This window comes from Thalia democratica, chromosome 6 (assembly GCF_965202585.1).
Source record: "Thalia democratica chromosome 6, ktThaDemo2.hap1.1, whole genome shotgun sequence".
NCBI classification, from domain to species: Eukaryota; Metazoa; Chordata; class Thaliacea; order Salpida; family Salpidae; genus Thalia; species Thalia democratica.
Genome location: NC_139170.1, coordinates 15,835,981 through 15,908,069, shown reverse-complemented (window position 1 = coordinate 15,908,069; position 72,089 = coordinate 15,835,981). Strand labels below are relative to the sequence as shown.

Below are 72,089 nucleotides of genomic sequence, written 5' to 3'. Positions count from 1 at the left end.
CAGTATAAATTTTATCATTAACCAATTTTAACAGTTGCATAAGAGTTCAAATAACTAGTTTTAATTTCATGAGCACATTTCATCTAGATTGAAATTAAAATTATACTTTTTCAAAATAAATTAAAATTTATATACTTGAAAGTCTAAAATTGTAATAACAACCTTATTTGAAATATGTACTTGTATGTGTTTTATAATAAACATAAAAGTTTTACTAAAGTTAAAATTTGTTAAGTTTAATATATTACATAGGCATAGCTGCTGGTATTTTTTACCTTGGTCTCAGAAAGCTAATATTTCAAAAAGAGGATTCAGTGACTCCCTCGTTGATTGGCCTACCTGTTTTCTACGGAGTTACCATTGCTGTTAATCTGTTCTCTGTACTCTTCACAAAAACAACACTTCTTGGTAACTAATTTTTTGTTTAAAATAAAAGTTGTTGAGACAAAAGTGTTTTTTCATTAGTTATTTTGTAAATAGTTATATGAATAAAATTATATATTTTTAGCTTAAAAGTTAAGATTATAAGATTTTCTTTATTATACTTACTTTCATGCTATTAGAATATAAATAACAAACGCAGTTTTTTTTGTTTACAGGAATAAATTTCTTTTTAGCTAAAATTTTTTTATCAAGTTGTATTATGGTAACAGGATTTGACCAACTAGAAGCTTGGGTAGACATACTGATAAGTAGTGGACTTGGGCTGATTGTAGCAGTGTTTGTTCATTTTTTGTATGTCAGAAAAATGAAAAAAAAATTAAAAGAAGAAAAATCTGGTGTTGAAGATTGCGAAAAATTAATAAGTCCTAAAGTAAATGTTTTTAAAAAACATGAAAATAAATTCTGTATTTTTTAAAGATTATTTCAACAAAATACCTGTACAATAACTTAACTTTTAATAAATTACAAAAAATACAAGTTTTTTTTTGACTGAGTTATTGTTAAAAATCATAACTTATTATTATTTATTTTTATACAAAAAAGTTTAGTTGAAAACAGTTAGTTTATGTTAATTTATATCTAATTTGTGATATAATGTGTGTATTTTAGCAATCAGAAGTGGCAATGATAGACATGAAAAGGATCAAACAGCCACCTGTTTTAGAAACCATCAAGGAATCTTATTCGTTGGAGAACAGCAGAAATAATTTACATGTTGTTGATCCGCCAGCTAATGATGTTGACAAAGGTTGGTTAATTTTTTTTTTTGCATTTTGATAAACTTACTCTATTATTAATTAGAAGCTAATTTATTTTATTTTTTCGTCAAAGTTATAAATGTTAAGCCCTTTAAAGATATAAAGTGAGTTAATAGTTTTTTGTTCGACTTTGAGTGACACTTAAGTGTAAATCTATCTGATTATTAGGTTTAAGATCATTAGGTAAAAAGTAAAAGTATAACCAAAAACATACTGATGTAAATCATTCTAGATTAAAAATACAAAACGTTTTTTAAGTTTAATTGTTGCTTTTCTTTACCTCCTACTTAATTTTTACTTTCAGACATCTAAATAATAAATATCAAGTTCAGTCTGAGTAAAGTACAAGACGTTATTATTAAAAAAAATAAATTATATGTGTTATGTACTTGTAAATTTTATATACTTTACAGATACAACCAAAATGAATGGAAAGTTGAACCAAGGTCAAGATCCAAGGATCCAGCAGTTGAAAGAAGAAGCTAAAAAGAAGCGAAAATCTCTTAAGAAATCGCTTAGTACGTCATCTAGCGTTAAATTGCCACCTGTACTTCAATTGGAGAAGAGCGTTGTACAAAAAGTTACACCGATTCAACCGGTAAGACAAATAATTTTGTCTAAATGTTTGTACATATAGTATTAAGGGTCCATTTATTTTAACGAGTTAAATCTTATTTAGTTGTACTAAAATGTCTAGGTTTAATAAAGTTTTTATTGAGAAAGTGAAAAAAACTATGTTGGGCTATGTTCCAAGATTAAATAAATACCTATTCCAGATAGTTAGTAATGGTGAAAAATAAGTTTAATTTATAATTGGAGAGACTTACCAAAATAGCTTATGAAATATAAAAAGTATGTTCAGTTCTTTGAAATATTTTTTTCTATAGTTCAATGAACTGCGTTGATCCTTGCATTTCAAAAATATTAGATATATTAAAAGTATGCATAATAACGTATTATTTAATTTAAAAAAAGAACATTAAGCTAATAAATCGCTCAATTTAACAAAGCTGAAAATATTAAAACATTACAAAAAGGCAGAAGAATTGAAAGAGGAGATCCGTAGAAACTTTAGTTGCCCATCAATGAAGACTTTGCAGCAAAACGCTGATGCTGATATCTATACTATTATGATTAACAGGTAAGTTATAAAGTTATATACATTTAATTGTTCTTAAGTGATTTTTGTTTAATTACCCCAAGTGTTAATTTTGATCTATACTAGTTATATTTATTAATATTCAAAAAATATTAATAGCTTTTTTATACTAGCCTAAATTAGGAAACTAGTTTTTTTGTAATATGTAATTAATGTTAATTTAGGTGAGTTGAAATGAACTCGGATTTAATAATATTGTTATTTATAAAAATAGCAAACCCAAACAGACATAAAAGCCTTGTGACAATCAAGAGAAAAAACTTGGAAAATGACAAAACTTCAATTGGTAGCGGAAGTAGAATGAGAAGCAACGGTTCTATCAACAGGTAATATATATTGAAATATCATAAATCTTACCAAGTAGAGATTTTATTCTAATGAACTGTACCTGAAAAAATTAAAAAAAAATTAAGCTACGGTCTTTACCCTTTATATATCTTTTATCTTGTTAGTTTGAATTAGTTTGAAAACTGCTGCTTAAAATAGCATATTATTCCCTGAAGCTTCTAGTAATTTTTGTTAAACTTTTTTAACTCTACTGTTAAGGACATTATTTAACTTTTTTTAAAGATGGTTTAGTGAAAATTTTAAAGCCTAAACTTTAAAATTTTAGTTAAATTTATTAGCAGTTTCACATACTTCAGATCTATTCAGAATAAAGTCGCTTTTTTTTTAATGACTATGAAAATTGTTATTAGTTGTAGCCTTAACTGCTTTTATAACAATGATATAATTTTATCTTTTTTATTCAAAGTTTTTGACAAACATAAGTTAAATTACTAAAAACTTGACTAGTTTATTTAAGTCTGATAAAACAATTTAAAAAGTTTCTTAGGTTATTTTTGATAATCCATTTTGTCCAATAAACTGTAAAAACTTTAAATAAATATTTGTTACCTATTCTAAACAACTAATGTTATTGTTTTAAATTAAATTTTTGTGTATTTTATTAATACAGCATTGGTATTTCGCTGTTATTCATTAACTAACATTAAAATATATTTTTATGAATTCCAGCACTGACATAGACGAAATTTCAATTCCTGCCATCGGAGAACTTCCCGAGCCTTTCGACGAAACTGAAGACGAAGAAGAAGGACTGATTATGGCGTCACTGCACAATAATAACAAGGAAAATGGTTTGTATAATACTTATAATAACCACGTTTCAGTTACCCAACGTAAGCAGTAAATATATAAACACTGTAGAAAGCTGTATAAACTTGTTGATTTTATAAATAGCATTTGTTGAAATTTTAAAGTATTTTTAAAACTAAAATAATAAGTATACAAACTCGCGTTTTCTGCATATTTTTTTTTACAATGCTTAGTACGACCAAGCCCGTTATCAAGCAGTCCACCTACCAACGTGCCCGCAGCTATAGAGGAAGGATTCAGAATAATGTTGAATGAAACTAAAAATGATGTTGTAAGTATAAAAATTGATGCTGGTAAAACTGATGAAGTCGCTCAAGACAATGCTGAGGTATTTAACTCGGTCAATTTTTTTCAAATCAAAAATATTAGCAATATTGTTAAAAAATAATTCATAGTATACTCTCTAAATAATTTTGATATTAAGATTGTTTTATAAAAAAAAATCAAAATTAAACTTTGATTTCTAGATGATGTCAGTCTTGTTTTAGAACTTTATAATAAATATTAAGTAGCAATAAATACAAAAATTTTATGTGCCAGTAAGTGTTTGGTTATCATAATTAGTTTTGCAAATATTGTTTTCAAAAATGAGAATTTTGTCAAGCAAGTTAACATACTAACAGTAACATAATAAAAAAATTTACCTTTTAGAAATTTTTGTTTTCATTAAACTTAAATTTGTTCAATAAAAATTTGAAATTGAAGTTTTAAATAATTTATCTCTGCCGTCATTTGAACGCATATTAAAAACAAAAAAAAAAAAGCATGGACATATTTTACAAAAACCAAGCAAAAAAAATCTTAGTACATATTGTTTATTGGTCTTTTATATACGCTTATCAACCTTTTGACTCCGGTATGTATTTATATCTTTATAAAGTTTTTTTTACAAATTTCGGTATAGTTTGATTTAATTAAAAAGTCATTTGTAACAGTTTCATCTGCGAGTTTTGCTATAAATAAGCCCACATTATAATAACTATTGTAAATTGTAGATTGTAAAAAGTAATTGTAGATACAAAATTACACACCTACTAAAGTTTGCCCAATAAAAACAAACACCAATTGGTATAAATGCAGTGAACCGTTAAGCAAAGCGTTCTTACTATTAATTTTGAAAATTCTGTTCTCAAAATTTTCGATTACATTAATATTTAGTGTAAATATTTGTTACTAAAATTATTAATAAGGTTTATGATTAACAAATTTATAAGAGATTGTTTAATTTTTATCGCATTCAGTGGTTTTAACAAACACAAAGGAGGTTATAGATAAAAGAATTATCATTTAATACATATTATTGTTATAAACCTCAAAATAAGTTCATATTTGATTCCCTAAGTAAAATGTATTCACACTGACTTTCATTCGTATACTGTTTACAGTTTTTTTTTTTGCTAAACTTTTTAGTACTAAACAAATCTGAAGTACAACAAAAGTTCAGTTAAAAAAATATTTAGTACGAGTAGTTTACTAAATTAGTTTCACAGGAAGACATATTAGAAACTCGTGAAAACAAACCGGAGATTAGAAAGATGTACGGATTTTTGCAAATATTAACTGCGTGCTTCGGGGCTTTTGCTCATGGAGGTTATAGTTTATTTATTGTAGAAATAATTAAAAAAAATAGTAAGTAAATTGTTAGGGAAATTAAAAGTTTTCAAAATATTTTTCTTTTTGTTTTAAGTGACATAATACCTTTTGATTTGCATTTTATTAAAAGAGTAATCAAGTTTCTTTATATGTAATTAGTTTGCTAACAAAATAATTATAATATGTTGAAAGAACACAAATAAAAAATGTAAATTGTTTTTTATATGAAAAATATTACATTCACACATACTGATATTTTTTTTGAATGTACAATTAAAAATTATAAATGCTACATTTTATCAAAACTTAACTGCTACATTAAACAAGGAAATTGCAAACTTCAAACAAATATGACTTAATAAAACTAATCCAAACAAAGTCATACGCATTTATATTTGCCATTAATTGATTTAAAAAAAACACTAAGCCACCGTCTAAAACTTTTTTCAGTATAAAATTTTACATATATTTCGTTTTGGATTTTACCAGACTAACTACTTTAAATTACTAAAACTTTGCAAATAGTTAATTAATACTAATATTTATTTAAAGTAATTTCACGTTAAACTTTTAAAAGGTTTATAATCTATCAATAAAAACAACTCGGTTCGCGACAATTCAAATACCAACAATTCAGATACTAATAATTCTGAGTTATTAAGAAAAATCTCTTTTAATAAATAAATTTTTAATTGTTTCTTTACACGAACGTATTATATTCTTTTTCTAATTTAAAATACAGTACGTTCATACTAAAATATGGCTAGTTCTAGTAATAATGTATTTACTTATCATCTTAATTTTATTATTTTGACTTATATGCGCATTTTTTTAAATTAAAATTTTTTTTTGAGGTAAGGCCTGTTAGAGTATTTTATAAAAATCTGAATTGTTATGTAACCTAAACAACAATCACCAACTAAAACTTTACTTTTATTTATTAAAGTTGAACTAAGTAGCGGTTTAAAATATTCTTGATATTTACAAGTATATTTATTTTTTTTAGATTTAAAATTGTGTATGTGTGTCTTTTTACATATTAATCAGAAAGTACAATAAGAAGTATTTATGTATAAAGTTTTATGTAAGGACTTGTTAATTTTTTTATTTTTATCATCTGATTAATAAAAATTAAATAAAGGTAATATATTTTTTCTCACATTGTCAGTCTACCGATTATTTATTTGGGTTATCTTTAGATTTTTTATTCAGTTTGAAGGTAATAATATATTCTGTAAAGTTTAAAAGTTAGCTTTTTATTAATTTAACAGTTTTGATGATAAATGTTTTTATTATAAAATATTATAAAATGATTTTATTGATTATAATGATATATAATGTGATAGTTATTGAAAAAATAAAGGTTTATATATTATTGTTATTATACATTTTTATAAACAAATATCGGAACAAAAATTATCCTTTACATTGATAAATGTATAAAAGCATACATTTTCTTAAAAGTACAATTAGAGTTAGTGACTAGTAATGTATTTTTGTAAGTGTTTATTCTCTAATTACTTATAATTATAGGTTAGTTTTTTGTATGTTTTTAAAGAAAATATACAATTACATGTTCTTCTTGTTCATATTCTTTAATTTATTTTAATAAATTATGGTATCTTTAGATCCAAAGCACGTTATTATTCTGTAAAAATATAAATGCAGTTGTACAACTTTTTGTTTACGTAATTCATTATTTGAAAATATTATTATTTACACATTGTATAACATTTATTATTTTCATATTTTTTATTCTTTATTATAGAATCAACTTCATACAACATAATTAAAACAGCCTTTTTGTATTTAGTTTTCTACTTTTTTTCCCAAAAAGTATTTTAGATTTACTCAATTATTGACAAACCCACTAAACTCCCACATCAAAATAACCACTAAATTTTTGTGTGAAAGTTTTTATGTTTTCGTGTTTAAATACAAAGTTCAAGTTCCCAAAATAGAAATAATGAAACAAAAAAAAACTCTAAAAGCAAAAAATATAATGTCATTCTAAAACAAACCCCTAGCTTTTGATGAAAAACATATGGGTGTATAAAATTATTTTATTGTTCAAACAAACTTTCCAACTAAGTTTCAACTAACGAAAATAGGCGTTAAAGTCTTGTTGTATAGAACAGCAGTGTACACGAAATTTATTTTGGGATGCATGAAACGTTGCTTGAAAAATTACTTTAAATTTTGAAACTTTCACTAGATAATGTATAGTTAAAGAAAAAAAAAGGTCTTAAGCATTTTAATGGTAGTTTTTTTACTTGTACTACATATTATAAGAAATATTTTTGAAACTTACATTAGATATTCTGGAGTCGATGATGAAGAGCAAAAAAAAAAGGTATTCGGCGGTTTTATGATATTTTTTTGATAAATCTTGTTGGAGTGGGCCATAGATTTTTTAAGTTCTTAAATGGGGGCCTTTTGAAAAATTTTAGGAAACCTTGCACTATACATTACGGGAAATTTGAAACTTATACTGGATAGTCACACATTGGGGTACACAGAATTTTATTTTCAATTTAGAGTGCACATATTTCGATTAGCTTGAAGACCACTGGTATAAAGTATACAATTTATCTGTTTATTTATTGCACTGCATTTTATATTGGATCTAAATTAGACTTTCTTTTTGGATCAACTATATACACGGTTGCAACAGACTTAGGCTCCTTAGTTTACTTTAAAATTAAAAATGCTCAGGCTAATTTGGTTTTTGTGAAGTCTCAGACTAGTTATTATGACTTTCAGGTTTAATCCTTAAACATTTTGTTATATTTTTCTTACTATTGTGATTTTAAATTATTCATTATTGATTTACAGTTTTTCTTCAACATTCTGACTAAATACTTTTGTTTTTTTTTTCTTAAAATTTTACTTAACAGAGTTTTATTCTTGTTAAACTATTTCCGAGTTTTAATTCCTTGAAATTCTAAGTGATTTGTTTTTTTAAGTTCTAAATAAAAAGATTAAATTTACCAATAACAATTGTCTTAAAATACTTACTTAAGAAAAAATTATGTGCATTTAAAAAAGAAAATATATAAAATTGTTAAAGTAAGTGAGCTGTTGCGAATCAATTTTCTTTAAGAGTATTTTCGGGTAAAATTTAACGCTTTTAGTGTAATGCGAGTTAAACCTGACAGTTGTAAGTGAATTAGAGAAAACATTTTTGCGTATCAACCGATTTTTTTTTCTCTTTTTTTTATTTGAATAATGTGTGTATTAAAGAAACCAATAATTTGTCAATAATATCTGAAAAATATCTATAATTCCTTTTCAAAAATATACTGCGTACAAAAGTATGTAATATTTAATTTTTGATGAAAAGTCGACTAAATCATGTTTTCGGTATGTAAAACGTATAAAAATTAAGTGATAATAGTAATAAAACTGTAGCTAAATAATAAACACTTTTTAATAGTTCAGATCTTATGCTAAGCATATATAAAACCATTTATACTTTATATCCTACTTCACCAGGAATAGCTAACCTTCAAACTTTTTAAAAGTTAATTATATAGTCGTAATTAAAGTTTAAAAAGCCTAAGTAAAAATTTATCCAACTGTATTTATACACCTCAAGTAATCTGAACTTTTCTAATCTCAAACATAAAAAATAGTTTTTTTACTTTCAATTTTTTTGTTTCGACTTAAAAAACTATGTTTAATGACCGTGGGTTTTATGATCAAGCTAAATATATTATTAAGATTTTGTTTAGATTTTAAATATTTTAGTCTTTTTATACTGAACAAGATATATTTATTATCCAACGCCATGTGATCTCAATTTTGTTTTTGTAAAATACATATAATAATATTTGTAATATTTAATTGACTAATTTAATGTTGAAAGTATTTTAAGTATTTTAACTAAAAAAATTAGTTTCAACTAACATGTTTAGGTCAACTACTTTGTCTAGTTTTTACATCACATTATCAATATTAAGTGATTGATTTTTTCTTCTATTGTTGATATTCCAATATTTATTTGCCCCTTTCTATTTTTTATTATTCCAACCAGGTAATGATGTGTCCAACGCAATTGGTCCACTCATCGCGTTATTTGTAATATACACCGAAGGATCTGTGGAGCAAAAATCTGAAACACCGCTTTTGTTGCTGTTGTATGGCGGCGTTGGCATTTGCGCTGGTTATTTGGACTTAATTTAATATTTGATGTTTTATAAAGTATTTCCAATTTTTCATTTATTTATTAGATTTTTTTTTAGTTTGTGCTTTAAATAAAAACCAATAACTGAACTCTTGTTACACCCAAGTAAAACATTTTGTTTTTTTAAAATGATTGTTACAGAAAACAACCTTTCTATAAAGCATAATATATGAAATATTCTTATACAGGTTTGTGGGTGTGGGGGAGACGCGTGATAAAAACGATGGGTCAAGAATTGACGGAACTTACCCCAACCAGAGGGTTTTCTATTGAGCTGATGTCGGCCATGACTGTGCTTGTTGCTAGCAACTTGGGTCTGCCTGTTTCTACCACTCATTGTAAAGTAAGTAGTTCTTTGTATTGCTAGATAGTTTAGTTGATTGAATAGTTCTTCTTTATTTGTATATTTTTAGTGTATGGGTTTTTCAGAAACAGAAAAATAAACAATTTATAAAAAGTTACTCAATGATTTTTATAGTGGTTTTTATTACTGTAAATGTTGGGTATCTTTTTAAAAATTAGGAAATAGATGAAGCTTTTACTTCTGCTATTATTTTAAATGTATATTTTATTTTAATAAGTAAATTCCTTGGCTAAAACTGTTTTGATCCTTTATATTTTCAAAAAAGTTGTCACCTTTTATTTCTCACCAGAATATAGTTTCTATATATTTATTGAATGTAGAAAATTTATTCTATAGCTGAAATTTAAATTCTGCCGTTATAAATTGGACTTAGTAAACTTTTGATCAATGAATTAGATAAAAATTCTAAAAAATATTTCTAAGTAGTAAATTAGTACAAATCTTTGTAGTTAGCACAAATACAATAGAGACTCTAACTTTAATTTTTAATTCATAGTTTTTAATAAATGAAATTAAAACTAAGTTTATAATATTTTATAAAATTGTTATTGTAAAATAGTTAATTTCAAATCATTATTTTATACATTACAATTTGTTTTTATTTCTTTCTATTTAACTTTTATCATTTCTGTTTTGCAAGCAAAAACATTTTTCAATTACACAGAATAACATTTTCACATTACGTAGTTTTTTTTGCTAACATAAAGCTTCATTAAGCAATTAGTTAAGTGTTTTTGTTTACTTCACAAATTATTTAAATGTTTAATTTTTATTTTTAGTTAGTACGTTTTTTGATACGTTTTACATTGAAAGTATTTTAAGCAAAATTTTTTGATTTTCATGCTTGTAAAAAAATAAAAAAAATTCTATGGGAGGAAATAATGAAAAAGGGGTGTATAATTATATCTAAAATAAATTATCTGCCATAGTAAATACAAAAGCGCCACAGTAATTAACCAGTTTATAGTTTAGACCAAGTAATTAATATAAAATCAAAGTAGTATAAATATGGCTCTTATAGTCTGGAAATTGTTTTAGTAATTCATAGAGAGCAATTACGATTTTTTGTATAAGTCGATTAGAGTAAGTAATTTTATTCAATTTAAATTTTTATATCAAGCTTTTAATTCAAGCATGTTTGTAGTAAATTTCCATCTACTTGTGCACAGGTAGGCGCAGTAGTAAGTGTTGGTTGGGTGAGGTCCCGCCAAGCTGTAGATTGGAAAATATTCAGAAATATTGTGCTTGCTTGGTTTGTGACCGTTCCAATATCGGGCGGTCTTGCTGCCATCATGTTTGCTTTGTTGAGAGCTGCTGCTGGAGTTTAGGGAAGAAAAGTTGATTGCTGTAACTAACAGTGGGGTTTCGCACAAATAAATTGGTGACTTACACTTTTATTTGTGCATTTAACCTTTGATTATGTTACTGGGTTTTGTACGGCTTACACTACACAATTTTTATATTACAGTGTCTCTTGTTTGACAAATAGTTACTTTGGTTGTTGAATATTTTGGTTCAGAGCACTTTTTTTTTGAATTGCTTTTTGTGCGCTTACTCTTTTTTGTTCTGGTTTTCACATATATTTAAAGTTTTCACATATATTTAAAGTTTTATTTTGTTGGATTTTACTTTGTTTTTTTTTTTAATTTTGTATTATTTTTTAGTTAAAAAAACTTACACTATTGTAACGACTGCATAAAATAATGTCATAAATATCTAGAAGTATCTCGTTATATAAATATTTTTAGTTCTATTTTCATTTAGTTAATTCAAAAAGTGGAGCAATGCCTAATTTAACTACACACATGTTTATTGGCATACAGTAGCTATTAATCAATATAATAGTATTTTAACTAACTTTTATTCACTATAAATTACCATTTAAAAAGTAAAAACTTTCAGGACTAGTTTTGTAAAACTATTTTATCTGTCAAATTTACGAATTTTATTGTTAGCTGTATCCTTTAAAACACCGAGTTGAAATATCTTATAAAGAGTTAACTAATATAAATCAAAAACTTTAAAGGTGACAAGTATTAAATACCACCAGTTTGCTTTAGACGTTTCAAACTTAATTGTTTTTAAATATGTTTTTTTTTAATTTTAAATTTAAGCCTGTAAAGCGCTCTAGTTTAAATTTATTCGACTGTAGCTTACAAATGGTACACAAGTAGTAATTTAATATTATCATAACACGGTTATGCTATGAATATTTTTAAGCTCAGTAGTTTTTATAGAGTTTTATAATATTTATTAAATGTATATAACAACTACTTTAAAGTAGTCAATATTTAAGGTTTACCACGTTTAGAATGTAAATATATATAAACCTTTTGACAAAATCGAAGTTTGAAAACGAAATTATAATTACAAATTGATACTTATTTCATCTTACATAAAACACTAAGTTGTTATTTTTCTGCTTAATGTTTGTATCTGGACGAAATTAATTTTATTTTACACAATTTCTACGATTCAATTTTAAAACAAAATTTGAGATATTAATGGGAAATTAATTAATTAAAAAGCAAATTTTAAACTTAGGTGTTATATTTAACATTTTGATTCATTGTTCGTTATTAATACAGTCAAAACAATAAATAGTTAATTATTAATTACTAGAATTTATTATTTTGCTTTGAATCTAGTATAATGAAAGTTCAAATTCCACATAAAGCAGATGTATTTTTAAAACAACTTTTAAACAATTTTTTTTTAATTTTATTCTTTAGATTTAAAACAGTTGTGTTCTTACAATACATTATATAGAACTTTAGTTTCTGTACCTGTTTATAATTTATTTAGTTAATTTTTTTAGTTTTATTTGTAATAAAACATAAAATTTAACTCTTAACTCATTTAAACAACAAATTTTTGTCTTATAATTTCAGCCTTTAAAGTTACCCGTCTATATAATATACAGTTGCACAATATAAAATATGCAAAACTTTTTGAGAGAAAATTATTTTAATTTCTTCTTTACAAAATACTTCATGCTTTGTGAGTCTATTAACATTTTATTGTAGAGAAAAATTTGATATTGATAGACGCGTTTTAATTTTGTTTTCAAAAGTATGTTTTTTATAGCTTATAGTTCTGTTAAGTTTTAAAGACATCAACAAAGAAAATCAACCACCTAAATTATATTTAAATAACATGATATAAAGCTCATTTTATCTATACAGACTACTTACAATAAAAAATTTAGCTGCTAAATTAATCAATTAAAAAAATTCTTTTAAGTTGTCAATAGTTTTATTTTAACCTTGACGCTACATAATTAAAAAACATTAAACTGTAGTTGAAAATTTTTGAACTTAGAATAATTCATAAGGTTTGAATAATTTACTTAAAAGATTTTTAGTCTCACATTTAAAAAAAGTTACACAACCTTTTTAATTGCATGTTTTAAAGAATTTACACAAATTTTTTTTTGAAACTAGCTACAATTTTTTTGTGATTTTATTAGAGTATTTGCAGTTTTAAAATGTTTAAAATGTTCCGTTTGTGTTAAAATTTGGCTATTTTTAATCTAGGAATAAATTAAAAATCTACACTCACTAATACCGTTACACATTCTTTTACACATAATTAAATTTAAATGATATTACACTATTTTATAACAAGAAAAACGGTTGTTTTAGCTTTTTCAAGTTATTGTAAGTTTTACTAAGCAGTTGAAAATATAAAAATATTTGGAATTAACTTTTCATGATTCCTGTAACTTTTTAAAGTTTTAATTATTTTGTACACTAAGTTCTAATACAATTAACTTATTTGAAATCTTTAGTTTTACTTTATAGGGAATTTCAATTTTCTTAGATAATTCTTACTTAGTTCTGTTGTATTCTTTCATGAAAATAAACTGTAAGTGTTTAAATTGAATTTTGTTGTTATTTGTTTAATAATTGGTATTCATTTAGTTGTTAAAGTTTTCTTGAACTTTTGTTCATTTTAGAAATCTAAAATTAATTAAGTAGCCAACTGTTTTTTACATAAACGGTTTAAAATTTCAATGATAGTTATTAAGAATAAGTAGATAAAACTTGTTTTATAACACTTAGCTCTTATAAAAAAAAAACTTCACCTTTAAAATTTAAGTGGATTTTTATTATTTAATAAGCAATGATTAATTTGTTGGCACTTTGTTTAAAAAGTGATTACTCAACTTATTAGGGGTTTGGTTATCAGCTGGAGAATGTTAAATAATAATTTTGTATTAAAAAAAGAACTTATATCAGTTTTATTACTAAAAAGGTTTGCAGCTTACCTAGACTAGTTTCGAAATGAAACTAAAATTATTTAGATAATTGTAAACTTTAAGCTAAGTTTAAAATTTTGTATACAAACGGTATTGATTAAATATTTACTGTGTTTCAGTCAATTTTGTTTAATTATAGTTTTTAAACTTCATTAAAAATTTTTTTTTTACCTTTTGCTACAATAATTACCTTTTTATTCACTATCAATAAGTTCAATCTACTATGAATGACACTAACTCAAATAATCCTGATAATTTTATAAGGATAAAATATCATGAGCAAGTAGCAATCATAAGTAATTTTGAAGTTATTTAATTTTTTTCCTCAAAATTATTAGATTTTCTTTGACTAAGTGGTAACTATGAGTTAGTCTTTACTTACGTTTTATAGAAATTAGAAACAAGCATAAAATGTTGACAAATTCTTAACACTTGTAAATTTGTTTTAGTTGTATAATTTATAAAAAAAAGTCAAAAAAGCTACAAATTATTTATACATAAAATGTTGTTTACGCTTTTTTGTATTTTTATTAATTTTTAAATTGATAAAAAGTCTAGTAACACTTGTTTATAATTAAGTAACTTTACTGTAAACTAAATTTATTAACACTGTTTGTTAGTTGTTAATAAGATAAATCAGATTGTAAAACAATAAAATAAAAAACGTTTTAGGTACTATGAGTATAAAAGACTATGGACGGATTTTACTTATAAAGGTAAACAAGTTTTTATTAAAAGAAAATAATTTAATCGATGTGAGTATTAAAGAAAAGTTGAGTATCCAAAATTTTGCATATCTTTTAATGTTTGCCGAAGTTTTTAATTTTCAAAAAGGTAAAAAAGTGGCATTAAGCTTTACTTTATTAAGGTTTGGTATGATAAGTGAGACTCCGTGTTTTTTAGAACTTGACTGCAATTGTATCAAAAGAATACTTGCAAGTTCTAAATTATATGCTGACTCGGAACTTCAAGTTTACATTGCTGTCAATAAATGGCTAAGCTATAATTATGAAGAACGTAGAAAGTCTGCAAATGAACTTATTTTCAAAGTTCGGTTTGAACTGTTATCAGAGCAAACTTTAAGACACCTAATAAACAACTCTTTATCTATTTCACAAGTTGAAGAGTGTGTTGAAATCTTACGTCAGTCAATCTCCAGAAAAGTAAGTTTTAATAGAGAAAAATCTAATGTTTTTTTTTACAAAAATGTCTCGGAACAAAATTAAGTTTGACATCATGATTTGTGGTGGCCACAGTAATGACTTATGGGAAACTTCGAAAAAAGTGACTCTAGTCGACGGAAGCAACCCAAAAAACATGACAACCCTTTCTCCAATGATAACAAAGAGAGAGCAACATGAGTCAGTATGCTCAAGAGGCGTAATCTATGTTTTCAGAGGTTGTAGTAATAATGAATTATGGGATACACTGCCCGTAGAAAAATACACACCTTCAACTAAGACTTCGAGTATTGCAGCTAAGATGTGTGATGACCGTATGTACTTTAGTGCTTGTGCATTTATTGATAAAGCATTTATTATGGGAGGCCACCACATGTTATCACCAGATATTCCACTAGATTCTTGTTTTCAGTTTGACACTAACAACAACCAGTGGAAGAAAATTGCTGGTATGAAGGAAGCGAGAGTAAGCGCGGCCAGTGTTCTGTTCGAAGAAAGAATAATAGTATGCGGTGGAAAGGGCATTAATGGTGACCAGTTGAACACAGTCGAGTTTTATGACGTTTTCAGTGGATTGTGGGCTGCAATGCCTAACATGATCACCAGAAAAAGTGGCCATGGTTTAGCTGTTGCAAGAAGCAAACTATATGTGGTTGCAGAGTCGTCTTGTGAGGTGTTTGATGACGTTTCAAAACGTTTTGTTGCCTTGAAACCGCCAAGAGTGCATTTAAGCGTCAACAGCGTTATTTCCATAGACAACAAGCTTGTCGTCTACCTTAATGATAATGTTAAGAAGGTTTACTATGATATCAAAAAAGATGATTGGTCAGAAGATCCTTGTGAGGCTATTAAGAACCTATTCCGGTTTTCCAGCATAAAAGTGCCTTCTTATTAGCTAATCAAAGGTAAAAAAAAAACAAGCTGTAGAAGTATTATAAACTTTTATTGAAATTAAAGAACTTCAGACTTTTGGCTGGACACAAGCAGAAAACTTTAAGTAAACATTCTTTGTAGAACCTAATTAAAAAAAGCTTGTTTAAATTTAATCCTTAGTATAACATGCTCATCTGTCAATATAAGTTGTACCTTGAATTTATTTTCTACATAAATTAATGTTTAAGCGAGTAAAGTTGCCACAAGTTGCGCGATTGTTTGATTATCGTATTATTGTGTAGGAAAAAAAGTGAGAGGTGGAGTTAAAATAACCATTTTGCTTCTTCCTTTACACTGGCTGGCTGAAAACAATTATTATTAATTAAAAAAAATTTATCCAATTGTGTTGTTAGTGAATCTAAATAAGGATAGAGGTTTTAGCTCTTTGTTGACTGAATATATTAACTTGCATCAAATACGCAGAAAATGACGTCATACTCTTATGACGCGTCCAACGTACCGCTAGAAGTGGGTTGCAACAAAAAATTTACATACACAAAGTAATTGTGATACAACTTCTCATGAGCAGATAGCTTGTTGAAGTTTTCATGACAAGCCATAGAGCTTTGTTGTTAAGTTAGCATGTTGTTTGCGAAACGTGAGAGAAGTTTGTTATGACTTTGATACAAAAACGCTTGCAAGCCCGACCTGAACATTCGGGATTACAAAAACATGAACATTCTCTAATCAGCCAGCGACCACGTCAAAGTTAACATGTAGAAAAAAACTAGTTAATATGTTGCAGTAATTACTATGTTTATTCTTTTATTTGTTTTTATAATTTTCATTCATACACATCACTAACTTGCAAGCACTACTTAAGCATTAGTGATTTACAAAATTGTAATGTTTTTGAAAGTTGAGTTTTTAAATATAACCAAAAGGATGGTTTTTTTTTAGTTAGAAGTTTTTCATACATTTTCACTACTTATTTTGCACAGTTTTATTAGGTTTTTATGATAATGTGCACATAGATAATAAAAAAGTTTTTATTTTATACAACTGACAATTAAATATTTTAATAAGAAATATTTAATGAATTAAACCTTGTTTAATAATGAATATTTTGTTTTGAGTATTTATATTTTTACTTAATTTAATTTAATAGTTTTAGTGTATATATTTTACACTTTATGTTTTATTTATCTACAGAAAATAAAGTTGTTTATAAATATTATGCATTATAAAAATTTTGAAAATTTACAGGTATGTATAGACTGTTTAACTTTTTTTAAAGCTATAACACATAGTCTAGAAAACATGTTAATTTTTTATGAAATTACCTTAAATTGTTATTGGAATTTAAATTCTTTACCTGCCTTATGTACCTTCACTATTTAGATCACAATTGTATGCTTTTCTGATTAAATTATTTTAAAATACTGTTAGTTCACTAAAATTTTTACCGATTAATTGTAGTTATACTTCAGATTTTTTTTTGTTAAAATTCAAGTCGTTCAGCTTCAATCTTTAATACATTTGTAATATGAGTTTAAAACTTGATACAAAAATTAGTCTTATTTTAGAATTTAGTAAGAATAATATTGGTACTAACAAAAATTAATAACCTTTAGTTTTAGTATAACTTTATAAGTAATTGAGAGTTTCTTTAAAAAATAGAACAAAAACATAAAAATATAACCTAGACTCTATAAGAGGTTTTCTCAAACTTTGTAGGTAGTGTATGTTCATCTCTTTGCCTCGAAACTTAGCCTACACTTAACAACATGTACTTACAATAAAACGTGTAAATGTAAAACTTCCGAATATCCTATTCACACTCGTACGAATTTTTCTTACAAATAAATTTCTGAATGTTGAGCCAAATAGTTCAAAACCTATTTAAAGTTGTAATGATATTCAATTAAGCTTGACAAATTAAAAATGCTAAAACTATATGAAATTATGAAAAAACAATTAAAATACTTCATTATTTTTTAAATGTCCGAAATCATAAAGAAAATTTTTAGCAATAGACCAAACAGTTAATTTCAAAAACTTAAAATTATTTCATAGATTGTTCAGTTTTTCAAAGAGTAATTTTTTTAGGTTTTCTTTGCAAAACTACTCAAAATCACGTACATTTTCAGAAAAATTTGTGCGTTTTAATTTTATGTGTTGGTAAAAAACTGTCTATGTCAGAAAAATTATATAACATTCAAAAAATAAAGCAGTTTTTGGCGCAGTCATCTTTAGATCAGTATCCGCAGAGTAATCTTTGATGTGCAAAATGTACTTTTTGATTAAATACAAAATCAATATTGTTCTATTATTTATTCCTATTGATGAGCTTTAATAAGTCATTAAGTTATAAATACAATTAAACCTTACAAAATTTTTATGTATTGTTAATAAACCTAAATTAGTTTATCTACTGTGCACCAACTATTGTTAACTATTTATTGCACAATTTTTAGTTACCTACCTTGCACAGTTTATCTGTTTCTGTGAAACACTGCTATCGGCTTATATATGCTTATTATACTATGTTACTAAATCACCAAGAGCAGGACAGTAGTTTAATGCTTTCACACTTTATATATAATATATTGAACAACAAAAAAAGACGCTCAAAGTATTTGGTCATAGGACTTGGTGATCTAGAACCATTCGGTTATTGAGTCACGCACTATGTATACCTTTAAATGTCTTGTCCTGGACATTATGTTTAAAAAAGACTATGAAAAACATTTATTTATTTTTAAGTAGAGCTTGCTAAATAGCAGAACTGTTTATCTAAATCAGGGTTTTCTAAAGTAGGCAAAACGGTCCCCTTGGGGACAAAACTTAAATTTAGGGGCCTTGAGCTATAAAGGGGTCATGAGTTGAAACTTACACTAAATATTATTGAGTTGATGATTAAGAGCGAAAAAAAAGGTGTATTTAATGGTAGTTTTTTGAGTAGTGTTGTTGGAGGAGGATATAGCTTTTTTAATTTCTGTTTAGGGAGCCTTTTGAAAAAAAAATTGGAAACCCTGATTTAAATATTGAAATTTGCGTTGTAAAATTAACAAAAACTGAATAAGATTAAAAAACAAGCTAACTATAGAATATATAAATTTTAAAAATCAAATTAGCCCGAGTTTGCCTAATATAACCTTTGTAAGTGGCAGTCCTGCATTGGACGTGATACATTGTTAATTAACTTAAAATATATTTGATATAATAAGTCAAACTATAATTAATACAAATTAATTTTCTTTTGTGTTTGTAAATTATTTTTAAATTTATGAGCTTGTTAGCTGTAACAAAATAATAGTTATTTTTTTGTAAGTTTTTGCTTTTATTGAATACAAGTAATAAATTTTATACAAAAGACTTAGTTTTTTCTAACAAAAAAACATACATTGGTACATAGTTTAAAAATTTAAACTTAAAATATTTTTATACTAAACTCACTTTGGTTTTACAAACTAACTCATTTTTATAATGTGCGGTTACTTTCAAAATATATTAGAAAATAAACAAGAATTTATTTAAAACATGCGGAGAATTAGCTTCTCTTAAAATGTATATCTTAGAGTTTTCAAAAAAATTTATATAAGTAAACAACTTGTTTTTATAAACTAAACTGAATTAATTGTTTTTTTTCTAAATCTATGAGATTGAACCACAAACCATAATTTTTGTATAGTAAACAGACTTGTAATTGAAATAAAAAAAGAGCTTAGCTTAACAAAAAATTGTGATCTTAGGTGCAATTTTGAAATTACTAATTAAAAGATTCAAAACTTTACTTAGGTATATATTAAAAGTATACTGATTTTTTTATTTTAGAAATAGTATTAGTATTTAAATAAGTTATCTATTGGTATGTTTTAGCTAGAACTTCAACTAATATAGAATAAATTTACATCAAAGTGGTTTTACCAAATCGAATAAACAGCTCAGAAAATTTTGTTAATTGATTTAAAATACTTTAACAACAAAACAAAGTTTATTTCATATTATGAAAATGTACTAATAAACTAGAACAAGCTATTTTATGCTTAGCTACTGATAATTAATACTTTAAAAAATCCCCTTAGAAAGAATAATAAAAAAGGATGATAAATTAAAAGTTTTTTTTTATCTTCATAATCATTTCTTACTGAATAAAACAAACTATTCAAAAAAAAAAGAAATATTTTTATAAGGTATAAATACGATATGAAAAATAATGTACTTTGTAATATTGTAAAAATATCAAAACTTTTTAACACCAACAAATACTAAAAATATGCTTGATTTAAAGTTAAAATATTACAGAATAACTCTATTTGTTAGTTAAGTAAATACTATTTTATTTGTAGGATATGTTACATCAAGTATTAAACTTAAGCTTTAAAGATTATAGAATTTAATTATTTTAATGTTTCAGTTAACAACAAAAAAAAAACTGTTCATCTAAAGTTTAAAGTTAATCATACAAACTTTATATGGATAAATCAATTTGCACATAGTTAAAGAAACTAGGTTTGAATAAAAAAAGGTGTCATGTAATTTAATTTAAATGTGAAATTGCTTTATCATGAACACGAATAAACAGAACGCAAATACTGTTAATGAATAATTTTATTTTCATAAAATAAAATTTAAGTAACCCTTTAACAAAATAAGATCTAAAAGGAATATGTATATATTCAATATTAGTATTGACAATGATATTTTTTTCTACATCTAGTGATTATAAGAAACATGTTTTACACTTGCTAGCAGGAGCGACGCGTGGGGAGGGACACCGGACCGTGCGTTCCTCCTAAGAAAAAAAAGAAAGTATCAGTATCCTTTAAGAAATTAATTTCCCTGCTAAGCTTATTTTTTTTAACTATGTCGATAACCGAAAGGTTCCTTTGTACACCAGGTCCTTAGACCAAGCTTTTGAAGCGCTTTTTTATATCGTTCAAAAAACAATATATATGTGTCTGTTTAATTACTAAAAGTTAGTTTACCTGGCGCGCAGAAAGCATTGTGTCACTGTACTTATGCAAAAACTCTATAAGAACCAAGAACAAAAATAACCCAGAGAAGTTAGTACACCATGGTAGTAAAACAATTATAATTGATTACGATTGATTGATTTGTCCTGGACATGACGTTAAACTGTTCTGGTGTATGACTCGATAACCGAAAGGTTTTTTCGTGCACCAGGTTCTTGGACCAAAATTTTTGAGCGTTTTTTGTCGTTCAATAAAAGTACTAAAATAATTATAAGGAAAAATACTATTATTTTGTAAAACAACCATCAAGCTAAACAAATCATATGATAATGATTCAAGAATAAATTTAGACAAAATTAATTAAAAAATGTTTTTGAATGAGTTGTGTCTCAGTTTTTGTAAAAATTTGAAGTATAAGAAGTTGTTCAAGCTAAAAATAAAAACTAACAAAAGATTATATTAATAGTAATATTTGATAAAAAACAATAAATAAACAACACTTTAAGATTGACTAACACTAACAACTCTGCTTTGAATATTTTATAAAAAGGATCGGCAAACTGCGGCCTAAGGCCATATACGGCTCACGAAGGCTAAAAGGGCCTGCAGTATATCTTTATTTTAAATTTGATGCGGCTCGTGGAAGGTAAAACCTGCTTCCCGAGAATATTCAAAAGTGGCCCACAAAAAAAAAATTTTTAACTTACACTAGGTATTCTGGGACTTGAAATGAAGAGTAAAAATACAAAGAAAATAAAAGGTCTTAGGGAAATTTTAAGAAAAATTCGAAACTTGCACTAGATATTTCGGGTCTAAGAAAACTGCAACTGTGGCCCGGTTTTTTCTTTTGGCCCACGACCACCAAATGCCAGCCGACCTCTGCTTTATGACATGGCGTGAATTTACGGTTGTAAATACTAATTTTTTTAAACTTAGATCGTCAAGCGGCAAGTCTTTATAAATTATTTTCAAAAAAATATAATATATAAAATAGGGGAACCGTTCAGTTCCAACCCGCGCACAATTCCCACCCAATCAATTCCAACCCAAATCAAACCCCACCCGATCATTTCCCACCCGCACAATTCCCACCTGAATCAAATCCCACCCGATCAAATCCAACCCGAATCAAATCCCACCCTAATCAAATCCCACCCGATCATTTCCCACCCCATAATTTCCCACCCGAATCAATTCCCACCCGATCAAATCCAACCCGAATCAAATCCCACCCGAATCAATTCCAACCCGATCAAATCCCACACGAATCAATTCCCACACGATCAATTCCAACCTGATCAATTCCCACCCGGATCAATTCCAACCCAAATCAATTCCCACCCGATCAATTCCAACCCGATCAATTCCCACACGAATCAAATCCCACACGAATCAAATCCCACCTGATCAAATCCCACCCGATCATTTCCCACCCGAATCAATTCCTATCCACATAATTCCTACCCGGTCAATTCCCATATATTATCAAACCCGATTAAATTTATTCTTGTACGAGTTAAAAATTTTAATACGTTTGGAAATCACATTAAAATTTTAGTTTCTGATTTTTTAAAATCATTTGAAATATGAAATTAGTAAAATAAAAATGATTAATTTATTTAAGTTAAAATTGTTATTGTTGCTTATTTTATCATGTTTTTATTTTAATGTTAGTTTTGTTTATTGATAACTACGATAATTAAATCATTACGACTTGCGAGCAACAGAAAGTTGGCCTGTTACTTGTAAAATGCTATCATTGTTACTAAAGTTTAATCCAGATCAGGTTTAAATAATAATCAAGTTTTTAGTATCGGTACCATTTTCTATCATGGTAACTAATTTATGTCCAATTAATTTTTTTTGTACGAGTTAGAACAAAATTAACTGACATTAACACTTAACTATATTTTAGTTTTATATAATTAAATAAAACAAGAAAATAATATAGTACTGTACAACATAGTTTTTTAATAAGAACTTTAGAATTTGAAAATTATAACAATGCTTATTAAACTCTAGACCTAAATTAATTTTGTTCGTTGATTACTAGACTTTTATCAGTAACTACGGCCGGCAATGAAAATTGGCCTATCTTTTGTAAAATTCTATAACGGCTAATACAATTTAGTCCAAATCAGGTTCAAAGCAAATTCAATTTTTTTTTAATCCGAACTATTTTTTATAACAAAGTACTCTACGGTATCTGATTTATGTCCAATTAAATTTTCCTTTGTAACGACTATAGATACATACTATAGATATAATATTGCTCGGTATAATTTTTTTAAGGGAAATTTTAAAAAATATTTCGTTATATTAAGCTTAATGTTTCATATTTCTTGTTTAAACCAATACTTCCTAAGTTTAATTTAACAACAACTTTAAGTATTTGATGCCTGCGGCGCGAATAGCTTATTATAGAAAAATTGGTCTTTTTTAAAAACATTTATTAAATATTCAGTTGTTATTCAATTTTTTCTTTAAGCTTTAGCTTTTAAACCAACTAAATTAATTGTGTACTATATCTACCTAAAAATGAGCTTATTTTTATTGTAACTATGAAGTTTTTTTTTCTAAAACATATGTTTTATTATTTATGTAAAAATAGATGAATTAAAAAAAATTTAAACAACTATTAAAAACTTACTGTTATACAAAGACTGATGTAAATGTTTAAAATAATACAAAGTAAAATACATTTGTCTTACTGTATAATTTAAAATCAATATATTCTAAAATATGTTTAAATGCATATTTATCAATTGTCTTTTATGCTATTTTTAAACACCTCCTAAAAATATTATAACTTAATATCTAAAGCTATAGGACTTTTAAAAATTGATTTTTAAATATGTGTGTTAAAAGCACTTTCAATAAATTTATCTTCATTAAAAATGTAGTATGAGAATTAACCAAAGATTTATTATTATAAATATTATTAACCAATTTTAGAAATATAAGAATTTAAAAACGAACAAAAACGAAAACTGTCACAGATACTACAATATTTAAGTTATTGGCATAAATGCCTTATATAAAAATTGATTCAACTGGTTCAATTCCACCAAAGAACTTGGAGTTTTTTTAACGTTGTGTTCTACATTTTTAAAATAACTAAAATATCAACATTATTGAAATTGGAGAGATGAAAAATTAAATATATATTAATAACCAGAAAAATATTCAATATATACTGTAAACAAAAGAATTTCTGAACGAACAAAAACTTATACGATACTAATAAGTTGAAGTTATGGGCTAAAATAACTCTTATAAAAATTGATTCAACTTGATCATAGCATTAATGATCAATTTTTTTTTTCACAAATTTTTAGATTTTTAATACAACTAAAATTCAATACTAATAAAAACGAAAAAATTATTGTATATTATTAACTAAAATAATTATCAAACAACTTTGTAAAAAAAAGAGTTTAAGACGAAAAATATACGAAAACTAGTACAGATGATAATTAATTAAGGTTATGTGCAATACCTCTGAGAAATTTCATAACAGTTCTTTAATTGCGCCCGGTTACAATTGTTTTTAATCTTTCGTCTAGGTTTTTGTATTTTTTCTGTTTCTTTTTATGAGGTTAACCCGAGTACAATCTTTCGGTTTGATTGCTTTGACTTTTTTGCTCATTCATTAATTTATCAATACATTTAAAAACTCCAGGTTTGGCACACTGGATGACAGCTTTAAACCTTCTGTGCCAACCCTCCACACAGTTGTTAGTCCGAAAGCAGTTTGAAAGCGTTCTTTCATTGACATTCCAAAAGGTAATAGGAAAAGGTATTAATAAAATACCTAATAATTGATATCGCTTCAGTTGGACAGTCGTTTTGCCGAACTAAAAGATCTGCAGCCTAAATTACCTCTTCCATCGGAAAAAACGCAAGAGCTGAAATGTGCTTTATATACAGTGCAAAAAAACCATCTTCGGCTTCATAGTTTGTTTTGCAGCCCTGTTAACATATATATATATATATATATATATATATATATCTATAAAAAATTTTTGCATAGCCTTAATACTAATTTTATATATTTTCCCTCATTTTTATGTATAATACTAAAAAACTATCTTAATAAATTATGGAACAAAAGTAATACTTTAAAATTTTATAATATTATAATAACCTAATTAAAAATGATATTAACTTAATAAAAGTAAATCAGTTTACATTAGTTATATTACTGACTAACAACTTCAACTTAAAGAAAATAAGTACAAAACAAATTACTCACTTTTTCGTTCACTTTACGGTACAAAGATTGCTGGAGATGAAAAAAGCATCCTCTTGTTGTTCTAGGAAAAATAAGTTCAAAGCTATTGATCGCAGTTTTTAAAAATCTGTTATCCACATTTCTGGTGAAAGCGGTTTAATTGTATTAAGTGTAGTCAAAAGCCTGGTGTATGTTTCCTGAGTTTTATTTTCAAGTAATGCAAATACCAATGGAAAAACTGCAGGTTTTTCATCTGTAGTGGTTTCTATTATTTCGCCGTGGATAGTATACAGCTGGCAGAAATGTCTAGGGGCTGTGCTAAAGGGGCGGTAGTAAAAGTTTATAAATAAACAGCTTTTTTGGTTAATAAACGAAACTTTCTTTTTCTCTATTTCGTCTTTTTTCATAGTCCCACATGCTCCAGGTAACCAGTCTAAACACGCCCCTGCAGTTAAGTACAGCTTATTGAAAATGAAAACAATAAAAATTTGTTAAATCAACATTTCTCTCATAAAAAGTTATTATAAAAAAAAAATCTTATTTGTTGAACGTTATTAAAGAAAACTTTTTTGGTCGAAATATATGAGGCAATATAAAATTTTAAACTTAAAAAGAATGGAACTTGACTGAACTTATAATCAATCTTTCTTCTAAACTTTACATGTACAAAAATTAAACGGATTAGAATTTATGCATAAAACTATTAATCTGAACTAACCGTATAACATATATAAAGGTTGATAATTACTTTATTTGAAATATCTATGAACTGGATTGATTCGAATGAGAATTCATTCGCATGATAATTTACCTTGATGGGAATTGATCGGGTGGGAATTGATCGGGAGGGATTTAATTTGGCCGGTATTTAATTTGTGTTGGAATTGTGCGGGTTAGATTTGATTTGGGTGGGATTTAATCGGGTTGGATTTGATTCGGGTGGGATTTAATCGGGTTGGAATTGATTTGGGTTGGACTTTATCGGGTGGGAATTGATTTGGGTGGGAATTGATCGGGTGGGAATTGATCGGGTGGGAATTGATTCGGGTGGGAATTGATCGGGTTGGAATTGATTCGGCTGGGAATTGATTCGGGTTGGATTTGATCGGGTGGGAATTAATTTGTGTGGGAATTGATCGGGTGGGATTTGATTCGTGTGGGAATTGATCGGGTTGGAATTGATCGGGTGGGAATTTATACGGGTTGGAATTGATCCGGATGGGAGTTGATCGGGTAGTAATTGATCGGGTGGGAATTGATTCGGGTGGGATTTGATTGGGTTGGAATTCATTTGGGTGGGATTTGATCCGGGTGGGAATTAAGCGGGTGGGAATCGTGTGGGTGGGAGTTGAACGCGGGTTGGAATAATCATAAAATTTGTCTGCATCAAAAAAATAGTGTTAATTTACTTCGAATATTTCGTTTTAAACTAGCTTAAACTTGATTTTAAAAAATTTGTACTAGTAAATCATGACTTTAAAGTTTAATTTCAACGCAATAAACAAATAAATTGAAGTTTATGTATTAGCTAATAAATCTAAATCTTTCCAGCAAATTAGAACTTCCGTTTTCAACCAGTATTAGAAAAAGGTGTTTTCAAGCCTTTTTGCAACTCTCCAGTTCACACTCAAATACTACATTTCAAAACTTGAATCTAGTCTGCACTGTTATTAAAATTTATGTTTGATTTTTTTTTTGTATAACAGTTAATTTTTAGCTACTGTTTCTAAAAAATTAACTAAATTCAATAACTTTTAGTTTTGTAGCAAACTTAAATAGTATACAATCAAAGCATGTTTAATTTCAATGATAAAAAATCCCTTCGTAATACTAAAGGTCATACGATAATTTTACATTGTCTACTTTTATTATCAAAACATTAAATCATGGAGATTTTTAAAAGTTCTTATCACAACTTAAAGACAAAAAAAGCAGCAACAACTAATTTTTATTTTGTATTTTACTCCTGTTATCTAATGGGGGAACCGTTCAGTTCCAACCCGTGCACAATTCCCACCCGATCAATTCTAACCCAAATCAATTCCCACCCGATCAAATCCAACCCGAATCAAATCCCACCCAAATCAAATTCCACCCGATCATTTTTCACCCGATCATTTCCAACCCGAATCAAATCCCACCCGATCAAATCCAACCCGAATCAAATCTCACCCAAATCAAACCCCACCCGATCATTTCCCACCCGATCATTTCCCACCCGAATCAAATCCCACCCGATCAAATCCAACCCAAATCAATTTCCACCCAAATCAAATCCAACCCTATCAAATCCCACCCGGATCAAATCCCACTCGATCAATTCCCACCCGAATAAATTCCCACCTGATAATTTCCCACCTGATCATTTCCCATCAACATAACTCCTACCTGGTCAATTCCTACTATATTATCAAACACGATTATATTTATTCTTGTACAAATTAAAAATTTTATTACGTTTGGAACTCACATTAAAACTTTAGTTTTTGTAATTTTAAAAATCATTTAAAGTATGAAATTAGTAAGGTAAGAACGAATTTTTTATTTTAGCTAAAATTGTTACTGTTGCTTATTTTATCATGTTTTTAGTTTAATGTCATTTTTGTTTGTTGATAACTACGATAATTAAATAATTACGACTTGCGAGCAACAGAAAGTTGTTCTGTTACTTGTAAAATGCTATCATTGTTACTAAAGTTTAATCCAGGTCAGGTTTAGATAATAATTAAGTTTTTAGTATTGGAACCATTTTCTATTATGTTATTAAATTTATGTCCAATTAATTTTTTTGTACGAGTTGGAACAATTGACATTGACACTTAACTATATTTTAGTTTTTGTAGCTAATTAAAACAAGAAAATAATATAGTACTGTACAACATAGTTTTTTTAATAAGAACTTTAGAATTTGATAACTATAACAATGCTTATTAAACTCTAGACCTAAATTAATTTTGTTCGTTGATTACTAGACTTTTTTAAGTAACTACGGCCGGCAAGGAAAATTGGCCTATGTTTTGTAAAATGCTTTTACGGCTAATACAATTCAGTCCAAATCAGGTTCAAAGCAAATTCAAGTTTTTTTAGTATCCGAACTATTTTTTATAACAAAGTTTTCTACAGTAACTGATTTATGTCCAATTAAATCTACCTTTGTAACGACTATAGAAATTAATATTGCTAGTTAGTTAGAAATAAAGTTGCAATATATAGTTGTAAATAACGCATAAGTTAATGAAAAGTCTTCTTTACAAACAAAGTTTCGAAAGTTATAAGCCGTTTATAACACAATGAAAAGAAAATAAAACTTTTTCTTATTAGCGCATATCACAAAAACAAACCTTTTTTACGATAAAATAAAATGTTTGCATTTTGTTATTGCATTTGGTTGTTAAAGCATTTTTAATGCTAATTGTTTTAACATTTACAATTTTGGAAAGAAGACACAAGCGAAACAAGTAAAAGTTTATAAATAAACAGCTTTTTTGGTTAATAAAAGAAACTTTCTTTTTCTCATTTTCGTCTTTTTTCGTCGTCGCACATGCTCCAGGTAACCAGTCTAAACACGCCCCTGCAGTTAGGTACAGCTTATTGAAAATGAAAACAATAAAAATTTGTTAAAGTAATAATTTCTCTCATTAAAAGTTATTATAAAACGGTTTTTAAATTGTTAAACATTAATAAAAATAACTTTTTTGGTCGAAATTTATGAGGTAAAATGAAATTTTAAACTTAAAAAGAACGGAACTTGATTGAAATATATAGTCAATCTTTCTTCTAAACCTTACATGTACAAAATTTAAACGGATTAGAATTTAAGCGTAGAACTATTGATCTGAACTAACCGTATAATATATATAAAGGTTCATATTATTTTATTTGAAATATTTATAAACTTGATTGAGTCGAATGAGAGTTCATTCGAGTGATAATTTACCTGGATGGGAATTGATTGGGTGGGAATTGATTTGGCCGGTATTTAATTCGTGTTGGAATTGTGCGGGTTGGATTTGATTTGGGTGGGGTTTGATCGGGTGGGATTTGATTCAGGTGGGAAAAGATCGGGTGGGATTTGATTTGGGTGGGAATTGATCCGGGTGGGAATTAATCGGGTGGGAATTAATCGGGTTGGAATTGATTCGAGTGGGATTTGATTCGGGTTTGATTTGATCGGGTGGGAATTGATTTGGTTGGAAATTGATCTGGTGGGAATAGATTCGGGTGGGATTTGATCGGGTTGGAATTGATTTGGGTGGGATTTGATTCGGGTTGGATTTGATCGGGTGGGGTTTGATTCGGGTTGGATTTGATCGGGTGGGAAAAAATCGGTTGGGATTTGATTTGGGTGGGAATTGATCCGGGTGGGAATTAATCGGGTGGGAATTGATCGGGTTGGAATTGATTCGAGTGGGATTTGATTCGGGTGGGATTTGAACGGGTTGGAATCGTGTGGGTTGGAATTGAACGCGGGTTGGAAATGTTACATTTCAAATTCCACCCGAATCAAATTCCACCCGATCAAATCCCACCCAAATCCAATCCAACCCGCACAATTCCAACATTAATTAAATACCGGCCAAATCAAATCTCACCCGATCAATTCCCATCCAGGTAAATTATAACTCGAATGAATTCTCATTCGACTCAATCCAGTTTTTTTTATTTATTTTTTTTTTTCAATACAGTTTATAAATACTTTAAATAAAATAATTATCAACCTTTATATATGTTATACGGTTAGTTCAGATCAATAGTTTTATGCATAAATTCTAATCCGTTTAAATTTTGTACATGTAAAGTTTAGAAGAAAAATTGATTATAAGTTTCAGTCAAGTTCCGTTCGTTTTAAGTTTAAAATTTCATATTACCTCATATATTTCGACCAAAAAAGTTTTTTTTAATAACGTTTAACAATTTAAAAAAAGTATTATAATAACTTTTAATGAGAGAAGTTATTAATTTAATAAATTTTTATTGTTTTCATTTTCAATAAGCTGTACCTAACTGCAGTGGCGTGTTTAGACTGGTTACCTGGAGCATGTGCGACGACGAAAAAATACGAAATAGAGAAAAAGAAAGTTTCGTTTATTAACCAAAAAAGCTGTTTATTTATAAACTTTTACTTGTTTCGCTTGTGTCTTCTTTCCAAAATTGTAAATGTTAAAACAATTAGCATTAAAAATGCTTTAACAACCAAATGCAATAACAAAATGCAAACATTTTATTTTATCGTAAAAAAGGTTTGTTTTTGTGATATGCGCTAATAAGAAAAAGTTTTATTTTCTTTTCATTGTGTTATAAACGGCTTATAACTTTCGAAACTTTGTTTGTAAAGAAGACTTTTCATTGACTTAAGCGTTATTTACAACTGTATATTGCAACTTTACTTCTAACTACATATTTATAAAAGTTATACATGCTAATTCAAACACATCTTTTATCATATTATATTTATAACGTGTTTTTTTATTATTATTCAAGTTTTGATTCTTATACATAAAAAAAGGTCTTAGATTTTACAAAACTATTCTAACACGACCTCTATATAGTGACATTACTACATGTTCTTTAATTTGCCATTTAACTTCAATTATCCCGTGTTCTTTTATATTTTAAATCAATTTTGTCTTTACTTTATGTTTTGCTATTTAATAATGAAATATTTACAATATTTGATAAATTAAATGAGTTAAATAGTTTTTAAATATATCTAAACTAACAAGGTTATTAAGTGAGAAACTATTTATGAAATAGACAAAAAAAATATAGATATTTGACTGAAAAACGTTATTGATAGTTTGACATTATGTATTCAAATACTATAATTAACAAACATGTTAACAGTTGAGTAGATGCTTATATATCTTAAAGACAACTTATATTTATAGTTAGAAGAAGAATCATTTTAAACTAAAACAAAAAATAGTGCTTCTCCATTTGAAAAGGCCTAGAAATGTCTCTGCTACACTGAGATAACTTTTTTTTAATGATCTACACAAGGGTACAGCAAACTTTGGCCCATATTTGTAAAAGTGTGGCTCGAGAGCATGTTTATATGTTATATTGCGACCAGTGAATACAAAAATTTAGTCCTCTGCTAAAGAAAATTCGCTCGGTTACGCTATAACTCAAGTTCTAATAGATAAATATAATTAAGAATTAAGAATAATTAAAGAACATTGTTTAATATTGTAACATAATATTAAACAGTTTAAAAAACTAGATAAAAGTAGAACTAAAATGTTTCAACAATTACAAGAGTGTTATCGACATTTCTGCCAACTATATACTATCCACGGCGAAATAATGGAAACCAATACAGATGAAAAACCTGCGGTTTTTCCATTGGTAACTGCATTACTTGAAAATAAAACTCAAGAAACATACACCAGGCTTTTGACTACACTAAATGGAATTAAACCGCTTTTACTAGAACTGTGGATAACAGATTTTGAAAAGGCTGTGATCAATAGCATTGAATTTATTTTTCCTGGAACAACAAGAGGATGTTTTTTTTTATCTCCAGCAATCTTTGTACCGCAAAGTAGTGGAAAAAGTGAGTAATTTGTTTTGTACTTATTTTCTTTAAGTTGAAGTTGTTAGTCAGTAATGTAACTAATGTAAACTGATTTATTTTACTAAATTAATTTTATTTTTTAATTAATGTATTATAATATTATAAAATTTTTAAAGTATTATTTTTGTTTTATAGTTTATTTAAATTATTTAATTATTAATTAATTTATTTGTCATACATAAAATGATGAAAAAAATAAAAAAATAGTATTAAGACTATGCAACAATTTTTATAGATATATTTATGTTAACAGGGCTGCAAAACGAACTATGAAGCCGAAGATGGTTCTTTTGCACTGTATATAAAGCACATTTCTGCTCTTGCGTTTTTGCCGGTGGAAGAGGTAATTGAGGCTGTAGATCTTTTGTTTCGGCAAAACGACTGTCCAACTGAAGTGATACCAATTATTAGGTATTTTATTAATACATATAATGGTAGCAATGGTGTTGACGCTCAACCACCATTGTTTCCTATTTCCTTTTGGAATGTCAATGAAAGAACGCTTTCAAACTGATTTCGGACTAACAACTGTGTGGAGGGTTGGCACATAAGGTTTAAAGCTGTTATGCATAGTGCCAAACCTGGAGTGTTTAAATGTATTGATAAATTAATTAAAGAGCAAAAAAGTCAAACTAATCAAATCAAAAGAATGAACTCGGGTTAACCTCATAAAAAGAAACAGAAAAAATACAAAAACCTAGACGAAAGATTAAAAACAATTGTAACCGGGCGCAATCAAAGAACTGTTATGGAATTTCTCAGAGGTATTGCACATAACCTTAATTAATTATCATCTGTATAAGTTTTAGTTTATTTTTCGTCTTAAATTCGTTTTTTTACAAAGTTATTAGATAAAAATTTTAGTTATTAATCTATAGTAGATTTTTCGTTTTTATTCATGTTGAATTTTAGTTGTATTAAAAAAGTAAAACTTTGTAAAAAAAAGTATTTGATCATTTATGCTATGATCAAGTTGAATCAATTTTTATAAAAGGCATTTAAGCCCATAACTTCAACTTATTAGTATCTTTATAAGTTTTTGTTCGTTCAGAAATTCTTTTTTTTATAGAGTTTATTAATAATTTGTCTGGTTATACAATGTTTAATATATATTCAATTTTTCATATCTCCGTTTTCAATAATGTTGATATTTTAGTTATTTTAAAAATGTATAACACAACGTTAAAAAAATGTTCTAAGTTTTTTAGTAGGATTGATTCAGTTGAATCAATTTTTATATAAGGCATTTGTAACAATAACTTAAATATTGTAGTATCTGTGTCAGTTTTCGTTTTTGTTCGTTATTAAATTATTTTATTTTTGAAGTTGGTTAATAATATTTATAATTATAAATCTTTGGTTAATTCTCATACTAAATTTTTAATGAAGATAAATTTATTGAAAGTGCTTTTAACATACACGTTTAAAAATCATTTTTAAAAGTCCTATAGCGGTAGATATTAAGTTGTAATATTTTTTAGGAGGTGTTTAAAGATAGCATAAAAGACAATTGATAAATATGCATTTAAAAATATTTTAAATTATATTGATTTTAAATAATAGAGTAAGACAAATGTATTTTACTTTGTATTATTTTAAACATTTACATCAGTCTTTGTGTAACAGTAAGTTTTTATTAGTTGTTTAAAATTTTTCTTTAACTCATCTATTTTCACATAAATAATATAACATATGTTTTAGAAAAAAAAAAAACTTCATAGTTACAATCAAAATAAGCTCATTTTTAGGTAGATATAGTACACAATTAATTTCGTTGGTTTAAAAGCTAAGACTTAAAGAAAAAATTGAATAACAACCAAATAAGAACTTTTTTGAATAACAAATATTTTTAAAAAAGGCCAATTTTTCTATAATAACTTATTCGCGCCGCAGGCATCAAATACTCAAAATTGTTGTTAAATTAAACTTAAGAAGTATTGTTTTAAACAAGAAATATGAAACATTAAGCTTAATAAAACAGAACATTTTCCAAAAATTACATTTAAAAAAAATTATGCCGAGCAATATTAGTTTCTATAATCGTTACCAAGGTAGATTTAATTGAACATAAATCAGTTACTGTAGAAAACTTTGTTACAAAAAATAGTTCGGATACTAAAAAAACTTGAATTTGCTTTGAACCTGATTTGGACTGAATTGTATTAGCCGTAAAAGCATTTTACAAAACATAGGCCAATTTTCATTGCCGGCCGTAGTTACTGATAAAAGTCTAGTAATCAACGAACAAAATTAATTTAGGTCTAGAGTTTAATAAGCATTGTTATAATTTTCAAATTCTAAAGTTCTTATTAAAAAACTATGTTGTACAGTACTATATTATTTTCTTGTTTTAATTAGCTACAAAAACTAAAATATAGTTAAGTGTCAATGTCAATTGTTCCAACTCGTAAAAAAAAATTAATTGGACATAAATTTAATAACATAATAGAAAATGGTTCCAATACTAAAAACTTAATTATTATCTAAACCTGACCTGGATTAAACTTTAGTAACAATGATAGCATTTTACAAGTAACAGAACAACTTTCTGTTGCTCGCAAGTCGTAATTATTTAATTATCGTAGTTATCAACAAACAAAAATGACATTAAACTAAAAACATGATAAAATAAGCAACAGTAACAATTTTAGCTAAAATAAAAAATTCGTTCTTACCTTACTAATTTCATACTTCAAATGATTTTTAAAATTACAAAAACTAAAGTTTTAATGTGAGTTCCAAACGTATTAAAATTTTTAATTCGTACGAGAATAAATATAATCCGGTTTGATAATATAGTGGGAATTGACCGGGTAGGAGTTATGTGGATGAGAATTGATTCGGGTGGGAAATGATCAGGTGGGAATTGATTTGGGTGGGATTTGATTTGGGTGGGATTTGATCGGGTGGGATTTGATTCGGGTTGGATTTGATCGGGTGGGATTTGATTCGGGTTGGATTTGATCGGGTTGGATTTGATTCGGGTGGAAATTGTGCGGGTTGGAAATGATCGGGTGGGATTTGATTCGGGTTGGATTTGATCGGGTTGGATTTGATTCGGGTGGAAATTGTGCGGGTTGGAAATGATCGGGTGGGATTTGATTCGGGTTGGATTTGATCGGGTTGGATTTGATTCGGGTGGAAATTGTGCGGGTGGGAAATGATCGGGTGGGATTTGATTCGGATTGGAAATGATCGGGTGGGATTTGATTTGGGTGGGAATTGATCGAGTGGGATTTGATTTGGGTGGGATTTGATCGGGTTGGATTTGATTTGGGTGGGAATTGATTCGGGTTGGATTTGATCGGGTGGGATTTGATTCGGGTGGGAAATGATCGGGTGGGATTTGATTTGGGTGGGATTTGATTTGGGTGGGATTTGATTCGGGTTGGATTTGATCGGGTGGGATTTGATTTGGGTTGGAATTAATCGGGTGGGAAATGATCGGGTGGGATTTGATTCGGGTAGGAATTGATCGGGTGGGAATTGTGCGCGGGTTGGAACTGAACGGTTCCCTATCTAATAGCTTTTTTTATTTGTGTTATCTAGTTTCGTTCCATGTTTAAACTAACTTTTTAATTAAAAATTTACTTTCCATAACTTTTACTTGTTTTTTAAATTCTTTTAACTCATTGCACTAGTTCTTTAAGTGAAATTTAGTTTATTTATTAATGTTTTTGAGAAAAACAAATCATAAACCTTGAAGTAGAGTTTTCTTGTAAAAAAACTTAGGGAAAATCTTAAAAAATATTGTCAAAAAGCTACTTAAAACCGTCATTTTTTTTTAGTAGTCGTTTTTATTTTTAAATAATATTTTGTACAAAAATACTATGTACTAAATTTTAAAACATAGAGTTAGTCAAGTTTTATAATTTTTATATTAAGTGAATATACGTACACCTTATTAAGTAGAAAGGAAAGCAGCATTTTTTTTTATTAAACACTTTTTTAAAAGCTAATATGATATGTTTAAAAATGTAACTGCTCTACTTTTTAACAGATAACAAACTATTAGTAAGTTTTTAGTAGTCTATTTTATTCAAGTTTCAATATAAACGAGTGTTGTTTATGCTTTAGTACTTTAAAATTTAATTATTAATGTATAGCGAAAACAATTACAAAATTAAAAAAATTTGTTTTATCATAGTTTTACTAAATAATAAAAAGTATCAAGTGAATCGCACTTATGTAGTATTAAGAATCATTGTATTAATTTTTTAATTCTGTTTGCCTTAAAATGTTTTAAAGCTTAATTAAATTTTTATAACATTTGTAAATTCATCTTTAAAAGCTGTTTTTTTTTGTTGTTTTCTAAGTACTGTCTTACTGAAGGTTAGACAGTTTTTGAAAGACAAACTTTTCAAGAGCATAAGTAGTAAAAGTTTAGTTTGTGCAGCAAAATGACTTACCAACAAAACTACTTTTATTTTATTTTTAAATACTTTACATAAAAATCCGAGCATTTACTTTATTAAAGAAAGAGTTTTGAAACCTGTTTAGTTCTAATAATTAAAAAAAAACATTGTTTTAGCATTTTAAAGTAGTATTTTATTTATACTTTTAAATATATTGTTTGTTAATTAATTCTATAACTCTGTATAAGGCATTTAAATTTTTGACCCCAAGCTTTCAATAGCTGAGACCCGGGTTTCGTTTTTATTGAAACTAGTAAGTCAGTCGCAACTGAAAAAATTGCAGTCTTCAATCTACAAACAAATTATCATGTTTTACCACGATGTAACGATTTACAGGCCTCAGTCTACCGAAGGCTTGTTGTCTGACGATCGAAGTGGTATGATCAAAACTTTATGTTAACTTGAGCTTGTCTCTAGGCATTCAAAAGTCAAAGTTTCGAATTTCGTTGATGTTTTTATTAGGCCCTTATAATATAGACAAAAAATATTTCATTAAAATTCCTTTGCTTTTCCATAAAAAACGTTTTACGTAAACATTTTCTCTTTGCTTTTTGTACGCTTGGAAAAATTAAATGAAATTTAGCTTAAACGTACACACTTATTTATAAGGATATGGAATTTTAAAGCTTTTTTAAACACACATTAAAGTAAGTTTTTTTTTAATTTGTTGTTTTGCAAAAAAAAAAGGTAAAGTTATTAAATTATCTTTATGTTTTAAAAACTTTTGAACAAATAAAAAATTTCTTGTATATAATATTTAAAATTATACTAAACATGCTCAATAACCACTTAATTAAATAGTTTGAAGAATACAATTTAATTATAAAATATTCTACTAAGAACAAGAATTAATAATAAGTATTTACTAATTAAAATTTCGATACCTTTAATGAGTTAAAAACAGTGAAGTATTTTATTATACCATATATTAAATATTACTTAAAACAAAAAAGGAAATTTATTATTCTCGATGAAAACTAAACATCAAACACCGGGCTTTAAAACAAACAGTTAAAACTTTAATATCAAAGAAGGATTTCGACTAAAAAACTTAAATCACAGTGTGTTTTTTAAACAACAAAAATAAAAGGCAACAAACTATGTCACAATTAGTTTTAAAAAAGTACCGAAAAAAATAGAAAAGAGGTACTTTTAAGAACAAAACTTTTGTGAAGTATATAAAAAAACTTGTTTGTAGGCTTTTGATAAAAACTTATATAGCAAAGTTAAAAAAGCACCTTCAAAAAGCTAGTATGCAATTTAGCAAAAAAAGTACAGTATAATATTGATAATATTGTGTGTGCTCTACCCAAACATTAATATTGTTTTTAGTCAAAAAGCATAAAATAAACAAGCATTTTAACTTAATTTTACAATTCTGTACTCATAAAAAAAACTAAATACATTAAATTAAAAAAAAAAGATGAATTTTCAATTAAAAGTGCTAATAAAACGTAAAACTTGTTTTTTTCTTCATATAATTAAAAATGCTGATATATATATGTTCGAATCTCAATTTTTAAGTGTAAAACTAAGTATTTAGACGGATTTAAATTAATTTTTTGTTCTTAAAAATAATTACAGTACATAAGATAAACATAAAAAGCTAGTGTATTTATATTAGTAGGTATTTAAAGTATATAGTTTCAAAAAATTGAAACGTACTTATTTATAAAGAACAGAATACATTCATTTCATATAATTTGATTTTGTTCCACTTATAGTTAGAGTCTAAACATTAAGAACATTTACTTACAACCACTAGTTGATAGAAAAATTAGCAGGCTAGATTAAGTAACAAATTCTAAATTTAAACAATTTAATATTACCAAATACTGTAGAAAACATAGTGACAAAAAACGAAAATAGAAAGTTAAGGTATTTCTACCACAAATTTTATTACATTCGAGGCCTGCTACTTTTAAGCTGATAGAAAAGAACGTACGCTTCTTTTGTACACACACTTGATTCTGATATTTGTCGGCATCTGAAATAATATTGGAAGCTACAATCTAACACAGTAAAATCAGGTTTCTTAGTTTTTGTTTTTATATGCTCGAAAAAACTTAATAAGTTCTACACATACTATTAGAAAACTACAATCGAATTTAAAGAGGACTATACTTTATATGGAGCCTATATACAAATAAATGCATTTTTACATTTAATTATAAGTTCTACAGTAAATAAAAAAGTGTTAGTTCAATTTTACTTTCAAAATGCTTCGATTTAAAGCAATTTCTATGCAATACCTAGTTTTATTTTAAGTTTTCATTTAAACATAACAATAAGCATAAAGTTGATTGAACTGGTTTTTAAACAGACTTTAAATAAAACTAAAGCATATTAGAAAATAAAATACAACTAAAATTAAACTTTAGTATACGTTAGGAAAATATTCAATTGATAGTAATTTAAGAGCAAGAAAATAGAAAATATAACGCCTCTTTAAAACATTTGGGGTCAGTAAGTTACAGAACAAAAGTATTAAAAAAACGATAATAAATTATCATTATTTAATTACCACTCCACCGGAAACTTATTTAACAAAAAAATACTTGGATTTACATTGTACTTAAACCAAGGGTTCTGTTTAAATGAAAAGGTAGCTTTATAAAAATTTTAATTAAAGAAATTAGATGATGGTTCTAACAATATTTCAAATACCAACGTGGAATTTTCTCAATAAGACTTTTTACACAACTTAGCTTGTAAACTTTGACAAATTACGTAAACTAACGATGAATCGTTGTAATTATACCATTGTTTGTTCTGGTAATTTTGACAGTTAGCAGTATAATGGCCACTGTGGGTTGATCCGACATGATTCGATACAGCATAAAGTTCGTATGTCGGTGTTACATTTTCTGTTATAAATAGAATCAAGTTAATTAAAATATAACAAGTAGTATATAAAGTTTGTACTAGAACTCAAATATAGGAAAAACCAATATATTTGCACTTATTACTAAAGGCTTACATGAACTCAAACAAATAAACTATTGAAATAACAGCAAGGCTATTGAATAATGGCACAATTATTGCTGTACTAATCTTAACAACTACTAGATATACGTATTAAAATCAACTGCAAATTACTAAATACATTTTACACCTAAAATTAAATTATGTTTAACAACTATTGAGTCTACTAAATCCATCATATGCGAAACTGTAGTCTTCAATATAAAAATAGTTAAATTAGTATTTTAATGAGCGTCTAAAGAATAAAAGATTTATAGAAATCAAGAAACCATTAGAGCAAGTAGATGCGAAATGGCTGAGGTCCAAGTTTCTAGTGGGAAAGTTAACATGAGTGGAGAGCTTCTTACGGAACATCTGGCTGTCACTGAATCTTTTCAGATGTAATACCAAATACCTGAGTCAAATTTCATTCGATTATGTATGAGTATATGGTGCAAAATCAGATAAACAAAAAAAAAACTAAGTAGTAAGTACCACAACTGATTAACTCTCAGTTTTTATCAGACGCTAAGTTATTTTCTTTGTTTTAATAAAAAATAACAACAAAAGTTACCTGGGAAATTTGTGGATTGAAAGCTTTTTAGTCATTCTTCTTCGGCACTTGCACTTTTCACATTTCTGTTGAATAAGCAAAATGTGAAGATACATGTATTTATCAAAAATAAATACTTTTTTTCTTTGAAATAGTAGTTTTTTTTTTGTTTTTTTAGAGTTTTTTTAAAATAGAGTTTTTTTTGAAAACCCTTTTATACTCATATTATATACTAAACTATAAACTCAAATGACAAAAAAAATTACAAAATTTGAGTTACTAATATCTACAGCAAAATTTTAAAGCTAAAACTAAAATAAATTTACTTACTATATTGAATAGTATATAGTTTTTTAATTCATTTTTATTTAGCAAAATTTACATCGATTTATGTTTTAAACAGTAAATACTCTATTCAGTTTGGAATTAATTAAGAAACTACGTTATCTGCATAATAACTGATATAATATTTCAAAGTTTTCAGTAAGTGTTATAATATTTTACGGTTAACACAATATACTTAGTACAATCTACTCACTGGTTGCTCATCACCGTCAAGAATTTCTTTTTTAGTAAAAATTTGAAGACAGTCTTCTAGGCTGGTGTCTCCGTAAGAACTCTGTGCAAACAAACTCATGTTACCTTTCATAAATCATACTTATTTTACTTACAATAACTCAAAATTTAGTTTAGCTTACTAAAAAGCAAATAATAATTTCAAACATGTTAAAAACTTTTCGTTAAAAAAAGCCATGCAATATAATAGATTAACCTTAGCGAGAGGCAGGCTCAAATCCCAGAAAGGATCATAAGTCAATGAAGTGTACCCGCATTCTGAACACTTGAGAGCGCTTTCGAGCAGTCCCACAAACAAGTCGAAGATACGAGAGTCTTCCTTGGTTTTGTACCAACGCCATGTTTCAATAGCTTTGTCGCATCCGCTGCAGAACGATTAAAACATTTTTTAAAATACGGTGTATGCATAAAAATTAACAAAAATTCTCTTTAATTTTTGAAAAAAAATAACAAAAATAGAAACAACATGTTATTTACCATAGATATTAAGTAAGTATAAAACTCGAACAAATCACTTTAAAAAATATTTTAAGTACTTTAAGTTGTAAAAAAATACTTTATCAATGTAAAACGATTGAAATTATTCAAGTAAATAAAAGCGGTCCTAGTAAAACTATTTATTAGCATTCACAAAAAGTAACATATTAATATTCTTATACCTTTTACAACACTTATTCAAATTAACTGTATCTAAAGACAAAAAAGTAGTTAAAATAAATAAAATAACTTGAAACTTTTATATACACCATTCATTATTTCATTATATTTTTACATACCTGTTGCTAAAATCAAAAGCTACTAAGAGTTTTTAGTACAAGAAACTCAAATTTCTTTAACCGAAAATTTAAAAACAAAAAAAACATAGTATTAAATACATAAACGACTTCTAATAAATTTTCAGTACTTTTATAGATGTTTCTAAATAAAATTTAAAGATATTTTTATAACGAGAATAATAAAAACTATCAAAAAATATCAACACTTTCAAGTTTTTGAATAAAGTTTAAATTTTATCCATTTTTATTTAATTTGTACAAAACTAAAAAAAATACATTTTCAAGTACAGCGTAATTTTATGACAAAAAAGTTATACTTTTACATTATGAAAAAAAAGGTCTTTTTTTCTCGTGATGGTGTAAAAACTTATAATCTATTTTTAAACAGCATAAACGGAAAACATTCATTTTAATCTTTTTTAATATAAATTAATTTGTTATTATATTTATGTCATGCAACCACATTATTTCAACAAACTATTAAATTTAACTTTTTATAATATTAATCAAACTGTGTATAACAAGCACGAAAAAACCACTTAAAGTAATGGGGTTGTTTAAAAAGATAATTTTTTGAACAAAAAAATATAAATATATTTAATACTTGAATAATAAATTAACTATTTAAGGTTTTTTAAGCAGTAAGTTTATTTTCTCCTTAAATCTATGGAAACATAAAAATTGATTGCGTATAGATAATCTCACTTTACGTACTACACAGTACAAACTTTATTTGTAAAATATATTTATTTTTATTTAAATTGATGTAGTAATAGTTTGACATCACAAACTACTAAACGATGAAAGTTAATAAACATACGCGTATAAATTACGATAAACTAAACACTGGATTAAGTTTTTAAAGTCTATAAAATATACACTATTTGTAATCCTTTGGATGTAGTTTTATGTTGTTACTAAATATAGCACTTACATTTTCACGTAGTAAAACAAAACTGTTGAAACTATTGATTTAACAAATATTAGAATAGTTGTAAACTTTCAAAAAATAACCGTAAGATATGTTATGGATTAAAACTATATAAGCTTTTTTAAAACACAGTCGTAAAAAAGTGAAATTATAAAAAAGCATTTTCAGGTTTACAAAAACTTATTTAAATATTGCTTATATTTAAAGTTATAGGGTTGCCAAATATTTTTGGCAAACTTCCTCCAGGTTTTCAAAATTTCCTCCAGGTTTTAAAAGTACACATTTTTGGGTCTATTTTTAGTTTAAAGTTAAGTTTAAGGTAAGAAACTGTGTTAAATAGTATAAAAACATTGAAAATATACTGTCAAGCTACTTTAAACGTGTTTTTTAATAACTTTTTTTTATCTATAGAATATATTTTTTGTGCCAAATCGAAATTTTACTACTGAACATGTTGAAACTATTAAAAATTCCAGGTTTTTTTTTTTCAAAATTTCTCAAACTCAAGTTTTTTTGGCAACCCTGAAATTAATAAAAATTTTAAATTATATTAGACTAATCATTTCTTACTTTAAATCATCCAAATCTTGAAGAGGTTTGCTATTTTTTCTTCTGACTTGGTTAATATCTTCATGAAGGCCTTCTAATAAAAATCTGAGAAACTCCTGGCTGTCGTGTTGACTGTAGAAAAATATTTTTCAAATGCCACGATTTATTTTAAATTATATATACTAAATAAAACTTTTTAATAAACAACTAAATATTAGTCATTGCCTATAGTAGCGAATTTAATCAACTTAACGTTTTAGTAAAATTATTACAAGTTTAAGTACTGATGATATAAATAAAAAAATTATGATATCAAAAATAAACGATACTATAGCTCTATAAAAAAAAAAACAATGTTTGCTGTATTTAATAAACACTTTAATATCTAATATTTAAACTAGTACTTGACAGACTTATATCCTAAAAAACTCGATGCAAACTAATTAAACAAATTAATAAAAATGAATACACGAACTTGTAACCACTAAATTGCGTTGAGAACTTTTGAACTTGATGTTTCAAATTTCTAGGGGTTATCGAACTTTCAGAAGTCCATAACTCCTTCATTAAATCCGAGAAACCTAAAGCATTTTTCAAATTTTATTCAGTTAATACTTTATTTGTTATAGTTTTTAAAAGCAAATTGTTTATAACGTTAATTGAAACTAAGTGCAATTAAAGTTGTTTAATTGAAATAAAAATTGATTTTGTTAGAACAACAAACGCAAAAAACAATTTTAAGTAAACTTAAACTGCACGTACAAAATGTGCTAACAAAGTGCTTTTTCACAGTACAACAGTTTTTAAAGTGTTTAAAAGAAAATAATACTTGAATTAAATTATAAACAAGTATTTTTTTTTTTTTTTTTTTGAAATAACTACTTTAATTTATATAGTATTTTAGAAAAGAAAAACAGTTTAATTAAACTAGGAATGATTTTTAGCTTTTACAAGTTTTTGACTAAAATTTAAGAATAAAAGTAATAAGATAAAAACAAATACTTTTACAAAAGTTATAAATCGAGCTATCTACAAAATTTAACAATATTTGGCTACTAAAATATTTTCATATTAAATTGCACAATTACAAAGTAAACATACAAACTTTAACTTGAAAATCTTTTTGTTAGGTAAAAAAAAAGTTTTTAACAAATAATTACATACTTTACAATAATTACATCAACAACACCTTTTAAAATAATTTTTGAACTTTTAAGTAAAAGTGTACAAAATTTTTGCTTTAAAATTCTTATAACACTTTAAAACTAGCCATCAATAATCAATTAAGCTATTTTATAAGTACGCACAGACAATACGTAAAATATTTCATTAAAGTGTTCTAGTAAAAGCACTTTATAGTAAATCTTATATAAAATTTTACCATTTTGTTAAGAAAAATCTATAAACTTAAGCTGTTAACAGTGAAATTTCTCACAGAAAATACGCAACATTTTTCTACAACTTACGTGTTTAAATATGACGCAACATGCTTAAATAATAAATTTAATGTCTTTTTAGAGCTTAATGTATAAATTCTAAAATGTTGTCAGATAAAATAAGTGAAAATTTGCTTTATTACAGTGTTTTTTGTAGATAAAAATTTTAGTATATCGAGTAGCAAAATTTTATCTTTAAAAGAAAACTTTCACATAAAAATACATATTTTTATTTATAATTAAAACATTATTTATGTGTTAATGACATATATGGAACACCTCAGTTATAGTTTATCTTAAAAAATAAGTTATTCGATGCTGTAATTTATTGGAACTAATCGTTTGTTTGTATATAAAAGAACTTTTAGTATATTTCTAGTGCAATTAACACACAAAAACATAAAAAAGATAAGTACTTATTGAAATATAACTTCAAGTTTTTAAAATGATAAAAGCCATAACTATTTAATAATAAAATTATTTGTATCTAAATCTATACAACGATAATAGTTTAAACTGCAGTTAGGGAAACTATACTTTTATATGTTAAGTAGAAAATATGTTAATATATCTAAGATAGCATCAAAAAAATATTTTAAACAAAAACAAACTGTTAATGAGTCTTCCACTCATTTTAGACTTCGGATTGATCTCATAATCGGCTTTTAAACAGAAGTCTTTTAATTTTTGTGTGTTTGACAGGCATTGCAATATTGAGTTCATGAAACACTGCAAAAAAAAAACAACTGAGTTTCATTTTAAAATATTTGTTAATATTGTACAAAAATTTTGAATTTAGTTATACAATTGTTCAAATTGAACTCAATATGAGATGTATGTTATATGATTTATATTGATGTTATTCTAAATTCAAATCTAATAAAAATCATTATATATACATTGACAAAACTATGATTAAGTCATTATTAATCACGACAACTTAATAAATAAGTTTTTATTATCATTACTTATTCAAACTATTTTTATTATCTGTTTAAATTATTAAAGGTCATCTAGTATTTTATAAAACCTGAAACAAAAGAAGAAGAAAAAACTTTTGGTTTTATAAAAATTTCATAATAGGTACAAAAAAGATCCAAAAGAGAAAAGTTTTGATAAAATTTTGACAAATAATTTAGACATAGCCTATAGGACGGAAAGTTTCTTCAAAAACTTTAACCTCTAATATTAATAATTCACGATAAAATTATCATATAAATTTATCAAATTTACGCTTAAATTTCGAAAAACAAAAATATATTACTAAAAATTTATCCTAGAAAATTTTAATAAATAATCTGACAGGCAGAAAAAAAAGACATTAAAATAAATATTGGCTGTATTAATTATAAAAAAAATTTAAAAACGTTTATCTTTATCGTAATTTAGACTAAAATGACTTAAAGGATTTAGTTAATATTATACCTGTTTTATAACAAAATATTCACTAACTAGTCTAACTTTAGATACTCATATTTAACTAAATTGCTATTTAACTCAAAATATGTATAATATTTTACATAAAACTATGTTTGTTCTTACTATTTGATCAATTAGATAGAATTAAATCAATATAGATATTAAGGACTTGAGTATTTTTTTTACTATACTCATTATAAAAACTTTGGAACTATACGTTTATAAATACGCCCAATTAGTTTTCTAATTTTCAATATAAATATAGCCATATGTAGAGATTTTGCAAGCTTATTTCGACTGAAGAGCACTGGTAGTAATACCACTGCGAAACTCTAGTTTTGAAATAAACTTAGAATCACTGAACAGTTTTCAGATACTTAAAAAAATAGATACTTTTTTATTAATAAGGCAATACAACTAAAACCTTTTTGTTTTATCTTTGCAGAAGGTTTTCTACAAATATTAAAAGCTTTGTCTAAATAATGAATGAGAAAAAGAAGTTCGAAGTTTTGTTTTTAAAAATGGAATGACAAGACGTAAAAAGCTGTAAAAACTTGAATAAAATATCATTTCATATAAGATACTCAATTATCTTATATATAATAATTAATAATTTTTGCATAAAGTTATTTTTAATCTATTTTGTATATGTATAAAGTATAAATACAAATAAAAAACGTAAAATAATTTCTTTATACACTTATATTAAGAACAACAAAATTATAAACTGATAATAAAATTTAATATGTTTTAAAATTGTTTGCATGTGCATATTAGTTTAAAAATGTGACAAAAAACAAAGTTTTACGATATAATAAGCCTTTAACAACTAAAAAAAGATCTTCAATGTAATATAACTGAAAAAATATAATATATCAACAATTTAAATTTAAAAAAATATTGAGCATATTACATTTTAATAAGTTTAGTTGAAATTTTAGTTTATATACCAAAAATAAATTACTTTAAATACTTATATCAAACAAGCTTCATCAATTGTAAATTCTCAAAATAATTTTCTTATTATCGTGTGAAAAATACAAGCAATTTATCAAAAGGAAAATTTAATTAAGTTAGTGAACTTGAATTTAACCTTTTGAAGTTTTGTTGTTGCAAATTATATTTTACTCAAAAAATATGTTAACTATATTAATGGTTTAAACTTTAAAACATTCCATAAAACTTTGTCGTTATATGAAAAAAGTTAGTATCAATACTTTATAGCAAAATATTAAAAAAAACTTAGTATTTAAAATCCATGTTAGGACATTTTAAAGAAAAACATAAATTCTTGTACACAACCTATATATTTAAAGGCATAACTATCTTTTACTAGAAGAATAAACATTTAAACCTAATGTTAATATACTAATTAACTAAATAAAACAACCAATAACTAAAAACTGATTTACTATTGAGAGTAACAGATTATCAAAGTTTTAAAAACAAATACACTAACGCATGCATACACTGCATACTTTTATTTTGCTTAATTAAACAAAAAAAATTCTATTACTTGTATATTTTTTTTTAATTATTAAAAACTAACAACCATAAATGCTTACAGTATATCTTAAATATATTTCAACAACCAAACAGACTAACAGTGTTTCCAATGTTGTTCAGTCCTACTAGTCCACCATTTTCGTATTGCTGCAAGAAAAAAAATTAAAATGATACATTAACTTGCTATTTTTAAACAACTTATTTTATTTCACATTCTAAAAAATATTCTTTATTTAAACTACTTACTTAAGTATTTAGCAAACTGCATTGTTAGTTAATATTAGTTTTAAAACAAGTTGCGAAATTAAACTAAATACCTTGTTCAAGTTATTTTTATTTTTGAAAGTACTGCATGACATACTATTGTAAACGAACAACTTTTTCTTTATCGTTTTAAACTGAAAACTACTGCCGTAATATTTTAAACAAGTAATGCTAACGCTAACAAATACAACTTAGAATGTTAAAATTACGTTTAACCTATTTTTAACAATTCAACTTGACCATGATTAGTTTTTCCAATGCGTAATCGATTAATGTGTTATTAGTTTTAAACAAATACTTTTAAAAACTTTAAAAAAAATAAAAAACAACATTAATCAAGTTTTCTTAAGTCCCATGATAAAATAACTAAAATAACATTATCAAAACTAACTAATTTATCATTTATTAATACTAATTTATGTTTTAAGTTTTAAAATTTTTAAGTTATTGTTTTGAACTTTTTTTGAGACTTCTAGTTATTTAAAACTTTAGTTTATAATGTTAAACAAAAACCATAAGTATATATTTTTATCAGTTTTAGTGACAACGAGTTTCAAATAGTTTTTTAAGTATTTTATTTAAATACTTAAACAAATTAAACAACTAAGAATAAACCAAAAACTCTTTGATTTTTCAACTTTAAAATAAATTTCTTTTTTTTTACTTTCAGTGTAACTATTTATAAAATTATTTTGATAAAAAACTGTTTTTTTTTTTACATTTCAAGTTAGCAAAAGAGAGGCATTAGTTTAACTTTATTGTGCGGGATGGACCAACTCAGAGATTTAAGCTGTTTAAGTTTACCAAGCCCAGTATACCATGCTGAGAAAGAGTTAGGGAGCTTGGTCCATTTAAAGACCGTTTTAGGAGTGAAAAACCAACATCTCTTCGATCAAAGAATTAATTAAATCTTTCCAGGAAAAGGTAAGGTGGAGTCCAAAGAGATCTACGAGACAAACGACTAAAAATAATATGTGAGTGGGACCTTAATGAAAGCAAAAAGTTTACCGTCGACAAAATCATTTTTCAGTTATGGTGTGGGCTGCATTCTTGGAAGTCACTTATGATTTTTGTTTAACAACGGGACTAGGCTAACATTAACCTCTACATCAATATAATTTTGGTTCAAGCTATTTGTTAGATGAAAATTTTGTTAACAAGACGAAACAGAATCCACTACCTCAATAAAAACTCAAAACTGATAAAAACGTCATGTTTGTATATTTTTGAGATATGAGATGGTGTCTCTTACATTGCCTGATTTAAAGCTAATGAATTTTTTGGTGTGGTCTATGTTAAAAGCAATGGCCTCTTTTGTTATTCATCCAAGTGATGCTTTCAAGACATCTCCTCTAAGAAAATGGACTATAGCACTACAAAATACGCTGCGTGCTTAGTTGATAATTTCAGATAATAAACTACACTCCTAATCAAAAAATAAGGTGGTGATAGAAAAAGGTAGTGCGTAAAAAAAAGTTATTTCAAATTTAGTTATAAATCCATAGAAATAATTAAAATCATTTCCAATTAATGCTTTGTATTTTTTGATCGTTCTTAAAACAAATTAAGAGCTTATGACACACAATGTATATATACTAAATAAGTCTAAATAGTACAAAGTTGAATTTAAAATAAATATAACACATTTAAAAACGGCATTTGATTGTTTAAAGTCTGGCCAACTTCTGTAAATTTATTTTAATGACTTAGTTAAACTAAAATCACAATATACAAACTAAAAAATAACCTCATCAATTGTTTCTCGTTCCAAAAAACTTTAAAAAAAGTATTTAAAAAGAAAATTATGTAAAGCTTTACTTTGTATCATAGTTGACTAATGAAGTAACTTTTTTTTTCTAAATATATATACGTATTGTAAATCTATACGTAATGACAGCTAAATACAGCAAAAATTATATAAATATATATATACAAGAATAGTCTTCAACGTTATGTTACATTTCCAATATATGCTAGGTTAAATGTTTTATAAAACTTGGATAGCTACAAAAACCAGTATACATCCATTACACTAAATACCATAAATAAAAAAGTTCTACATAGACCTATATAACATATTTTCAAAAATGTTGCTTTTTTTTCGAATTTAGTTTTCAGTATTTTGGTTTGAATCATTAAATATGTTATATTTCATGGCTCTTTAAAAAAGTCAACTTATAATTTTTACTACTTTTCAAAAAACATATTTAAGTATCACTTTTATTTGCAATTACACTAAACATAGGTAACATAATAGGATAAACAACGTTTTTCAATTTAAGTCTATGATTTTGTGTTAAACACTTTTACAATCATAAACTGTGCAACTTTTAAATAAAGACAACGATTTTTCAATTGAAATAGTTACAAAAGAGAAAAAAAGCTTTTAATTATTTAATTTTCAAAGAAACTTTAAACTAAAATAGCATATTTAATCCTGTTACCTAAATCCAATTTTGCTGAAGAACTATTATTTCTTGAAATATAATACAGGGCAAAAAATATCATATCTAAAAAAAGATTTGTTTTAATGAAATAACTAATCAAACACCTTAAAGTTTTTCATATATTTAATATGCATACATTTTAAATTGATTGGTTAAAATAGTTGATAAATTTTAACGACCTTTCAATTAGATAATATTTTTTTTTACTTTGGTATACAATGCCTTATAATTTTAAAATAAATTAAAGCAAAGTACATATTATAGAAAAATTTAATATCTACTTTTTTAATGAGATTTATATTAACTAAAAAAAATTCTAAACAAATATTTTTTAAGATATTTTAACATAACTTAAAATAAAACTTCAGACGGATATAGTTTTTGTATAAAAAATTACCAACTACAATACTTTTTAAAAACTATAATATTACAAGTTATATAAAAAACACTTTATAATGTTAAACAAGTGCATATATATGCAACTACTAAATTGTTTATGACATAACAGCTATTTAAAATTCCGGTTGATACGTTTAACTTAATCTACTCAAGCAGTTATAAGTTACAGGCATATATTGAAATGTAGGGCTCCGATTTTACAAGTTTTAACCATATACTTTAAATCAGATGCAATTAACAAGTTTGTATTTAATTATGTTTATCTTATATTTACAGCACACCTAAATTAACTAAAATAGACAAATGTGCATAAAATATTAATGATTATATTTGGTTTTTCAAATGAACTTACACTAGTAAGTTTAATCTAATCTGGTTTAACTTACTACTTAAATTGTTTAATTAAGTTTGAATAAAACTATATACATTAATTGTTAATTATATTTATCTTACTTACTTTAGTTTATATAAAAGTATAGTTTTTGCAACTTAAGACAAAAAAAAACACTTTTATATTTTATAAAGCTCTTAAGTGTTATTAAAATACGTAAGAACTGGATTAATATTTTAGCTTAACCTTAGTAGGTTTCAAATGTACTTTTCAAGTGTGTTAATTACTTTTGAAGGAATTATTTTTGTGAACTCAAACGGCTTACAAATTACATTAACAATAGCCTTTAAGACTTAAACATTCTAAAGATTCTTAACTATGATCTACTTATCACCATAGATTGACTAATTTCTTTAAAATGTTTCGCTAAGTTCTTAATTAATAATTCAAAGCTATTTTGATTACTAATAAAAAATGCTTTTAAAAGCTAATAAGTTTTTTAAAATTTAAGCCTAAATTTACCTGCAAATTTCTAGAACTGTTATATTCAATAATATCATGATAATCCTCATAATTAGATCTCCTTTTATAACTCATTATAAAGCATATCTGAGCCAAACTCTTTAGTTTTAATTTCTATTTACATATTTCTTTATTTTTCGATAAAAAATTTGTCTAAAATTCAAACAAAAACTATACAAAAATCATAAAACTCAAAAACAGCGATTTATTCTAATATTTTTCTACTTATATTACGTCATGAAACAAACTAACTTTTTGTTTAATTTTTTCGTCAGATCTTGCAAACGATGTAATTCTTGGTGAATTATTGTTTGAACTCGAACTGTTATGAGAATACTTTCTATTTCTTGGTAAAGAGTCATCTACAAAAGAGATATCGTTTTATTTAAAGTTACAAGTAATTCCAGCATTCACAATTGAGTCAAAATAACTCTAAATGCTTAACCATAGTTTTTTAATTGTAAAAATATATGTCGTTTCGTATTTGTGTTTACATAAAAATGTTATTAATTGAACGTTTTGCTTTTCACACATCAATTAACACTGTGTGTTTTTGTTGTATTAACAACACTTTTAAGTTATTTCTGAAGTGCACCTGCTATGTATTATAATGGTGGAATACAAGATGTTGTTTAGATATGAAACGTGTATGATATAAAAACTAATTAATCATTTTGACTCACAAACATATAATTGAATAACAAACTTTATAGAACATATATAGTATAAAAATTTTGAAGTTTTGTTCTTTTTTTAAGGTAGAAAAACATTAGAAGTACTCACTCTCCCCTAAGATAAAAAAAAAACTATTATCTCTTAATAATAATTAACATTGAAAAAAATCACAGCAATCAAGTTTAGAAACAGACTTTTGTATTTCAAGTTTAAGAAAATTGAAAAACAATTTAAACTTTTAAGTTTGTTAAACTTGTCAATTGTTTTACGATTAGTTTGTTTTACATATATATTTAACAGATGAGTGAAAAACAACAGTTTATATAATTTAGGAATTTTCAATAAAAGTAATGATATATATTTTAATAACATTGTTGTTTTGTTGCGTACTTAAACTATTTTTGTAGATATTTCAATAAAATGTTCAACTTCATAGTTTTTAAAAGCTATTTATACACCATCAGATATAAAGTATCTTCATAGTGTGTTACATTAAGGCATAATTATTAAAAAAATTTAAACAACAAGTAGTAACAGAAAATATTTATTTAAATACTATATGTAGGAAGGATAATACAAATTTCTTAAGTATTTATGTAAATAACTTTCAATAACTTTGAAATGAATTAGATCAATATAATTTAAAAAATTGACTTGAACAAAAAATATATTCCACTTAGTTATTATAATTGACCACTTTTAACACAGTTTTTTTACACAATATATTTTATCAACTATATATTTAATATTATATTAATGTTAAAAATATTAGAATATTATTGTTATAATTCTATATGTAGTACTACTTAGTCTGATGGCAACTTTCTACATTAAGGTGCTCAATTACCTTTTGTAAAATTATCTGTAAACGTTTTTATTATAATTGAAATATCATCAATACATAACAAAAAAAAACATAACGTTTACTTTATTAAGCTTTTTCTTACGTATTTAAACTGCATTTATAAAACTTATATAGATCTTATCTTATCAACTTTGATTTTCAAATTTTACATGCAATTCTAAATATTCCAACTTCAATAATTTTTCAATAAGTTAATGCAAATATGGCTAAAAAAAAACAGTAACAGTATTTTTGTATAATTTTGAAGCCTGTATACATACTTTAAAAGTGGGCAAATTAGCTAAATAACTTGCAGTATATTATTTAATACAAACTGGTTATTATAATTCAAACTGTTTCACGTGGGTATTACTGTTGTAAAAAGTTTAAATCAAAGCATAAAACTATTTCTATTACTAAAATAAACTAAAGTCATGTAAAAATAGAAAACAACTTATTTAAATAAAAAATTAACAAATTTAAATTTATACTAACTTGTGTTTGAAATGTTTTAAACTTAAAATATTGCATTAGTTCATTAACTCTTTATACTGGGTCTGTACAAATTAGTAGGCATCACCCATAAAAATTATGAAACAAAAATTGTTACCATAGAACGACTATAAGTTAAATGTTTTGTGTTAAATAGATTTAATTTGTTTACAGTTTAAAATATCGTCATTTACAAAATTTTTACTTATAATAAGTGTTTATTAATTTTAAATAATAATTACCATTAAAAGATGAATTTTCAAAGATGAAAACTCCTTCATATTTATACATATAATATTCCAAATAATATTTTTTTATACAGCTTAACACTTTAGTCAAGTTTTTTATTAAAACAAAAACTAAAATATATTATAAATCTCTAGTAACATTTGTAATAAGTAACAATTATAAAACATTAGTTCATAGTCCTAAAATACTTAAAGACATATAACTTCATTTAGTGCTAAAAATTTATATAAATTTATGAATAAATTTTGAAGAAAAATATTTATCTAAAATATTTTACCTGGCTTCTTAACAAAAATATTCAATAAAAATTTCATTATAGAAAATAAAATTGCTTGTCCAATTAGTTAAAAACTTATTTTCAAAATCTTTATACATTTAATTATTCTATATCTTAATGTTTTTAGGTCAATTTTTGTAAATGTTTAGAGGTCAATAATTTACATTAGTCATAATTTTGATTTTGTTTAACTTATTAGATTAAATACAAATTAAAATTTTAAGTTAATCTAAATTCTAAAACTATACCAACTATATGTAAACTCTCACAATTTAAAGTTTATCAAAATACTAAAATAATATTAGGGTTATAACTTTTTTTAAACTTCAGTTCTTCTTTCATAAACATTTTTGACTTGATCTTTATTTTACAAAAAAAGATTCTTTTCAAAACCTCACTGATACAAGTTTTAGCATAAAGATTGTAAGTAACAAAATATTAAAAAACCACTCAAACCTCTGTCTCTATTGATTGTACTTTTTCTACTTCTGCTCTCCCTGTAGTCCTTCAAAATTTCCAAATCGTCCAAATTTTTGCTGGACCTTTTTTCCTCCTGATATTTAGACTTGAGCACTTCGTCTCGTTTGGACTTTTGAAGCTCGTCGCGTGTTTTGAGAGAGTCACGGTTCAGCGATTTGTCACGTGATCTCGCTTCGTCACGTGATTTACTTTTGTCAAATATCGACTCCCTCGATCTCGGTCTTATTGGATCTTCACTGTAAATTATCAAGTTATTGATAATAGTAAATAAATTTAAAAATTTTATGAAATAAAAACTTAAGACGAAATTAATTTAATTTAGCTAGTTCTAGCTATACTGACATTTGACTTAATTTATTCTTAAAACTATTATTTAATTTTAACAAACAGAGGAAACAGTAAATAATCAGACTAACCACGTGTTTTGAAAACAATATACAAAGATAATGGTAAACACTAATTACTCAATAAATAAAATGATATTTATCTTTTTGATATGTTAAAAATGTCTTTTTGAGCTATTCGTGATTTTGTTTAATTTTATAGCGGTAGTTTAATTTCAAAATAATTATAAGATTTAATAATCTCTACTAGCAGCTAATCTAAATTTTCAAACATACATTTACAAAAATATTTATAAATAAGTAGTGAGATAATATAAGTGATCAGACAATTTAATAGGATATTTTGTATTTGAAGGTTTTCACAAATTTAGTTTTAAAGGTTCAAAAAAACTGTATTAAAATTTTAGATACTTAAGAATATTTATATACTTTAGCTAAACTTTTTACTTGGAACACTTTTTAGTATTTTATTATAATTTGAAATCCCAAAAAAGACAAAATAAAAACCAAATATCTTGTTATAAATACTATTCGTACTGTAATCATCAATCAAACTTTTTATATTTTTCAACGAGGGGTTCCAAATTCCTGGCTTCCCTTCTGCGTTCCCTGGAACTTTTCTTGTAGGGTTCGGCTGCGTAGTTACCGGGTTCGTACTGTTTCCTGGCGACCTCCTGACTACTCCTGGAGCTCCCCCCGCCAAGATTCAACCTTTCGAATGTTGACTCGATTTCGCGGTACGCGGACGATTTGAAGCGTGGCTGCTCGTCTCTGCATTGATAAAACAATTATGATAAATAAGAGTTAAATACAACCAATTATAATAAAATTATTTTTATAATATCACTTAAAATGGTTCAAATGTTTAATTGGTTTAATATAAAATGAAAAGTGATTGTAAGTGCTTTAGTAGTATAATTTTAAAAAACAGTATGAAATGTTTTTTAATTTTATTTATAGTAATAAAATGTTATACAAATATTCTTTTAAGAAATTATAAAACCAACTAGTATAAAATGCATAATGGGTATGTTTAAACTAAAATGAGTACATATTTTCAATTCCATATATCTAAATTATTAGATATCATTTTTACACCAAACAAGGGAGAATTTGATTAAGAAATTTACACACTATTAAGTTCATTTACATTAAAATTTTTAATCAAACAATTGCTTTCTGTAAATGTGTGAAAAGATGACCACAAACTACTAATGTAAATTTTTGTGGCGGGTTTAATAAATAATTTACTACTGTATAAGCAATAAGTATAAGTTTACTACAAACGTTTACCACTTGAACTATGATGCTTAAAAAAAACAATACAGTCGCATCTAATGTGAATGTTGTTATATAACTATAGTTAGTATTTGTAAATAATATTGAAAGAGCATATTTAAAGAAAAACTATTTACAAAATAGTTTGATACAAAAACTTATAGGTTATTAAATTGCGTTGAAATACTTATATTAGCAATATTATCTAAAAACTTAAAATTTGATAATTTAAACTATAAGTTTAGTTATTCAAATACATAATAAATACTAACAATAAAGCTTTCTTTAAATTAGATATATTAAAATGTAATATAAAATATACGAAAACACTTAAGAACAAAAAAAGTTCGTATCAATTAACAGCATGTAATCAATGAAAATTGAATTTTTAGTAACAAAATCTAATCCTAAACTTTTTCTGTATTGACTTTTTTTTTAATTTGTTATTTTTAAGTCTTAGACTATGAATAAAGTACATAAGTTGAAATAAAATATCTATTTACACTATTAAATTAATTACTCGTTTAATAATCTTTATTTATTAAACAAAGTTAATGACAATTTTAAAGGTTACTTTTTCTAATATATATTGAAAAAAAATCATTTTAAAACAACTTATATTAAAGTAAATTAGAGTTTGTTTGTTTATCATAAGCTGTATTATGACTATAAAAATTTCTTAAACTTTTCTTAAACTTCAAATACCTTTAAGTTCAATGTTTTTTTTTTAATAAAAATAGAGGCTTAATGAAAAGTTTAGTTTTGTTGTTTATAAACAAAAAAAACATTACACCGCATAAAAAGTTTTATATTAAACATGAAAGAAAACTAAAGGGTAGAAAATTTGTTTTTACTTTGAATTTTCTAAAATCTAGTTTTATTAAGTTTGTTGATAGTGCTTAATTTTTAATTAAAAACTGTTAATGTTCTTAAAATCATAACTTTTATATAATGATTATACTTTATGTAATGAAACATACTTAACTTAATTTACTTCTTATGTAATTCACCAAAAAGTTTATTTTTATCTAAAATTATAGGAAGTTCAAAATGTTACAAAATTTTTAACTTTGATAGATAAAAATTTCCGTTGTTTATTGTAAGACAGCACATTAAATTCAAAAACACAAAACAATTTTCAGTTGTTAAAAAAACATATATATTTGATTTTTTTAAGAGTAAAAAAAAAATTCTAAATTAAAAAAAAAAAACTAACTTAGTTTTATACGAATGCCTGTTTTTCCTTTCTTTATCTTCTGAATTCAACAAATACGAACTCGTAGAGTTAGGCTGCATTTTTATTAACATTTTATACAAAAAATAAACAAGTTCTTCGTATATATTTACCATAAATTTTTTTAAACTTGATATTTTATTTTGAACAACTATTGTAGAACATATAAAAAAGTCACAAATATTTTCAATTACAACCATGACTACTGCTCTAAACTTGTTTTAGTTTTAAAACTAATTAAAACATGATTTTATAAAGGTAAATATAATTATGTGCTTAGGCCGAGAGGTTTAATATTTAGTCATAAGAACGCTTTAAAAACATTTTCTATTTTTAATTACTATCAGTATTAGAAAGAGAAAAATTATCTAAAAGATAAATAATATTAGCTTATGGAATTAACTAAAACTTAGATATATGCATATTGTATACTTACTAAGTATTTATATCTTAAAAATATTAGACTAAGTTAATTTATGTATTTAAATATAAACTCTGGTCTTGTAATTTTATGAATTTATAAAAATTTAAAATGTTGGAACATTTTAAATAATGAATGAAGGGCAGATTCAGTGTTCCCTTAAAAAAATATAAATTGTTTTCCAATCAAAAATATTTCTTTTTAAAGAATTTTTTATTCAGTTTATAACTTGTAATAAGTAAAATACACTTTAAAATTGATATATTGTATTATTAAATATAAATGAAAGTAAATATTTTCTAAGCTATTGCAAAAAAAATTATTTTCAACTTCATTTTTTTAAATAAATCAAAAACTTTTATCTAAAAAAGTTATAAGTATTACTATTAAATATCTAATATCTGTAATATAAAATATACAATTTTTTTTTACTTTCAAAATGAAGTTTGACATTAAGAATTTTTCACTTAACAAAGCATAATTTAAGTTATGTATTAGAGTTTCACTCAATAAATTTTAAATTGATAAAATTTTGTATTTTTAAACAATAGTGAAATATAAAACTGGTTATGCACTATTATTTATGTTATTTGTTTAATCTTTCATAGTGCTAAATCAACAAAAAAAAAATTTACAACTTATAATTTAAGTTGTAGAGTTATTTATATTCATATGATACTTCTTTCTTATTTTCAACTACTTCATCAGATATACAAACTTGAAAATTTAGAAAAAAACTTTTTGAAGACTCACGAGGACAATAAAAGAAAATCTTTTATAAAACAACAAATTCAGTGAGAATTAATTTAAAACATTTTGCTTCATAAACTAAATTTTGTTTACAACCATCCCATAAATGCGATGACCTTACATAAAACAATATAAAATAAAACATGCTAACCTTTAAAGTACAAACATATCAGTTATATTTTCTTCGATAAAACTAATATATGACATACTTACTAAACTGTGAATATGTAAAAAAAAACTATAATCTAAATAAAAAAATTAATTTAATGGTGTTATAACAATAAATTTTTACTAAAAATATTTATAAAATTTAAAAGTAAGTTCTAAGACTAAAACTAATTTAAAACGTTTAAATCATATACAAACTTTAATTTAAATGAAACACTGACTTACTAATCAGTATATAAGTTCTGCTTTTCAGCAAAACTCATTTACTTTATATGGAAGTATAAAATCTAATAACTGTTTAAATGTTTTATCAAAGTTTTATCAATTTATTATAAGAAAAAAGTTAAGTTTTTCATTTGTAGTAAATACATTTTGATTAACATTTAATGTTTTTAAGTCGAAAAAAATTTTAAGATGGTAAATATAAAACTTTAAGAATCCTTAAAAAAAAATCTTGAAACAAAACATATTTACAGTTAAATAAAATTAAAATAAATACTTCATTTATTAAACCACATGTATATCAGATGAAAAATTAGGTTTAGACCAATAAAAAAACCTAATAAGTAGTTTTAAAATTTAGTACTCAAGTAAAAGTCATTAATATATTATATTTAATAATTGATTTTTGTTTTAAAAAGACTACTTTTTTTCTGCGCTTTTTTTAAAAAGCATAGAAATTAATTTCAGCTTAATAAAGAGAACAATTTTAAAAAGACGAAAACTTATCTTTAAATTATTTAATTACTTACTAAGTTTTAAAAGAATAAAATAAGGACTGTGAGATAATAATGTTTAGTTAAATTTATAACATACCTGATTATTTAAGTTGTAATATTTAAAAAAAATTACAATTCTTTATTATTAAAAGTTTTTAGATAGAAAATAACATTTTTAAAATCAAAAAATTAACGTATAGTTGTACATAATTTTTTGCAGTAACTTTAATTTAATATTTTATAAACTTAAACTCAAGCTACTTACTATTGAATAACTCTAAAGCTGTTTTAAAGTGAAAACTTGTACCTTAAACTATTAAAAAATTTTAAATATATTGATAACAAAAACTACTATACTAAATATTAATTGATAACAAGAAATAAACCAAAGGTAAAATAGTCAAAAGAAGTTTCATATAAAAGTTACTATTTTATTTTGCTTTAAATTGTTGTATTCTGTACATAATCTTTAAACACTAAAAAGGTATATTTTTTCAAAAACAACTAACAAACCATGTTAATAGAAAATAATTTAATTTCAACTGTTACTAAAATGTAGGTTTATACATACTTCAAGAGCTAAATATATGAAAAAGCACCATAAATGTCATATACAACTTCTAAAACAACAAAAGTCAAATTATGGGAATTCTGCACAGTATCTTATTATTATTTTCAAATAAGAACAACTTTGAAACTTACTTTTAAATCAGGATGACTGGAAAAGGAACTGAATTTTCTACTTGTATTTCTGTTCATAAAAAAATTTCATTGAAAGATATTACTTTGATTTTTTTTTTATTTGAGATCAGGATTTAAGAAAAAATATTTTATAAATGCATCAATATACTCATTATTTTTAATTCTCGGTCATATATTGAATACAAGGTTTATAATCATTTTAAGGCTGTTTGGTTTATTTATGGCATAAAATACTTATTTGCTAATTTTGAGATTTTTTTTAAGGCTAAAAATTTTTATAACATAAATAGTTACAAAACTATACAAATATATATCAAAGTGTTTACTTTTCCAACTGCTTAGTAAAATAGTTCTGTATAAGTATATTAGATTATGTCATTACGATTTAAAAATATGCTGGGTTTCACTACAATGTCACTTAATTAATATTAATTAAGCTAAACTAGTGCTACTAAAACTGTGTACAACAAACTGTCTAAAAATGAAATCAATTTATAAAACTATAAAATAAAAGAATAAACATTTTTTAAGAACTGAAAATTTCTAAAATAAACATAAAATTTATATTAAGGACGGTTAAACAAAAATTTAATATAAAAATAATATACTGATCGAAAATACAAACCTTGAAAATAACATTAATAATTTAAATTATAATAGTAATAATAATTTTATAGGGTCGTAACTCATTTTGAGAAATTCAAAAACAAACATTTTAATAATTAAATCTTTTTTCAAATATATACCTCCAAGAAAATTTAAAACAATCTTTGTAAATATTAAATTAAAAATACTAAATGACCCTCATTTAAACTATATAATTTAAGCATTTTAGAAGTTTTTGGCTTCCTTTTTGATCATTTATTAAAATAATTAAATTTTTCTTAGACATCAGTACAAATTTTACAACTGATATAAACTACCTAATTAAAGAGTTTAACAGTAAGCACAACTATTTTACTGATTAATTTTTAATGATTTAAGTAAAAACATCAAGTATCTTTTTAAAAAAACTGTGCAAAATTTTAGAAAGAAATGCTTCAACTACATAAAACTTTTAAACTTTAGAAAATTTTATAAAATTTAGTAGCATAATTTTTTAGCTTTGTGTATAACATTTTTGTGAGAATAAGTTAAACTAACTCTGTATATCTTGATGTAACTGAAGGCAAAATTGTTTTCTTTGAAGTTGGTGATCTGCACATTAAGTGAAATATATTCATTTAATTTTTAAAGTGCAATATCATTAAGTGTATAGGATTTAAATGAGGTGTGTTGTTTAAACCTCTTAAATTGAAATAGCTTGAAAACTATAGAAGGATCATCTTTTCATATATAGCTTTCTCATTTTTTAAACTTTTACTTATTTTTTTTTTTTAGTTTTAGAATATCAAAGTATAGTTTAAAATGTAAAGGTCAAGTTTAACATCAATAAGTTCCTTTTGTATACTTAGTGTGAACTAAAATATCAACAAATACTTTTACACCTTAAGTACAGCCCTTTCACAGTTTCTAAAAAATTAACTTGAAATTCCCAAGTTTTGTCTTTATCAAGTCAAATGGCAATAGTTTATGTTATATATTTTCCTTAAATCCCATAATTACTTAGTTGTAAATATTTAGTAATTTATATTCTATTTATTGCATAACATTTTAAATCTACCTAAAAAAAAATGTTAAATTTAATGTTCTTAGCTTAAACAAAGCTTTTGGTACAGCCTTTTAAAACTCAAAGCAAACTGAAAATTAACATAACAAAATACATAGAAATGTATATAAAACTTTTAAAAAGAAGACTAAATCTCAAAATTTATTGGAACTAACAAAAATTTATCTAAAAACTTTATCTAAAAAGCAATCTTTCTAACAGTATAAAATGCTTGGAACCCTCCTTTTTGACACAAAGTTAAAAGTATTTATTTTTAACTCTTTTTTTTTTATTAACTTTAAGTTAGGATCTTTAACAGATTCTAAATATAAAATCAACTTTTGCCCTGTAAAAACGTTTGTCTCTTATCCAGAAATGTAAGTAAAATAAATAAATGAAAGGTATTATATTTAATACTTCACTACTAAACAGTTTTTAAAAATTTTGTGATTATACAATGTTACAATAGTGTACATAAAAAAAATTGCTCTCAAAGGTTGATAGAAAATTTTATAAAAAATATAGTTATATATAACAAAAAAATTTAAATAGCTTACATACAAAAATAGAAACATTAATACAACACAATTAAATAAACAAACTTTCTAGAATTGTAGCTATTTAGGTATGAAGGATAAGACCCAGTTGATCTGTAATTTAAACTGAGTTTTATATTACTAGAATACACTTGTCATCATAAACTATGTTACAAAAAAAACTAGTTGTTCCTGAAAACATTAATATAATGATAACTGTATAGAGTGTTATGTATATTTACACATAGATATTTCAACTACTTTCTTTTGCAAAAACTTAAAAAAAGAAAAATGTTACTTATAAGTTTATAAAAACTACCATATGTGAGCATCAAATTTTTTTAAATAAAATCAAAGATAATTTATGCTAAAATACTTTATCTTTTGAAATATTTTTAAATATTGTAATATGAATAAATATTTATTATTTTAAGTTCAATCACACTATAAGGTTGAAATCAATCACCTTGTTAGTGTATAAACAAGTATCAATGAAAGAACAGACAAACATTATTCATTCCTTTAACTAATTTTTTGCTTAATCTTAGTTTTTGCTCTTTTTATTCATAGATAACACATTGTGTTGTTTAAAATTGGTTTTAAGTGCTCAGTATTTAACAAATAAAGCAGATCAAAGTATGTACTTAGAAAAAACAAACAATTGACAATTTTTAAGGGCATAGGGGAGAAACCATTTTTTTACAATTTGATCTTATTTTATAGAGTTTTAACTAAGCTACAAGATGCTTTTTACTGATTTGAAAAATCAAAATAACTTTTGAGATATTTTTTTAATTTTTTGCCAAAAATTTTAATTGGTAAGCCTGATCTGGCTAATGGGTCATATGTTGCGAGGGGACAGGTCTGTTGACTTTTGCATGGAGTCAATTTTACGCTAGTTATCACTTTTACACTGAGTATTACTTTTCAAATTAGTGGTTCAGGGTGAGATTCAGAGTTAGGTTTAATGTCAATGTTAGAGTTAGGGTTAGAGTCAGGGTTAGGTACAGGATGAACACGTTCAAAGCAATACCATGCAAAAGTGACCACTTGTGCAAACGTGACGCTGTGCTAAAGTGACTACTTCTGCAAAAGAGACCCTGTTACCCACCCCCAAGCTAAAATGTACTGTTATAATGCTTTTTTTTTTTGTTCAAAATATATATATAACATTGGTTTATTAAACTACAGTATTTAGAAACTAAATACAGGATGTCTGAAAAATATATGCACTATTAAGGGCACAGGGGGGTTAACACCTTTTTTAAATTTGATCTTATTTTAAATAGTTTTCACTAAGCTACAAGATGCTTTTTAGAAATTTTAAAAATTCAAAATAATTTTTGAGATATAGCCGGTCAAAGTTGGAGGCAACAATAGGATCCTTATGGGAGGCGCAGACTAAAACGGCAAATAACTAGAAATCACTAAAAATCTATCTCCTCCTACGTTTTTAGAGATAACTACCTCAAGCTTTCAGGAAATGTTCGTTGCAGTATTTAGAAAACTAGTAAAACAATTTATTTACTTGTTGATAATTTGTTTCTAAAATAAATAATTTTACACTTTTTTTAATTTAACAACTTTTATATAGTTATTTGTTTTTAATAAAAAAATTGCTTGATTTACTGAAATGTAAAGAGCTTATTTAAATAAAAATATTTTGTGCAGTTTATTATTTCATTATATTTGAAAACATTGTAAGTTTATTGCTACCAAAACGTGGTAGTATACAATTTTAATTTAATAACTTTTATAAAAAAATAACAACTTACATTCCATAACGTCCATAACTCATGCTTCCATTTATATAGATTTTTCAGTTTAGTTTTGGTTTATTTTTATCTATTTTGTTTTCTAAAAATATTATCAAAACTTTAGTGTTTCTAAGTAACAATATTTTTATCTCAATCTGGGATTTCTTATACTTACCAAATTTAGCTTTTACTTAACACAAAACTATATAATATTTGTTATACAAACAACTTTAAGCAGAACAGTAAGTTCTATATATTATTAAAAATGTAAACTTACATTGACAATACAAAAAACCTGGTTTTAAGAGACTTTTTTTTGAAAAATATGATCAATTTAAACTATGGTTAATGGACCAACTAAGGAAAAGTTTAATCATCAATACTCAAATCACTTATTTTTTAAGAACGTTTTATATGCACATAATAAAATCTTAAACACTTCAATACAACTAATGAGTTAAATAAACAACACAACATAAAATTTTTAGGGCATAGGGGGGTTAATCACCTTTTTCCTAATTTAGTCTTATTTTATTGAGGTTTAACTAAGCTATAAGTTGCTTTTACAGATTTTTTAAACTCAAAATCATTTTTGAGATATAACTGGTTAAAGTTTGAGACTACCTCTGAGACTATAGGTTTCTTATGGGAGGCAAAAACTAAAACAGCAAATAACTAGAAATCACTAAAAATATATCTTCTCTTAGTTTTTTTGAGATAACTACCTCATACTTTTTGAAAATGTTCCTTGAATTATTGAGAAAATTCTATCTAAACTAAATTTTTTTAAAATAAAAAAATAATAAATTTATGACAGAAAAACAAAAAAAAACTCTTTTTTTACTATTTTTTTATATATAATTTCTGTGATTAAATATTTTTTAAAATCCCTCCGACAGAATTTTTTAAATATGCAAGGAACATTTCCTGAAAGTTTGAGGTATTTACTTAAAAAAATGTAGGAGAAGATATAATTTTAGTGAAATAGTCTTTTTTTTGTAGTTTTAGTTTTTTGCTGATTTAGTTTTTGCCTCCCATAAGAAACCTTTAGTAGTCTCATACTTTAACCAGTTATATCTCAAAAATTATTTTAAATCTGTAAAAAGCATCTTGTAGCATAGTTAAAACTCTAAAAAATAAGATCAAATCGTGAAAAAAGTGATTTACTTTCATGTGCCCTTAAAACAATGTTAGCATCTTTTTTTACTAATTCTGACCATAAAAATCAGTCTGTTATATATTTGCTACAATTTACTCTGTAGATTTAAATTCTAACAACTTATTATTTCAACAAAAGCAACAATGGCAAACTATTCAGGGGTATTTTGTTATTATTTGGAAAACAAAGGTATTGTTAAATCAACTACAAATTAAAAATGGAGCATAATAACTTTATGCAAATACTTCAGAAAAATCTGAAAAACTTAAAACTTTGTACTGAGAGTAATAAACATATTTAACAGCTTTTTTCTCTTATGAATATTCTTTTATAAAATAACTTCTAAACATATATAGTGATAATATTTTTTTGTTATTTTGATATTGACTTAAGCTATGAAAAACTAAAAACAAATAAGTTCAGCTTTAGTAATAGCACATTTTAAGTTTAAAACACTGTTAATATACAACCAAAATATAATAATAAAGTATAATAACAAGATAGCTTATTTTTGTTGTAAATGAAATATTAAATTAACAATTTAAAAATATAATTAAAATTTTTTTTTTTCAAATCAACTATTAAAATTTTCTTAGTAATAACAATTTCAACTTTCGAGTTACTCAATTTTTTTTGTCTGCTTATCAAATATCACTACAAATATACCCAGTTGCTTACAATTAGCTTATGTAACTAATGTCAATAAATTAACTTGTTATATTTTACTATATATAAAACCATTATTGTTTACTAAGGTCGTTTTTTGCTCACTTTATGTCTTTTTTCAGATTTCAATAATCTATACCAAAACTAGATTGAACAGGTATACAAAAAAAAGTTTCTTTACAATAGAGATCTTTTGAATTGAGATAAACATATAATGTAAACTACTTTAAATAATAAACTTGATAGAAAAATTCAAAATTATTGAAATTTTGAATTTTAAATCAATGTGTGGATAAAACATTGTTAATTATAGTTAAACAAAACAAACACAGCTTAGTGTAGCCTTGGTTTTTATACTTTACTTTAGGTCAATTCATAATTTCGATGTAAAAGTTCATTTACTTTTTAAAATTTTAGTTGTTATTTTTAATATTTTAATACTTTTAAACATTTTTTGTAAGTGTAATTAAAATTATACTTACAGCTTAGAGCTAAATGTCACACAACTATAATTTTTGAGTTCAGGGTCAGTTTTAACAAGGCTTCTTTAAATCAATCAATTTTACAACAACTAGATTTAAAAAAAAAAATTCTAAGCAAGTTATGGTAATCTCAGCAATACTTTAATCTATCATAATTTCCAAAAAAAATGCAGTTTTAAGCTATTATCTTTAATTCTCCGTACTATATTTTTTATTAAACAACAAAAAAATGCGCTTAAAATGTTAGGACTTCAAACCTAGTGCATAAAAATATCTTACAGTTATCGACTTGTACACCACTTGGATACATTTTAATGTTCTTGACAAGACGTTTAAAGGTATCAGTTCAGTAGTGTAAGACTCGATAACAGAAAGGTTCTTCGTACACCACGTCCTAGGACTAAATATTTTAAGCGTTTATTTTTGTCGTTCAATAAACTTTAATATTAACTTATGGACAAGTTTTAGTAACCTAATTCACTTTAGTTTAGCTTTTATTATTATTTTTAAACTAAATTATATTACAACTAATTTTCGTTTAATTTTTTTTTATGTTAGTTACACGAGGTTTAATACGGCAAAAACTATTCTATGTTAAAGTTACTACAACTGTTATAATTTTTTTAATTTGGTTTTCTTATAAAGCTCGTAAGGTTTTTTACACAAACACATATTAACTGTTTTTTAAGTAGGTGTAATAAGTTTTATAAAATTTTTATGATAGTAATTGTGCCTGCAGAAAGGAATATACAAAGCCACAATTCCACACAATAATATAACTAAAGGATACATAGGCTCAACTGGTGTATCCTTTAAGACAAGATATAACCAGCACAAATTCAGCCTGAAGCCTAACAAATCTACTTAAACAACGTTGTCGGCATATATAAAGAAAAACAAATTGAATCATACTAAGATCTCATGGACAAAATTACATGCAAAAATACCTCTACAAACCAGAAGCGTGTACTAATTGCAACTTAGAAAGAATCGCCATCGTAGAGTCCAACAGAGAAAGATCGTTGAATCAGCGAACAGAGCTCGCCGCCCTGTGCCCACATTTCAGATCGCGTTTATTAAATTTATTTCAACCTTATTATTTATAGATAATTAATGTTTTTTTAAAATCGCCCCTTTTGGTTTAACTTACTTATTTCATTTAAATTTTTATTTTTACTTCGTCGTAAATGTATAATTTAGCTCTGTTTTAGTTAATTTTTTTTCCTTAAATTACTACTACTTATTAATATTTATAGATACTTTTTAAAGCATCACTAATCACCCTAATTACCTTCCTATCTCTCTATATATAAAGTGCTTTAGATTTTCGTTTTATTATTGTACTTGAATAGCTGCTTTGCAGTGAAACCTCAGTACTCGCTAATACCAATAAATATGTGTTCTGACCGTTATATTATTTTAAAGTTTTCTATTAAATTTTATTGATAAATGATTTTAAATTTGTATATTTTTTTCCTTAAAAAATATGTATTATATACCAACGTGAAAATCTTAGAGTATTTCCAATATACTGGCATTCAGATAATTCATTATAACTATTTAAATAAATTTATATTTTATAATAGATATAAAGTTAAAAAAAAAGTACTTTCTTATAATATTGTATCATATATGTCTTTGAAAAGGTTATAGTAATGGAAGTTAAAATCAGAGTGTATAAAAGAGAAGTAGTCTGTATGTAGTGTAAAGCTGTAGGAAAAAATAAAGAGCAACAGTTACTTTACTAAAATATGTTTTTTATTTTATTCAACTTTTTTTCATGATAAAAATGTCTTTTAAATATTTCATTGATTTTAAATCCTATAATGTCTACTTTTTTACTAGTTATTAATATAGATGACATTTATATATGCCCATTGTATTCCTAACTTCTAAATGTGTAAAATATTTTATTCTTTGACCTAATTCTTTAAGTTTAATTTTTTTATAGAAATGTGTCATTGTTTCGTTTGTCAAATTAAAAAAATAATATGTTTTATATAAAATAAGTTGAAAATTGAAATCTTATAAGTGTAAATGAAAAAAGAAACTAACTTATTTGATTTTATTTTGCTACACGTTAATATCTTCAAATAAAAATTTTTGTTGATGCTGGGCTCCTATTAAACTGTAAAAATAATACAAAATAAAGCACAGAATATGTAGGACAACAATGAAAACGTTACAAGCCAACTTAATTCTATTTGAATTTTTAAGACCATTTGGAAAACTTTAAAATCAAGCTAATTAGAAGCTATTGAGCAAAATTAAAACTTCGCTGTTTTTTTTTCGAAATCTCTTTTGATTTTAGTTATTTATATTTCAAGTTTTTTTCTAACTGTGAAATATATTTGTTATTATTATTTTTTTCAGTACACAAGGTTTATTAAAAGTATATTATTCTTTTTCGTAGCATTCATGACATAAGCAATTCAGGCAAGCTTTATTGCTTCAACAAATATCAATTTAATTAAATTTTAGAAACAATTTTATAAAATTACTAAGTGTTGTAAGTGTTTTTAATTATTCAATATTTAGAACTAAATAGTACTTTAATCAGGAATATTTCTAATAACAACTGTGTTTTAATTGCAAGTATTCCAAAAAATCAGTTATAGTAAAAGGAGCTAGGAGTAACATTTTAGAACGAACGTTAACTTAGCTCGTTTAGATTTTTGTTTTGCAATTTTAAAAAAATGTCTAAACTTCAGATCCAATTATTTTCTTTATCTTTAAAGCTAACTAAGACTTTTCTTTTATTCTAGAGAACGCTCCTTTGCCTTTAGTTTTAAAGAAAAACCTTTGATTTGGTGTTTGACTTTTTGAGTGGGACCCCTTAGAAAAAAATGTTTATTATTGGATGTTTTTACTCTAATCGATGTTTTAGCCAACTTTTTTTTTTTCTTTGCTGTGTTTTCAAGAGTCGGTGTTATTTTTTTTCCAAATTTCTAATTTTTTAATAATATATAAAATATGCCCGATTGTAAACTTGAAAGACCCTTAGTTTTCCATCGGTTACTGTGGCAAAAAAAAAATTCAAACTTTTTCAATACACTTAATTATGACTATTATAAATGGTCCACACTTTTATTTTTATCTAGACTGTTTCTATGTAAGACATGACCCATGCATGTTTTTCTAAAATTATCATTATTTGAACATGAAATCCCTTATATTTATTTTTGCCCAGATAAAGTAAAAAGGAGAACGACAATAACAGATAGTAGAGAAAGTTTAATAGTTGAAGGTGCATTGACTTACAAAGAATTAATGCTGGAGACAAATTCTTTGACCCCAGTATACTTAATCTTTTTCGATTCGTTATAATTGCGATACACATGTTTAATATTACTTGGTTAGACGTTGTGATTCTGAAATAAGATTTTTTAGTTATAACATAAAATAAATACCTCTTTGTTTATATACATCGTGTATGTTTTAACTTAGATATATTAACGTTATCATTATACACACCCTTTTGTTCTATCAGAATAGTTAATTAATTATCTATTAAATCTACGGTGAAGTTGCGGGCTAATTCTACTAAAAGAAGTTGCTTGCAGACAGAATTAAAAAAAGAAGCTTTTCTGCGAGCCGCATTTCTTTAAAAAAATAGTGTAATAGTTTATTGTACTAAGTTTTAGTACTATTTTAGATACTATTATAAATCATAAATCCACAGTGGAGGTGAAAAAAAAATCAACCAATTTTAAAAAATAGTAAGGTAAAACTGAATTTCTTTCTATTATCTAAAAAATCTAAGTACTTCTGATTGAATAGAACTTGACTTTTACTTAGTTCAAGGTTTAGTTAATAAATTTTTATTTTTCGATTTATTTTTTATAGGTCTGGGTAAGGTGAGTTAGGGATAAAGATTTTAAACTTTTAGTAAATTGGACTGGAGTTAAAAGTTTAGATGTTATGTACAGCTGTATTATTACTTTACCTCATTTGCTCAATATTATGAATGTTGAGCAAATAAAACATGATATAGTGTATATAATAAGAAAAGCTGTTTTAATACAAAAAGTTTTTATCAATTTTTATCCTATTAGATTGATGTTATAAAAATGGTAAAAAGGCTTAAAATATTGCATATAAAAACTTAAAAACAATGTTCTTTATTAAAGTTTAGAAAAAAAAAATTACAAGATTTTATTGATATATGATCTAGCTTGAGTAAAAATATTAGAGGTTTTTTTTATGTTTTTTTGAGTTTTGTATTTATGACTCCCAGTAATCTCTATAGTTGCTTGCAGTTCATTAATTACGTTCCATCGCTTGTTTGGCAATTTTTAAATGCAAAGCAGCAGTTTTTCATTTTCAATACAAGCTTCTGTAAAACTATCAGTGAAATTAGGCATTTAAATACCTTAGGTTTTTAAAATAGTTTATGTTATATTTCATCGGAAACCATGTTAGATAGAAAAGATAAAAATAAATATATATTTAAGTATTTGAGGTTTTTTGTGTAACCGTTGCAAGCTTTAATTTTGACGTAAAGTTTATAAAGTATTTCATAAATTTTTGAAAAAAAAAAATTTGACTTATTTATGCTCACATAAGTTATAAAATACTAGAAGTTAAAAAAACCTGAACAATTTCAATTCAACAATGTACACTTTTTAGTTTATTTTTTTAGTTAAATATATTAATTAAATGACTTATAGCTCGCTATCCAACTCTGATATGTGATTAAATAAGAAATAATAAAGTTATTTTATTTAGCAAATTATCGCATTTGGCCCACGGGCCGCAGTTAGTCGACCCAAGTATGAAATAATTCACACCTCAAAGTTTGACCTGCAGAATAGAAAAATAAATTTTAGTTGTTTCGATCTTCAATGATTACTGCTTGAAAGTAACTTTTAATTTAAGATTTACAAAAAGTTTTTTTGATTTATTTTTAAATAACTCTATTAATAAACCCTTTATTCAAATGTACTGTGTTACATTTAAAGATTTAATCATATTATACATTATACATAGACAAATTTTGTACACATTAAAAAAACAAAAAAAAAACTGTTTTAGAGTTTTATAAATGTAGTTCAGCTAAGTATTCTTTAAGAAAAAATGAAATTACAAGCATAAGCTCAAATTTTTACAAAATTTAGTTGTTGCGTAATATTTTGATAAATCATATTGAAAGTAAAAGTTTTAAAGCAGCTATTTGAACCTTGCTGAAAAACGCGGATTAAACGTCTGTGTTTGTGTACTAAATTATTAATTAGCACCTACGAAAAATGAACGCCTCTGTTATCTTTTACTATATTTTAACTTTTTTTTTGCATTTTAAGCATTAGGCAGAGTATATTCCAAAATTTTTATAATTCAACTTTTATTTATACCTGTTATTCTTTTTTCTTTTCTATTTATGGATTTATTTTCATCTACCATGTTTTTATATTTGCTGTAATGTTCAAAACCAGGTTGAACTTTTTGCCGTTAGAAATACGTTGCGTACGTCCACTTTCACCTATACAACTAATTCTACTGAGTAGTTGTCAACAACTTCTAGGTTTAGTATATGATTTTTTTGCAAATGGGGACAGTTTCATTTCTTCTTTTCTAAATTTTAACAAATTATTAAACTGTAATGACCAGTAAATGTTCTCAGATTTTTTGTATATATTTTTTCAGTTTTATTTTATAGAGTTTATTTTTTAATCATATATGATTACTTGTTTTATTAAAAAAAAAAAAAACTTATAAATTTTTTAAACCCTAAAACTTTTGAATGAAAAAATGATTTATTTAATCTATTTATTAATCTTTTTTACTCTATAAATGTATTGCTCTTATTTGTATAAATTGCAGCTGTGTTTCCTAGATAATGTTTTGTAAATAAACGATTATATTTATGACAATAAGCGTGACTTTATTCAAAAGTTAAAGACAGTGAAATAAAGTTGTTAAATAAAAAGCAACTCGTTTTCTACTTAAAAAAGTTAGTTTATTTTTGAAGAAATAGTTCACATTTATCTTGAACACCGGTGGAAATACGGTAATAGTTATATGAATTACAGTAAGTATACGGTAATATTTTGACCTGATAGAAAACAAATAAGGAATATAGTTATAAAAACATACCGTTGAAAATATTATGAACTTTTCTAAACTAAATTTACTAAGCTTAAACGACTCCGTATTAGTTTTCATCTACATATAAAACTTTACTTAAGACTTTTTATTAGTCTTTTCGCGTCTATTTTAATTAAAAGTTCCTTTGTTCGAAAATTGCAAAAATTAAATGTTAATGTGATAAGACATTATAAGAGTATAAGAAAAACATTAAGAGTTTTTAGTTTGCCCCTTAAAAAAGGATAAAAAAAAGTTAAATTCTGATTGTG

General features: G+C 25.2%; 2 protein-coding genes across 3 annotated transcripts in view; one reads left to right on the top strand and one right to left on the bottom strand.

Annotated features, from left to right (window-relative positions):
• Positions 1–11,755, top strand: part of LOC145838429 (sodium-dependent phosphate transporter 1-like) — a 13,027-nt gene extending 1,272 nt beyond the window's left edge. Inside the window, exons 3-14 of the mRNA XM_082946018.1 lie at positions 253–408; positions 654–814; positions 1,054–1,192; positions 1,616–1,800; positions 2,240–2,343; positions 2,589–2,687; positions 3,379–3,500; positions 3,693–3,847; positions 5,010–5,109; positions 9,149–9,277; positions 9,487–9,641; positions 10,832–11,755. Coding sequence (XP_082802144.1) covers positions 253–408; positions 654–814; positions 1,054–1,192; positions 1,616–1,800; positions 2,240–2,343; positions 2,589–2,687; positions 3,379–3,500; positions 3,693–3,847; positions 5,010–5,109; positions 9,149–9,277; positions 9,487–9,641; positions 10,832–10,990 — 1,664 coding nt within the window. The 3' untranslated portion in view covers positions 10,991–11,755. The remainder of the gene's footprint in view (positions 1–252; positions 409–653; positions 815–1,053; positions 1,193–1,615; positions 1,801–2,239; positions 2,344–2,588; positions 2,688–3,378; positions 3,501–3,692; positions 3,848–5,009; positions 5,110–9,148; positions 9,278–9,486; positions 9,642–10,831) is intronic.
• A 25,366-nt stretch (positions 11,756–37,121) lies between these two features.
• LOC145837967 (ubiquitin carboxyl-terminal hydrolase 2-like) lies at positions 37,122–63,531 on the bottom strand. Of its 2 annotated transcripts, XM_082945471.1 has the most exons (18): positions 63,448–63,531; positions 61,739–61,786; positions 60,632–60,685; positions 59,489–59,537; positions 56,711–56,784; positions 54,772–54,987; positions 53,849–54,108; positions 51,108–51,217; positions 46,992–47,039; positions 44,579–44,696; positions 43,007–43,112; positions 42,553–42,663; positions 40,472–40,640; positions 40,238–40,318; positions 39,721–39,785; positions 39,437–39,561; positions 38,923–39,049; positions 37,122–38,169 (listed from the first exon to the last, which is right to left on the bottom strand). In XM_082945471.1, exons 1-18 carry the CDS (start codon positions 63,468–63,470, stop codon positions 38,082–38,084), a joined length of 1,872 nt encoding a protein of 623 aa, XP_082801597.1. In that variant the 5' UTR covers positions 63,471–63,531; the 3' UTR covers positions 37,122–38,081. The 2 variants fall into 2 exon arrangements, with proteins under 2 accessions (XP_082801597.1, XP_082801598.1); XM_082945472.1 differs by lacking the exon at positions 60,632–60,685 and having other exon boundaries at positions 63,448–63,526.
• Positions 63,532–72,089: the final 8,558 nt, after the last annotated feature.

What these genes read in the sequence shown, in the direction of transcription:
- LOC145837967 (XM_082945471.1), bottom strand. Translation starts at nt 63,470, where the DNA reads ATGAGTTATGGACGTTATGGAAT. An exon ending in AGTTATGGACGTTATGGAAT is followed by an intron (nt 61,787 to 63,447) that starts GTAAGTTGTTAT and finishes TTTAAATTACAG; the next exon opens with ATCAACTGGGTCTTATCCTT. An exon ending in TATAATTACAACGATTCATC is followed by an intron (nt 38,170 to 38,922) that starts GTTAGTTTACGT and finishes ATATTATTTCAG; the next exon opens with ATGCCGACAAATATCAGAAT.